Raw genomic sequence first — 72,089 nt, 5'->3', positions numbered from 1 at the left:
GAATCTAAATCAACGTTTACCAGGTGAGCTTACTGCAGAGATACGTAAAATACTTCATGTAACTGCTCCCATCGCTGGTAGATCCCTTTCGTGTCTGACAAACCATTTTAACATATCAGCATCATCTCCTATGTACTATAAGGTATAGAGATATAATTCATCTGCTGCGGCGATTATGTTATTCTTGCAGTCCTTGAAACGATCTCTCTTCCTGGGTAGCGATGGTACTGCACTTGAACAACAGAGAGAGGAATGATAGAGAAGTGCATGATGGTGCACCCGAAAAAAAAAAAAGGATTTTACGTTGATAAAGTATTACTCGAATTAAAATACTTCCGCTTCTCTATAAGATAATCTGCACTAACTATACAAAAACGACTACGTTAACGATTGCATGTATTATCTGCCTAACTATCTCACTTTTATCACACACTGCTAAGAATTTCTTGCTTTTCATTTATGTGAAAGATACTGACATCATGGAAAGACGGACAACGGAACGTAGCAGTTTTATGTTTGGAAGGAATTACAGCCTTCTCACGTTGATAAGTCAGGGCTCGGTTTTTGATCCCTTGTACCTCTTGCTAACAAATAGTTATCTGTCATTGTACATCACTTAGACTGGTGAATAACAAACCTACCTTTTCCAAGTATCATAGTGAGACAATACGTGAAACTGCAGTAATTTAACTCACCTCACGTTCATTTTCACTGTCGCTCCGGACTTTTAGTCCAACCAAAGAACAACTAACGATTTTAGGTTCTTTTTCGTCCTCTGATTCACCTGTGGCCTCTTTACATGATTTCAGGAGAATCACAATTCCTCCCGGAAGCTTATTATCATATCCATGTAATCTGTAAGCAGAATTCTTTCACGTCAATAAAGCGACAATTTCGTTATAGTGTGTGTAAGGACTCTAGCTGTTCCATAGTGTACTGAACTATTGTTCAAAGATGAGTTTAAAGCTAAGCAGAGATCGTTTTTCTTCACTTACCGTACAGTGCATTTCGGAGAATTTATTGTTGTTACACTGTTCGGAGCGTCATTTAATAGGTATCTGTGTTCACCGAATGTGTGGCTAAGCGCTTTGTTAATATAATAGCAGCACAGGGAAGTCTTTCGCTATTTTACAAAGCTTTTGTTATATTGGCACCTTGCTCGGAGACAGAAACAAAATTATGCAACAGATGCCTTACTCTTTTTCATTTCATTTTTAATATTTGCTTCCATCCTTTTAATGGCAGGAAATTATGTTGTAAACAAAACATAATTCAAGAGACTTATACTTGTTTATGTAATGTCCTGTAAGCACCAACTAATAATCTCATTATGTTAATCAGTCCACATAACATTTGTTGCAGCACATGTTTTATTGATAATTGCCGTAACAACATAAGGCTTTATGCTGTTTCATACTGCATAAACCTCTTCTTTGAAATGACTGCTAATATTAGAGGGATGGAGCAAGACATGTGAAACGTTGACTTCTCTACAATGTGCACTTAGTCAGTTTTTGCCTAGTTCTTTGAAACTTCTACCAGAAACAGCATCAAAAAGTTTCGTATCTTTTACACACATTGCAACACTTTTTGCTGTTTTGCTGTTTTTTTTTATTACTGCCACTAACCCTGAAGGAGCTACGTATTACGTTGCTGCATAAGTTCGTAGCGGTTTTCCGTAAGTCAAACACAACAGGTACACACAACAGAGACTTTAATCATCAAATGGTTCAAATGGCTCTGAGCACTATGGAACTTACCTTCTGAGGTCATCAGTCCCCTAGAACTTAGAACTACTTAAACCTGACTAACCTAGTGGACGCCGGCACGGTAGCTCAGCGTGTTCGGACAGAGGGTTACGTACCCTCTGTAATAAAAAAACTGAGTTAATCGATCATCAAAGAACTTAATCGGATGTCTTACGACGTCCGCCCCGAGCAGATACAACGAACAAACGCGGACAAAATGAGAATTAAAAAAAAAAAAAAGAAAAGTGGTCTAGGGGTAGCGTCTTTGATTCATAATCAAAAACATCTTCGGTCCCGGGTTCGATCCCCGCCACTGCCTAAATTTTGATAAATAATCAGCATCATTCTGCCAACGGCATTGTCAAAGAGGACGGAGGAGCGGCTAGAGGTTCAGGGCACTCTCTTGTCCTAGGGGTGGGAAATTGCCCCTAAAGGCGGAAGAATCAGCAATGATCAACGACATGAGGATGCAGAGGGCAATGGAAACCACTGCAATAAAGACACGTAACGTGTATCCACAGGAAATGTGGCCTGTAATTGAAGAAGTGTCATGATGATCTCTCCATTGGCAAAAGATTCCAGAATACTCCCCCATTCGGATCTCCGGGAGGCGACTGCCAAGGGGGAGGTTACCATGAGAAAAAGATTGAATAATCAACGGAAGGATAACGTTCTACGAGTCGGGGCGTGGAATGTCAGAAGCTTGAACGTGGTAGGGAAATCTGAAAAGGGAAATGCAAAGGCTCAATCTAGATATAGTTGGGGTCAGTGAAGTGAAGTGGAAAGAAGACAAAGATTTCTGGTCAGATGAGTATCGGGTAATATCAACAGCAGCAGAAAATGGTATAACAGGTGTAGGATTCGTTATGAATAGGAAGGTAGGGCAGAGGGTGTGTTACTGTGAACAGTTCAGTGACCGGATTGTTCTAATCAGAATCGACAGCAGATCAACACCGCCAACGATAGTGCAGGTATACATGCCGACGTCGCAAGCTGAGGATGAACAGATAGAGAAAGTGTATGAGGATATTGAAAGGGTAATGCAGTATGTAAAGGGGGACGAAAATCTAATAGTCATGGGCGACTGGAATGCAGTTGTAGGGGAAGGAGTAGAAGAAAAGGTTACAGGAGAATATGGGCTTGGGACAAGGAATGAAAGAGGAGAAAGACTAATTGAGTTCTGTAACAAGTTTCAGCTAGTAATAGCTAATACCCTGTTCAAGAATCACAAGAGGAGGAGGTATACTTGGAAAAGGCCGGGAGATACGGGAAGTTTCAATTAGATTACATCATGGTCAGACAGAGATTCCGAAATCAGATACTGGATTGTAAGGCATACCCAGGAGCAGGTATAGACTCAGATCACAATATAGTAGTGATGAAGAGTGGGCTGAAGTTCAAGACATTAGTCAGGAAGAATCAATACGCAAAGAAGTGGGATACGGAAGTACTAAGGAATGACGAGATACGTTTGAAGTTCTCTAACTCTATAGATACAGCAATAAGGAATAGCGCAGTAGGCAGTACAGTTGAAGAGGAATGGACATCTCTTAAAAGGGCCATCACAGAAGTTGGGAAGGAAAACATAGGTACAAAGAAGGTAGCTGCGAAGAAACCATGGGTAACAGAAGAAATACTTCAGTTGATTGATGAAAGGAGGAAGTACAAACATGTTCCGGGAAAATCAGCAATACAGAAATACAAGTCGCTGAGGAATGAATAAATAGAAAGTGCAGGGAATCTAAGACGAAATGGCTGCAGGAAAAATGTGAAGACATCGAAAAAGATATGATTGTCGGAAGGACAGACTCAGCATACAGGAAAGTCAAAACAACCTTTGGTGACATTAAAAGCAACGGTGGTAACATTAAGAGTGCCACGGGAATTCCACTGTTGAATGCAGAGGAGAGAGCAGATAGGTGGAAAGAATTCATTGAAAGCCTCAATGAGGGTGAAGATTTGTCTGATGTGATAGAAGAAGAAACAGGAGTCCATTTAGAAGAGATAGGGGATCCAGTATTAGAATCGGAATTTAAAAGAGCTTTGGAGGACTTACGGTCAAATAAGGCAGAAGGGATAGATTACATTCCATCAGAATTTCTAAAATCATTGGGGGAAGTGGCAACAAAACGACTATTCACGTTGGTGTGTAGAATATATGAGTCTGGCGACATACCATCTGACTTTCGGAAAAGCATCATCCACACAATTCCGAAGACGGAAAGAGCTGACAAGTGCGAGAATTATCGCACAATCAGCTTAACAGCTCATGCATCGAAGCTGCTTACAAGAATAATGTACAGAAGAATGGAAAAGAAAATTGAGAATGCGCTAGGTGACGATCAGTTTGGCTTTAGGAAAATTAAAGGGACGAGAGAGGCAATTCTGACGTTACGGCTAATAATGGAAGCAAGGCTAAAGAAAAGTCGAGACACTATCATAGGATTTGTCGACCTGGAAAAAGCGTTCGACAATATAAAATTGTGCTAGCTGTTCGAGATTCTGAAAAAAGTTGGGGTAAGCTATAGGGAGAGACGGGTCATATACAATATGTACAACAACCAAGAGGGAATAATAAGAGTGGACGATCAAGAACGAAGTGCTCGTATTAAGAAGGGTGTAAGACAAGGCTGTAGCCTTTCGCCCCTACTCTTCAATCTGTACATCGAGGAAGCAATGATGGAAATAAAAGGAAGGTTCAGGAGTGGAATTAAATACAAGGTGAAAGGATATCAATGATACGATGCGCTGATGACATTGCTATCCTGAGTGAAAGTGAAGAAGAACGGAATGAACAGTCTAATGAGTACACAGTATGGTTTGAGAGTGAATCGGAGAAAGACGAAGATAATGAGAAGTAGTAGAAATGAGAACAGCGAGATGGGACGAGCCTAGGCTAACTGGATAGGCTGTCCACATTCGCGGTTGAGCATAGAAACCATGATAGAATCCTAGGTAATGACGTTACAGGTTTCATTGCCTGCGCCCAGCTTCTGCCAGCAAAGGCTTCTTATTCGTGGTGTGCGTGTCTGTAATGATGCAGCGTGAGGAAGGCAGAACAGTGAGACTGAAACCATACTCAGACGTCAAATAAACGGGAAGGTCTAAAAAGCGAACTATGGAATAAATTTTTGTTCGTTCTGGACAAAAACAGCAAGTCCACTGGGTACATTTCCTGCCTAAATGCTCTACATTATTTTGTTTGCTGTGGGGAACGACTCGTTTAGAGAAACATAGGTGTGTTAGGTTGATGTGCATGTTCGTAGCATTTTTGTTTTTCCTGTTGGTATTCTGGTTGCTGTGGGTTTATTCATTAACTGCCATTTTTTATTTCTATTTCGCTGTTGCTGTTTCAATCCATGTATTGTCACTTTATCATTTTGAGATAGTGAGTGGAGCTGGGGGCGCTAGAAAATGGTGTGCCAAGTGGAGAAACCGGAACATATCCGCCACATTCTTCTGTCTGAGTTCAGAAGAGCGGTGATAGCACCGGCAGGAGCCAGAACCATTTGCACTGTATGTAGGGATAATGCCACTCGATAGAGCACGGGAAGAAAATGGTTCGCTCGTTTTAAGGAGGATGGTTTTGACATTAGTGACTCTCCGCGTTCAGCAAGACCTGGGAGGGGGGGGGGGGGTTAATAAACACGCATTAATCCAAAGAGAATCAAGTCAAAGAACTCTAGAACTGGCTATGCGATGAAACTGGGACCATTATTGCGAGATATTGGTACCGCACGTTCGAAGCCAAAATCATAAAAAATCTACGGATGGTCGATTGTCCATCTCGGCTTGCACGTCATCAACTGGCTCGTGAACGACCCCGGCCATCCCTATCCTGTATCGTTATTGATGACGAGAAGTGGTGTTGTTACGGGAAAGAAAGGAAAGTCTGTGCCCAAACAAAGCAGCAGCTCCCTGTACAAAGACCTGCACACATCCAAAAAGTATAATATTTTCCATTTGGTGGAACAGGGACGGTGTGGTGTAATAAGAATTGCTTCCCCGTGGTGTAACCATTACTGCTGACATTTATTGCCAATAACTGAGACGTCTTGCATGCGGAATGAAAGTACAACGAGCAGGAAGACTACATTGAGTGATGCTATTCCACGATAACGCCTGCCCGCATTCTGCTTGACTGACAAAAAAGCTCTAGGCATGAGTTGGGTTGGGAACCCATTCCGCACCCACCTCATTCACCTGATCTGGCGCCATCAGATTTCCACCTTTTCCGATCTCTATCGAACAACCTTCAAGGAATTTCATTTCCACATAAAAATGCGCTTGGAATATGGCCTATGAGTTCTTCGTCTCAAAACCGCATGATTTCTACAGTCGAGGAATCGAAAAGGCAGGCGTTGGCAGTCTGTTGTAGATAGTGACAGAGAATATATTATTGATGATTAAAGTCTGGAACCGCGCGTCCGCTACGGTCGCAGGTTCGAATCCTGCCTCGGGCATGGATGTGTGTGATGTCCTTAGGTTTTTTTTTTTGGTCATCAGTCTACTGACTGGTTCGATGCAGCCCGCCACGAATTCCTTTCCTGTGCTAACCTCTTCATCTCAGAGTAGCACTTGCAACCTACGTCCTCAATTATTTGCTTGACGTATTCCAATCTCTGTCTTCCTCTACAGTTTTTGCCCTCTACAGCTCCCTCTAGTACCATGGAAGTCATTCCCTCATGTCTTAGCAGATGTCCTATCATCCTGTCCCTTCTCCTTATCAGTGTTTTCCACATATTCCTTTCCTCTCCGATTCTGCGTAGAACCTCCTCATTCCTTACCTTATCAGTCCACCTAATTTTCAACATTCGTCTCTAGCACCACATCTCAAATGCTTCGATTCTCTTCTGTTCCGGTTTTCCCACAGTCCGTGTTTCACTATCATACAATGCTGTACTCCAGACGTACATCCTCAGAAATTTCTTCCTCAAATTAAGGCCGGTATTTGATATTAGTAGACTTCTCTTGGCCAGAAATGCCTTTTTTGCCATAGCGAGTCTGCTTTTGATGTCCTCCTTGCTCCGTCCGTCATTGGTTATTTTACTGCCTAGGTAGCAGAATTCTTTAACTTCATTGACTTCGTGACCATCAATCCTGATGCCTTCCTCACGCTGCATCATTACAGACACACACACCACGAATAAGAAGCCTTTGCTGGCAGAAGCTGGGCGCAGGCAATGAAACCTGTAACGTCATTACCTAGGATTCTATCATGGTTTCTATGCTCAACCGCGAATGTGGACAGCCTATCCAGTTAGCCTAGGCTCGTCCCATCTCGCTGTTCTCATTTCTACTACTTCTCATTATCTTCGTCTTTCTCCGATTCACTCTCAAACCATACTGTGTACTCATTAGACTGTTCATTCCGTTCTTCTTCACTTTCACTCAGGATAGCAATGTCATCAGCGCATCGTATCATTGATATCCTTTCACCTTGTATTTTATGCTCGCATACTCGGTCATGAAGGACATTTTTGTGGAGCATACGGATATGACAATGGCCAAATGTTGGACTGCAAGAGAACCTAAAGGCAGGCACCTCGTTATCGGGGATCGGGTCGACCACCACAAGGAAGATCGTCCTATTGTGCACCAAGGACATAGTCGCCACATCAGCGCCTGCCATCCGAGAACAAGTAATGAACTCCCTATAACATTCTGCGTCATCCCACACCATTAGTTGCTGAATGGCGTTCCATTGCGTGCAGTCATGAAGTGAGTTGTCGGCGACCGGGGTAGAGGTCCCATATTTCCAGTGTTTTGGAGAGATGCTACTTGTGGCGTTATGGATTGGGGAGCCATCTTGTATGACTCCAGCTCACGGCTGGCAGCGAAATGGGGGACTATGACAGCGCAACGGTACGGCATGAGCTTCCTGCGTTATCGTATTTCTCATGTGACAGTATCGTGGAGACATTTTTCAAGGGGAAAATGCTTGTCCTTACATGGTACATGTCTTTACTAACTTTCCAATGGCCAGCAAGATCCACAGATCTGTCGCCGATAGAGTATGTGTGTGATCAGCTCGGAGGCCAAATCCGCTCCGCTTCCTGCACCCACGATATCAAGAATCACAACAGTTGGAGGCCAGCTTACCTCTGGAGAGGATAGGACTGCATTATGCACGTAATTACAGAAATAACATCGGGTTTTCTTGGCGTAATTTATTACTTTTGTTCTTCCAGGTGTTCTGCAGAGTATTTGTTGCCATTTTCTGCACAATATTTTGTCAACTGACCCTGCCATCTTCTTCAGATGCTGCAAGTATTTGATGTTGTATGTACTCGCTGCCACCACTTCAGGCGACCAGGGTTGTTGGAATACCGGCAGCGCGTGCATACAACAGCAAGTACTTGCAGCAATTGAAGAACTTGGCTAGGTCTGTCGTCGAAATATTGTGCATAAAATGGAAACAAAAACTTAACAGAACAGTCGTAGGAACGCCATTACACGTAATCAAAGAAGCTGGACAGCAATACATGATATTAGCGTTAATTGCCAGATTCAACATCTTACATAGATCAGGTTCGACATGGGAAAGGGTGGTGCAGAACGTTGGGAACTTTTTTTTAATTTTTTTATTTATTTTTTATTTTTTGAGGAAGTAGTACGGAGAAATTACAGAGATACTAAATCTGGATGCCTATTTGAAACATGAGAACCCAGTATCCTTACCGGTGACATATTGTTGGCATGCTTAATTAAAGCTGAAATAAATATAAATGTCGAATGTAGTCGGAGGACGTTTGAGATATTTCATCAACAGCTTATCGAATTGTAGTACGTATTACGCTTGCCGAATTAGAGCACTTATTCACAGGTAGTGCTATATTCCTTTTCAGGATTTTGAACAGCAAAACTCATAAATATTCTTTGGATAGTACCGCGAATTCGTCCAGTTTCCGTACCGTGGGATTATGTGGCAGAGACCCGATTTACCTGGATTCTTGCTTGCGGTCTTCCCTTCCTCGATAAAGGAAAAGATGTTTCTCGTGGGAACGAACGTAGCTCGAAACATAAAATTTGATAATGTCTACTTACTGAAACGATGACAGGTTTCAGAATAGTTATTTATAATGCAAAAGCCATAACATATCGATTTCCATAGCTTGAAATCCGCCTAACGAGAGAAAAATTGCATTTCCACGGTCAGATTACCAAAATATATATTACTCACTTTTCTCGGTAATACTCTACACATTTTGTTACTCGATGCACAAATTTTAAAGCACATACGAGTGGAAATTCAAATAGGAAGTCGTAATGTGAGAAAACAACATTCCGTGACCTATAATTAATATTTATTACCGACAACAAATAGCTTGTTGGTAGTCGTACTCAGTTACGCTCCTATTTCTTCAGTGGTACATTCCAACACCTGGTATAGCAGTTTACATTGCTTGTAGCCATTATTTGCTGTTACAGTAAATATTTTCCGACACAGCCTCTATAAAATTTCTCGAACCGTACCTTCCGTGAAAATCAGTTGACTGATGTACGTAACTGTTCGTAAGGAAAATAGAATTAATTGCTTTTGTCGTAAAACGAGCTTCGGAGTTAAATATCTGCTCAGAAACCTTTTTTTCTTTTTTCTTTATTGAAAGAGCGGCTACCTACGTAAGACGGCGTGCTGAAAAGTAATGCCTCCGAATTTTATATGTGAAAACATTAAAGCTTATTAAATAAAACAAACTTTATTAACGTTCTGCATCATTATTCTTTATGTCCACATATTTATTTCCAATCATACTTACCTTGACAACATACACATTCCTTCCAACAAGAGACCAGTTTGTTGATACCGTCACTGTAGTATGTTTAACTCTGTTGACGGCGCCACAACCCTATCTCTGCTTCCACCGCTCCATCAGTATCAAAATGAAGTCTTCTACGATGTTCTTTTATTTCGGAAAAAGATGAAAATCGAATGTGGCCAAGTCGGGAGTGTGTGGAGGATAATCGAAGGCAGTGAACCGAAGGCGCCGGATTGTAGCAAATGTCACAGAGCTCGCGTGTGCTCTGGCATACTCAGCAGAGGAGGCTCCATGTGTGGACGAACTATTCTGCGGATAGAAAGTCGATTACAGCACGCTGTTTCTCACGCACCAATATACTTACGTTACACACCACCATGTTATACCCTCAATTCGGACCCCCAGCGGCAGAGGGTTGCAACTTCCGTCAGCAAAACGGGAAAGTCGAGCGACTAGTATAAGTGACATGTAATACCTCAACAGGAGGCAATACTTTCCAGCGCGCCCTCGTATATCCAAGTAGCACAACATTAATATGCCGATAAATGAGAAATCAAGAGTTACATAAGCCTTACATCACAAGACAACCCCTGGCTGCCGCTCTTGGAAGATATGAAAAAAGTCTTTATAGGAAACATAATACTCTACGAAAGGCAAGAATTGTGTTTAAAGTCGGACTTGAAAGAATAATATTAATTAGACATGAGCTCAGATATAAAGTTCAAGAGAAGTAAACATTTATACGGGGTACATGAAACGTATTCACAGCTGTATAATGGAATGACGACTTTGAAAATCTGTGCTGTACCGGGACACGAACCCGGTCTGGCAAAAATTTCCATAGTCATCATTCCATTATGCAGCTCATTGTTGTCCATATTCGCAACTGTGAATGCGTTCCATGTATTTCATAACGTCTTAGTAGCCGCAGTTCCTGTTCCTTCGGACATGCGTACATGTCCGAAGGAACATTGCATCGTACTTCTGAACAACACAGGCACCACAGTATCGTACATAGACACAGGGTACTCCACCTAACTCTAACACCTCATATATTCTAGAAACGAAACAAAATGTGAAAAATTGAATGGACCACACAATAGGACGGAACACGCAATGCATATAGGTAAACAAACGTCGCTTTCAACACATAGCTAAATTTTTTCAAATGGCACGTGTATGTTTTTCTACGGAAATGAAAACTAGAGATACAATTAGTGACTGCAGACTCGTTTTCACTGTTTTGAACATCGTATCTCCTGAAATACGTAGACTTTAAAGGGTGGCAGCTACCCCACAGTTTCTGCCGTGGCGCAGAGGAAGGATTGCCTACAGCAGGCTTCAGGTCAGTGTAGGCAAACCGCATCACGGCTTTAAAGCATTCCGGCAGAAACTGTGGCAACGTTTCCATTATTTAAAGTGTAGATGTTCCAGAAGGTATAAGGTAGAGGATAGTGAAATCAGGTCTGCCATCAATAATTGTACCTCTAGTTCTCATTTCGGTAGAGAAAGCGCATATGCCTCTTAAAAAAAAACTTTGTGTTGAAAGAGGGATTTTGTGCTCCTGTCCTTTTGTGAGCGCCTGAATAGGTGCTTTCCACATTTTCGTTTAATTTTGGAAGTATGGGGTGAATCACCTAAAACCTGCATCGCAAATATTGCGGAAATGGGAAGTACTATTGATGTGCAGTTTCCACAGGATGGATTGGCAGTGAGAGGCTAATTTTGTTAAACAATCATCAGTAGTTTTTGTTGCACGATTCTAGTCGAGGCGCTTACGAGATATAGTATTTTTAAAATTTCCTACACCGACACTTATACAATACCTGCGGTACTGAAGAACAATACAAATTCATTCACTAGTTACGTCGATTCTGACGATTGACCATCAGAGGTTGGGTTGAAAATGACCACCGGCAGCAGCAATATATACTTCCAGTCTAGTATGGAACGACTGCTGCATACGTGCTAACGTTTCAGCGAAGATGTCCAAGCAGGTGGCAGTAATACGTCGTTGAATATAGTCCGGTATCTATAGTATGTCCGTGTAGACAGCGTCTTTCAACTTTCCCCCCAGAAAAAAAGTCTACAGGTGTCAAACTCTGGCACGGCCCAGCCAAGGTGCAGGTCCTCTGTGCCCAATCCAACAATTTGGAAACAATTCGTGAAGACATGCTGTAGTACTTGGTGCTGTACGGGCTGGACAGGCATCACTTTGGTACCACAGGATCCTCCTACTCTGCAGAAGAACATCTTCTAGCATTCATGAATGATGGTCTGTTCTTGTGAGCGTGAGCGTTCTGTGTTCCGTGTATGAAAATGGGGCCTGTGAGCTGCTGGTTCACTATCCCGAATCACACGCTTACACTGCATGGATGCTGAGGTGCCATCCGACGAAGGCAACGGTTATTGTCAACAGACCAATAGTGCATGTTACGGCGGTTTACCAGGCAGTGAGTGGTGAATGTTGCTTCATCACTCAACATGATACATGGTTGTTGTTGTTGATGTGGTCTTCAGACCTGAGAATGGTTTGATGCAGCTACTCTATCCTGTGCAAGCTCCTTCATCTTCCAGTACCTACTGCAACCTACATCCTTCTGTATCTGTTTAGCGTATTCATCTCTTGGTCTCTCTCTACAATTTTTACCCTCCACGCTGCCCTCCAATCCTAAATTGGTGATCCCTTGATGCCTCAGAACATGTCCTACCAACCGATCCCTTCTTTTAGTCATGTTGTGCCAAAAACTTATCTTTCCCCCAATCCTATTCAATACCTCCTCATTAGTTATATGATCTACCTATCTAATCTCCAGCATTCTTCTGTAGCACCACAGCTTCTATTCGCTTCTTGTCCAAACTAGTTATCGTCCATGTTTCACTTCCATACATGGCTACACTCCATACAAATACTTTCAGAAACGACTTCCTGACACTTAAATCTATACTCGATGTTAACAAATTTCTCTTCTTCAGAAACGCTTTTCTTGCCATTGCCAGTCTACATTTTATATCTTCTCTACTTCGACCATCATCAGTTATTTTGCTCCCCAAATAGCAAAACTCCTTTACTACTTTAAGTGTCTCGTTTCCTAATCTAATTCCCTCAGTATCAACCAATTTAATTTGACAACATTCCATTAACTTCGTTTTACTTTTGTTGATGTTCATCTTATATCCTCCTTTCAAGACAATGTCCATTCCGTTCAATTGCTCTTCCAAGTCCTTTGCTGCCTCTGACAGAATCACAATGTCATCGGCGAACCTCAAAGTTTTTATTTCTTCTCCATGGATTTTAATACCCACTCCGTATTTTTGTTTTGTTTCCTTCACTGCTTGCTCAATATACAGATTGAATAACATCGGGGAGAGGCTACAACCCTCACTCCCTTCCCAACCACTGCTTCCCTTTCATGCCCCTCGACTCTAATAACTGCGATCTGGTTTCTGTAAAAATTGTAAATAGCCTTTCGCTCCCTGTATTTTACCCCTGCCACCTTCAGAATTTGAAAGAGAGTATTCCAGTCAACATTGTCAAATGCTTTCTCTAAGTCTACAAATGCTAGAAACGTAGGTTTGCCTTTCCTTAATCTAGCTTCTAAGATAAGTCGTAGGGTCAGTATTGCCTCATGTGTCCCATCATTTCTAAGGTATCCAAATTGATCTTCCCCAAGGCCGGCTTCTACCAATTTTTCATTTCGTCTGTAAAGAATCCGCGTTAGTATTTTGCAGCCATGACTTATTAAACTGATAGTTCGGTATTTTCATATCTGTCAACCCATGCTTTCTTCGGGACTGGAATTATTACATTCTTTTGAAGTCTGAGGGCATTTCGCCTGTCTCATTCACCAGCACATCTGGCTCTCCCAAGGCTATCAGTAGTTCTAATGGAATGCTGTCTACTCCCGGGGCCTTGTTTCGACTTAGGTCTTTCAGTGCTCTGTCAAACTCTTCACGCAGTATCATATCTCTCATTTCATCTTCATCTACATCCTCTTCCATTTCCATAATATTGTCCTCAAGTACATCGCCCTTGTATAGACCCTCTATATACTCCTTCCACCTTTCTGCTTTCCCTTCTTTGCTTAGAACTGGGTTTCCATCTAAGCTCTTGATATTCATACATGTGGTACTCTTTTCTCCAAAGGTCTCATTAATTTTCCTTAGGCAGTATCTATGTTACCACTCGTGAGATAAGCCTCTACATCCTTACATTTGCCCTCTTGTCATCCCTGCTTAGAGATTTTGCACTTCCTGTCGATGTCATTTTTGAGACGTTTGTATTCCTTTCTGCCTGCTTCATTTACTGCTTTTTCATATTTTCTCCTTTCATCAATTAAATTCAATATTTCTTCTGTTACCCAAGGAATTCTACTAGCCCTTGTCTTTTTACCTACTTGATCCTCTGCTGCCTTCACTACTTCATCCCTCAAAGCTACCCATTCTTCTTCTACCGTATTTCTTTCCCCCATTTCTGTCAATTGTTCCCTTATGCTCTCCCTGAAACTCTGTATAGCCTCTGGTTTATTCAGTTTATTCAGGTCCCGTCTCCTTAAATTCCCACCTTTTTGCAGTTTCTTCAGTTTTAATCCACAGTTCATAACCAATAGATTGTGGTCAGAGTCCACATCTGCCCCTGGAAATGTCTTACAATTTAAAACGTGCTTCCTAAATCTCTGTCTTACCATTATATAATCTATCTGAAACCTGTCAGTATATCCAGGGTTGTTCCATGTATACAACCTTCTTTTATGATTCTTGAACCAAGTGTTAGCTATGATTAAGTTATGCTCTGTGCAAAATTCTACCAGACGGCTTCCTCTTTTATTTCTCTCCCCCAATCCATATTCACCCACTATGTTTCCTTCTCACCCTTTTCCTACTCTCGAATTCCAGTCACCCATGACTATTAAATTTTCGTCTCCCTTCACTATCTGAATACATTCTTTTATTTCATCATTCATTTCTTTAATCTCTTCCTCATCTGCGGAGCTAGTTGGAATATAAACTTGTACTACTGTAGTAGGAGTGGGCTTCGTGTCTATCTTGGCCACAATAATGCGTTCACTATGCTGTTTGTAGTAGCACACCCGCACTCCTATTTTGTTATTCATTATTAAACCGATTACTGCATTACCCCTATTTGATTTTATATTTATAAACCTGTATTCACCAGACCAAAAGTCTTGTTCCTTCTGCCAGTGAACTTCACTAATTCCTACTATATCTAACTTTAACCTATCCATTTCCATTTTTAAATTTTCTAACCTACCTACTCGATTAATGGATCTGACATTCCACGCTCCGATCCGTAGAACACCAGTTTTCTTTCTCCTGATAACGACGTCGTCCTGAGTAGTCCCCTCCCGGAGATCCGAATGGGGGACTATTTTACCTTCGGAATATTTTACCCAAGAGGACGCCATCATCATTTAACCATACAGTAAAGCCGATGCCCTCGGGAAAAATTACGGCTGTAGTTTCCCCTTGCTATCAGCCTTTCGCAGTACCCGCACAGCAAGACCGTTTTGGTTAGTGTTACAAGGCCAGATCAGTCAATCATCCAGACTGTTGCCTCTGCAACTACTGAAAAGGATGCTGCCCCACGTCAGGAACCAAACGTTTGTTTGGCCTCTCAACAGATACCCCTCCGTTGTGGTTGGACCTACGGTACGGCTATCTGTATTGCTGAGGCAGACAAGCCACCCCACCAACGGCAAGGTCCATGGTTCTTGGGGGGTGGGGAGGGGGGGAGATACATGATTCATCCATCAAGAGTTGCATGATGACAGTTATGAAAATCGTGTTAACTTCCGGATTCTCCAGATACATGGTACATCTGGAGAATCCAGAAGTTAACACGATTTTCATAATTGTCATCATGCAGCTCTTGATGGAGAGAGACGTGATAGGGATGTGAACCTATGTGGATGGAAGATGCGTAGGTCACTTACGTGACTCATGCCACATCCTCCTGCAATGGCGCGGGAGCCAACGTACAGATCCACTGCAGTCATAACTTGTTTCCTTCTGTTACGCTGTCTAGCTGTTACGCTGCCACATTCACGTAACTGGTTGTAGATGTCAATAAATAATTGCCGAGATGGTTGACATCTATTAAGATCTCTTGCCGCACACACCATACCAGAACGAACTGCATTCTTCCTACACTCACCATTCACCATGATTATTTCGGCTGTTTCTGCGTTGGTAAACCCCATAGTCTACTCAAGCCGTTTTACTTGGTGTGTCACATACTAACTGACAAGCAATTCACTTTGTACTCAAGGAATATCCAAGCACACGCTAAGCATATATATCAACAACGTCGTACCTACCAACTACGCAGGTTGAATGACACAAACAAGTGTCAGTATGAAAACTTTTCAAAATAGGGAATCTCGTAAACGATTCGCATTAGAATTCTGCAACAAACACCTCTGACATTCTAATTTACCCTACTTTTAGATTGTTAATGTCAATAGGCATTGTTCCATTTAAAAAAGTGTATGTTTGCAGAAAAAGTGCAATTTCTAAGTATTATTACAATCTGTTGATCGGCTGACAATACGAGCTCATGATTACCAATCCTCTCTGTGAAAACCGCGCATCGATAGCACTTTCCATTTCCGCAATATCTGCGCTGCAAGTATTAAGTGATTTATACTGTATAAGAGGTGGCAAAATTAGATGGGATGCCCTGTATAAAACGCAGTAAATTAATAAAATTTTGCGAGCTATTGATGAGTTTATATTGCAGTGATCTGAACTTTACATATGCGATTCTAAAACTATGAGTGGAAACATTAAACAAGTAGGCGCTGTACAGGAAAGGAATGCAGTGGGAATGGTGGGGGATGGGGGGTTAAGAGGGGAAGGGCAGTCATGATAATTTCATAAATAGCGTTCAACAAGATGTGCCTTCATCCCTGTTGTAGATGGTCAGTACATGGCGGTACTCTTGCAGCACTTAGTAGGATCAGTTTAGCAGCACCTGTCTATTACATTGTCTCCAGATTATACGGGTGTATCGTAGTTAATAGTGGAAATCGATATGGGTGAAATATACCACAATAGAAGCTAAAACGTAGCAGCAAACGAACCGTTCACGAGATAACAACGAATTTGTGGTTACGGACTACCAGTGAAAGATATGAAGTAGAAGGTGCTTCATAAGTGCTTCCAGTGTTCCACACAAAAACTAGAAGTCATAAAGAAAAGACACATATCAGTGACTAAAGCATATCGCCAAGTTTGCATTCCTAATACGCGCCGTGGAGCAGTTGGACTAAGGGGCAGACGTGTCAGAGCAGCTATGCAAATCATCCTCACCTTATCACCATGTCGAATTATTTCTCGCCCACAGACAGGCTACTAAAGGAGTAGAGTCCGAAGGAGGTTGCTGTCTCACCTTTCGAGTAATTCGTATCAGTAACTTCACGTAATTGTTCGCACACATTGACGATTGCTGCTCACCAGTGGTGCCAATATTGATGATCTTCAATGCTATTTAGAAAGCTGTAGAGATGATTTATCCACCGATATGTCTGTTTCCAGTGCTGTTGTTGTGGTCTTCCGTCCAGAGACGGGTTTGATGCAGCTCTCCATGCTACTCTATCCCATGCAAGTTTCTTCATCTCACAGTACCTAATGCAACGAACATCCTTCTAAATCTGCTTAGTGTATTCATCTTTTGGTCACCCTCTACGATTTTTAACCTCCACGCTGCCCTCAAATACTAAATTGGTGATCCCTTGATGCCTCGGAACATGTCCTACCAACCGATCTATTCTTCTAGTCTAGTTGTGCCATAAATTTCTCTTCACTCCAATTCTGTTTAGTATCTTCTCATTAGTTATCTGATCTACCTATCTAATCTTCAGCTTCTTCTATAGCACTACATTTCGAAAGCTTCTATTCTCTTCTTGTCCAAACTATTTATCGTCCGTGTTTCACTTCCGTACATGGCCACAATCCATACAAATACTTTCAGGAATGACTTCCTGGCACTTAAATCAATATTCGATGTTAACAAATTTATCTTCTTCAGAAACGCTTTCCTTGCCTTGCCAGTCTACATTTTATATCCTCTCTACATCGACCACAACAGTTATTTTGCTCCCAAAATGGCAAAACTCATATACTTCTTTAAGTGTCTCATTTCCCTCAGCATCACCTGATTTAATTCGACTACATTCCATTATCCTCGTTTTGTTTTGTTGATGTTCATCTTATATCATCCATTCAAGACACTGTATATACCGTTCAGCTGCCCTTCCAGACCCTTTGCTGTCTCTGACAGAATTAGAATGTCATCGGTGAACCTCAAAGTTTTTACTTCTTCTCCATGGATTTTAATTCCTACTCCAAATTTTTCTTTGATTCCCTTTACTGCTTGTTCAATATACAGATTGAATAACATTGGCGGTAGGCTACAACTCTGTCTCACTCCCTTCCCAACCACTGCTTTCCATTCATGCCCCTCGACTCTTATAACGGCCTTCTGGTTTCTGTACAAATTGTAAGTAGCCTTTCGCTCCCTGTATTTGACCCCTTCCACCTTCAGAGTTGAAAAGAGAGTATTCCAGTCAACATTGTCAAAAGCTTTCTTTAAGTCTACAAATGCTACAAATGTAAGTTAACCTTTTCTTAATATATCTTCTAAGATAAGTCGTAGGATCAGTATTGCGTCAAGTGTTCCAACATATCTACGGAATCCAAACTGATCATCCCCGAGGTCGGTATCTACCAGTTTTACCATTCGACTGTAAAGAATTCTTGTTAGTATTTAGTAGCTGTGACTTATGAAACTGATAGTTCGGTAATATTCACATCTGTTAAAACCTGCTTTCTTTCGAATTGCGATTATTATATTCTTCTAGAAATCTGAGGGTATTTCGCCTGTATCATACATCTTGCTCACCAGACGGTAGAACTTTGTCACGGTTGGCTCTCCCAAGGTTATCAGTAGTTCTAATGGAATGTCGTCTATTCCTGGGGCCTTTTTTCAACTTAGGTCTTTCAGTGCTCTATCAAACTCTTCACTCAGTATCATATCTCCCATTTCATCTTCATCTACTCCCTCTTGCATTTCCATAATATTGTCCTCAAGTACATCGCCCTTGTATAGACCCTCTATATTCTCCTTCCACCTTTCTGCTTTCCCTTCTTTGCTTAGAAATGGGTTTATATCTGAGCTCTTGATACTCATAGAAGTGGTTATTTTTTCTCCGAAGGTCTCTTTAATTTTCCTGTTGACAGTATCTATCTTACCCCTAGTGATATATGCCACTACATCCTTACATTTGTCCTCTAGACATCCCTGCTTAGACATTTTGCACTTGCTGTCGATCTCATCAATTAAATTCAATATTTCTTCTGTTACCCAATGATTTCTGCTAGTCCTCGTCTTTTTACCTACTTGATTCTCTACTGCCTTCATTATTTTATCTCTCAAAGTTACCCATACTTCTTCTACTGTATTTCTTTCCCACGTTCTTGTCAATCGTTCCCTTACGCTCTCACTGAAACTTTCTACAATTTCTGGTTCTTTCACTTGGTCCAGGTCCCATCTCCTCAGATTCCCACCTTTTTGCAGTTTCTTCAGTTTAAACTACAGTTCATAACCAATAGATAGTGGCCAGAGTCCACATCTGCCCCTGAAAATGTCTTACAATTTAAAACATGTTTTCTAAATCTCTGTCTTATCTTTACATTTTCGTTATCAGCAGAAGGAAAACTGGCGTTCTACGGATCGGAGCGTGGAATGTCAGATCCATTAATCGAGTAGGTAGGTTAGAAAATTTAAAAATGGAAATGGATAGGTTAAAGTTAGATATAGTAGGAATTAGTGAAGTTCACTGACAGAAGGAACAAGACTTTTGGTCTGGTGAATACAGGGTTATAAACACAAAATCAAATAGGGGTAATGCAGTAATCGGTTTAATAATGAATAACAAAATAGGAGTGCGGGTGTGCTACTACAAACAGCATAGTGAACGCATTATTGTTGCCAAGATAGACACGAAGCCCACTCCTACTACAGTAGTACAAGTTTATATTCCAACTAGCTCCGCAGATGAGGAAGAGATTAAAGAAATGTATGATGAAATAAAAGAATTTATTCAGATAGTGAAGGGAAACGAAAATTTAATAGTCATGGGTGACTGGAATTCGCGAGTAGGAAAAGGGAGAGAAGGAAACGTTGTATGTGAATGTGGATTGGGGCTAAGAAATGAAAGAGAAAGCCGCTTGGTAGAATTTTGCACAGAGCACAACTTAGTCATTGCTAACACTTGGTTCAAGAATCATAAAAGAAGGTTGTATACATGGAACAATCCTGGAGATACTGACAGGTTTCAGATAGATTATATAATGGTAAGACAGAGATTTAGGAAGCACGTTTTAAATTGTAACACATTTCCAGGGGCTCATATGGACTCTGACCAATATCTATTGGTTATGAACTGTAGATTAAAACTGAAGAAACTGCAAAAAGGTGGGAATTTAAGGAGATGGGACCTGGATAAACCGACTAAATCAGAGGTTATACAGAGTTTCAGGGAGAGCATAAGGGAACAATTGACAGGAATGGGGGAAAGAAATACAGTAGAAGAAGAATGGGTAGCTTTGAGGGATGAAGTAGTGAAGGTAGCAGAGGATCAAGTACGTAAAAGACAAGGGCTAGTAGAACTCCTTGGGTAACAGAACAAATACTGAATTTAATTGATGAAAGGAGAAAATATAAAAAAGCAGTAAATGAAGCAGGCAAAAAGGAATACAAACGCCTCAAAAATGAGATTGACAGGAAGTGCAAAATGGCTAAGCAGGGATGGATAGAGGACAAATTTAAGGTTGTAGAAGCTTATCTCACTAGGGGTAAGATAGATACTGCCTACAGGAAAATTAAAGAGACCATTGGAGAAAAGAGAACCACTTGTATGAATATCAAGAGCTCAGATGGAAACCCAGTTCTAAACAAGGAAGGGAAGGCAGAAAGGTGGAAGGAGTATATAGAAGGTCTATACAAGGGCGATGTACATGAGGACAATATTATGGAAATGGAAATGTAGATGAAGATGAAATGGGAGATACGATACTGCGTGAAGAGTTTGACAGAGCACTGAATGACCTCAGTCGAAACAAGGCCCCGGGAGTAGACAGCATTCCATTAGAACTACTGTCAGCCTTGGGAGAGCCAGTCCTGACAAAACTCTACCATCTGGTGAACAAGATGTATGAGACAGGCGAAATACCCTCAGACTTCAAGAAGAATATAATAATTCCAATCCCAAAGTAAGCAGATGTTGACAGATGTGAAAATTACCGGACAATCAGTTTAATAAGCCCCAGCTGCAAAATACTAACGTGAAAACTAGTAGAAGCCGACCTCGGGGAAGATCAGTTTGGATTCCATAGAAATATTGGAACACGTGAGGCAATACTGACCCTACGACTTATCTTAGAAGCTAGATTAAGGAAAGGCAAACCTACGTTTCTAGCATTTGTAGACTTAGAGAAAGCATTTGACAATGTTGACTGGAATACTCTCTTTCAAATTCTGAAGGTGGCAGGGGTAAAATACAGGGAGCGAAAGGCTATTTGCAATTTGTGCAGAAACCAGATGGCAGTTATAAGAGTTGAGGGACATGAATGGGAAGCAGTGGTTGGGAAGGGATTGAGACAGGGTTGTAGCCTATTCCCGATGTTATTCGATCTTTATATTGAGTAAGCAGTGAAAGAAACAAAAGAAAAACTCGTAGTAGGGATTAAAATCCATGGAGAAGTAATAAAAACTTTGAGATTCGCCGATGACATTGTAATTCTGTCAGAGACAGCAGCAAAGGACTTGGAAGAGCAGTTGAACGGAATGGATAGTGTTTTGAAAGGAGGATGTAAGATGAACATTAACAGAAGCAAAACGAGGTTAATGGAATGTACTCGAATTAAGTCGGGTGATGCTGAGGGAATTACATTGAGAAACGAGACACTTAAAGTAGTAAAGGAGTTTTGCTATTTGAGGAGCAAAATAACTGATGATGGTCGAAGTAGAGAGGATATAAAATGTAGACTGGGAATGGCAAGGAAAGCGTTTCTGAAGAAGAGAAATTTGTTAACATCGAATATAGATTTAAGTGTCAGGAAGCCATTCCTGAAAGTATTTGTATGGAGTGTGGCCATGTATGGAAGTGAAACATGGACGATAACTAGTTTGGACAAGAAGCGAATAGAAGCTGTGGTGCTACAGAAGAATGCTGGAGATTAGATAGGTAGATCATATAACTAATGAGGAGGTATTGAATAGGATTGGGGGGAAGATAAGTTTTTGGCACAACTTGACTAGAAGAAGGGATCGGTTGGTAGGGCATCTTCTGAGGCATCGAGGGATCACCAATTTAGTATTGGAGGGCAGCGTGGAAGGTAAAAATCGTAGAGGGAGACCAAGAGATGAATACACTCAGCAGATTCAAAAGGATGTAGGTTGCAGTAGGTACTGGGAGATAAAGAAGTTTGCACAGGATAGAGTAGCATGGAGAGCTGCACCAAACCAGTCTCAGGACGGAAGACCACAACAACAACAGCAACCTTCACATGATCTATCTGAAACCTTCCAGTGTCTCCAGGCCTCTTCCATGTATACAATCTTCTTTCATGATTCTTGAACCAAGTGTTAGCTATGATTAAGTTATGCTCTGTGCAAAATTCTACCAGGTGGCTTCCTCTTTCATTCCTTATCCCCCTTCCATATTCACCTACCACTTTTCCTTATCTGACTTTTCCTACTATGGAATTTCATTCAACCATGACTTTTAAATTTTCGTCTCCCTTCACTATCGGAATAATTTCTTTTATGTTATCATACATTTCATTAATCTCTTCGTCACCTGCGTAGCTAGTTAGCATATAAACTTGTACTACTATGGTAGGCGTGGGCTTCGTGTCTATGTTGGCTACAATATGCTGTTCGTAGTAGCTTATCCGCACTCCTTTTTTTTTTTTTTTTTTTTTTGTTCATTATTAAACCTAGTCTTGCATTAGCCCTACTTGAAAAATAGGAAATTTGTGGTAAGGACTATGAGTTCAAAATGCTGAGGTCATCGGTCCCTAAACTTACACACTAATTAAACTAACTTAAAGTAACTTGCACTAAGGACAACACACACACATACACACGCCCATGCCCGAGGGAGCACGCGAACCTCCGACGGTGGGAGCCACGCGAACCGTGACAAGACGCCTCAGATCGCTCGGATACACCCCCCCCCCTCCCCCCTCCCTCTACTTGAGTTTTTATTTATAACTCTGTATTCACCTGACCAGAAGTCTTGTTCCCCCTGCAGCCGAACTTCATTAATTCCACTATATCTAACTTTAACTTATCCATTTCCCTTTTTAAAAGTTCTAACCTACCTGCCCGATTACGGGATCTGACATTCCACGCTCCGATACGTTTTCCTGAGTAGTCCCCGCCCCGAGGTCAGAATGGGGGATTATTTTACCTCCGGAATATTTTACCCAAGAGGACACCATCATTGCATTTAACCATACAGTAAAGCTGATGCCCTCGGCAAAAATTACGGCTGTAGTTTCCCCCTGCTTTCCGCCGTTCGCAGTACCCACACAACAAGGCCGTTTTAGTTGATGTTGCAAGGCCAGATCAGTTAGTCATCCAGACTGTTGCCCCTGCAACTACTGAAAAGGCTGCTGTCCCTCTTCATTGACCACACGTTTGTCTGGCCTCTCAACAGATACCCCTCCGCTGTATTGCTGAGGCACGCAAGCCTCCCCACCAACGGCAAGGTCCGTGGTTCAGGGTGGATGAGTTTGTTTACAGGATGTGTCACAAATTTTGCACAGTCATCTTCCGAAACCTAGAAGGTAGTTATAAGTAACTCTGTAGGGTCCTACTTACCACAGACTTATGTGGACGTTTCGATTGTCTCACCCATTGCCCATGTTTGGGGAATATGGCACATGCCTGGTGCACCACCAGCAGATATTTTTGCTGATATAACATGACATTCAAAGTGCTAACAAAAACCAAGTCCTGTACCTTGGGCTCCTAGGTTTGACTTCAATACACGCTCTATTTTTCTATCTTCGGTTACCTCTAAATTATTGCTGTTTAAGACTTTAAAAGCAAGTAGAGCAGCCTTTCAAGATTTACGAAATTATCCGCTGGTATTTCAAACCATTCATAACTTACCGCTGAAATTGCCAGCTGCAGGTACGTTACACACGTTAATAAAATCAGTTTCCTGCAGCAACGAAATATAACGTCATTTAAGTTGAAAACGTGAGAAATGGCGCAGGGGAGAAAATTGTTGCATTTGTAGTTACCAACGTTGATAGAAGGTTAATAGAATAAACTGCAACTGATTTTTTTCTGCCTCGGAGTTCGTCCATATACACCTAAGTCAGTGTGATGTTTCACGTCTCACTGATTCTCAATACAAGCAAGTAATAGGTATCTAGCTGATGCTATAATATTCTTCTGCACATTACGAAGGGTTCATAATGTTTTAATTGCCATCTCGAAAATAGAATTATGTATATTTTTGGTACAGATATGAAGTTCTGGTACACAATGAAATCCCCGCGCCACAGTACCACTTGACGTCTGTAGAGGAGCCAAAAGAATAAACTCCAAATGCAGCCCATTCATGAAGTGAAGTATCGTGTGGTAATCCATTTTCTGCATTTGAAGAAGAACAGCGCTGCAACATTCCATGCTGAGTTGGTGTAAAAGTACGTTAGTAAAGCACCAACAAGTGACACAGCGTATGGCACAGACGACACCAGTTTTAAATACGAATGGTGAACAACGAAGTGGTAGATGATCTGCCTGTGAATAACAGGGAATTGCAAAATACCAGGGTTGGAACTTAAATAGTGTCAACTATTTATTCATAACCAATACCAACGAGTTACATGTTTTCACATGATACTGTCCTTCAAAGTAGTCACCAGTATTGTGTAGAACCCGTTGCCAGCGACGTGGAAGGCGTAGTATACCGTTAGCAGAGCCTGTTCTGTTGACGGTGGGAATGGAGCGGTCTACTGCCTGTCGAATCTCTGGAATAGTTCTGAATCCAATGCCACGAAGAGGTTTCTTCATCTCCGAAATCAAATCGAAGTCGCAAGGACTTACGTCCGGGGAGTATTGTGGATGGTACAGTACTTCCCAGTCCCATCGACCGAACAAACCAGACACAGCTTGCGCTGTATGCGCCCGAGCATTGTCGTGCAAAATAATGGGTGGGTTGCGCAGAAAGCGTCGCCGCTTCTTTCGCAAAGCTGGTAGCAGGTGATTTTCCAAAAACGAACAGTAATACTGTGCATTGACGGTCTGCTGTGGAGGAACGTAATGCGTTAGGATAACACTATCACAGTCGTACACGAGAATCACCATAACTTGAGGCCGCTCCAGTCGCACCATCAACAGAACATGCTCTGCTAAACGTATACTACGTCTTCCACATCGCTGGCAACGAGTTCTACGCAACGCTGGTGACTACTTTGAAGGACAGTAACAGGTGCAATCGTGTAACTCTTTTGTATCGGTTGTGAATAAATAGTTGCCACTATTTAAGTTCCAACCCTCGTGTGTAGAGGCTCTAGTGCTCGAAGAACTTCGCATAATAATGGAGACGGTACTGTAACACGTGGGAATAAGTCATGGCTACGTTTTTAACATATGGCGCGATGTTTTAAACACATCAGTGGTTGTAGCTCTTTAGGCTTTCCCGGTGATCTGACGATATCTTGGGTTGTCCGGTGTTCTGCCGGATATCAGCGTCGTACTTGCACGTATTTCGGTAACGTAGCTCGTAACCTTCATCAGGTGCGACCTGAGACTGCTCCTCAAGGTTTTTTTTTAAAAAAAAAAAAAAAAAAAAAAGAGGTGGAGCCTCTTCACGCCCACACCTGCATGATGGTCAACACAAAAGGTCTACTGCCATCTCTGCGTTAGGGTTAGTTTTCACCAAAGTGAGGTCTCGCAGGATGTGGGTACTGCGATGCTAAGGTTAACCATTAATACACGCTCATCTGGAGATAGATTGGGTCGAAAGTTGAACGAAGGGTAGCGGTTTGTAGAGCAGAGGGGAAAAAGTGTCCAGGCAAAAGCCAAGGAAAAAAAGCCTCTGCGATAGTTGGGTCGGGTTGTAAGTGAAGTAGCGGTTTTCTTGCTGCCTGCGACAGGGTTTGTTAGTAGTGGGTATCACGCAAGTCGATACTTTCGTCGTTGTGCGGTGGTGTTACTTGTCGCCTGCTGCTGGGTGCCGGTGTTGATTTCTCGGTCGGCGTCAGCGTACCTGTGTCAATCAGGTCATCATCGCTTTGTATCCGATAGGTAATATATCGGATTCACAGTGTAGGGTAATGTTGGCGGTTTGTTTGTGCGTCAGTGTGCGATCTAGTCGGTTTCCCTGCGGTAGCCTGTTGGTCGGCTTTATTAACAGCTGGCACATACAGTCAACGTTGCTGATATGCAGGGGCTTGCCGATGTTGTCGCTTGTGGGTGTATGCTAGCTTGCCGTAGGTGGCTATGCCCTAGCTACTAGAGTCTTTGGCAGTTTATCCTTCCACCTAGGGTTGTGATCATAGTTTCCCAGAGTAAGGATGAAAGAATTGTTCGAGTGTCTCGAGCTCCTGTATAGCTGTGTGGCTTGTTTTTTGAATACTTCCTTGAGGGTTTCAAGGCGGCATTCATTGTGAAGATTCATGGTGCCCGTTTAGCGTGGAGCATTGCTAATGATACGAAGCACTTTGTTCTGTATGATCTGCAGGCGGCGCAGGCGTGTAGGAGCTGCGTATCCCCAGACGGGAGCTGCGTAAGTCATCAGAGGTCTAATCAGTGTCATGTATATGGACCTCGACGCCTTCCGATTCAGTGTAGTTTCCTTGTTGAGCATTGGATAGAGTTGTATGAGCCTCGCGTGAGTTGTGTTGGCAACGTATTGAATGTGTTCCCCTCATATAAGTTTCCAGTCCAGCCAGGCACCGAGATATCTGACTTCCTCTCGGAAACGTATGGGGCGTGCATGAAGTGTTACCTGCCGGCAGTGTAGGTGTCTGCGCAGTATCGTCAGTCTGCGTGTCAGCAGAACTGCAACGCACTTGTCGACATTTGCTTTACTACATCCAACCAAGGCTGTGTGCCGTTTGTATTCGCGAATTTATGTACGACGGTTTCCAATATTGCGGAAGGATGGCTGTGTCATCCGTGTAGATGCCTAACGTCATGTTTTGTGTTGCTGGAAAGTCATTAATGTACAATTTGAACAAGATTGGTCCCAGGATGGTTCCCTGAAGTACTCAAGCGTGGATACCGTGTTGTGACGATTGTTTGCCCTGCACGTCAGAGTTAAAACATCTGTTAGTGAGACATTAGTGTATGAGAAGTATGAGTCTGTCGGGGAAACGAGCATCGCTTAGTTTGTGTGTAAGATCGTTGTGCCAAAGATAGCCTGAAGCCTTTTCGATGTCCAGCAACACGGCCCCTGTGGCTTTGTTCGCGTTGTAGCGTGTGTTATGTGTTCGACTACGCGGAGGAGTTGTTGTGTTGTTGAGTGGTGATTCCTAAAGCCAAACTGCTCCGGTTTTAGGATGTCATTGGCAATGCAGTGCCTAATGATGCGTTTTAGTATTATCATATTGCTGAGCAAGCGCAGCGGACTGACGGGTAGGTAATTTTGTGGGACGAAGTGGTCCTTCCCTGGCTTCCTGAACATCAGAACCTTGGCCGCCTTCCAAAAGTCAGGGAAGTGTTGGTGTTTTACGAGTAAGATGGCATTCGTTACATGTGCAAGGTATTCTACGGCTCTATCCGTGAACTCCTGGACGATACGATTTTGAATGTCATTGGGCCCATGGGCTTTCCTAGCATTGGTATGCTTGATAACCCAAATAATTTCGTTTGTACTAGTGGGCCTGATTTCGTCGCGCGTGGGCTGGGCTACAACTCGTGTAACCTCCTTGTCCGTTTCAAGTGTGAATACTGGGTCTGAAGGAGCCATATTCGGCATGAAAGACGCTGCAAGTGTTGTGGCCGTAAGTTCTGCATTCCTCTTGGTGGAGTAAGCTGGGCCGTCTGGTCCTTGTAGAGTGGGAATGAATTGTTTCTCCCTGGTGAAGTATCTGGCTAGCTTCCACACGCCAGGACGTATGATATATAGCCTGCGAGTTTCTGCTCCCGTTGCTCATTTCGAAATGTTAGTATTTTGTCCCGTATTATACTCTTGAATCTGTTGATGTGCAGTTTATAGAACGAGCGCCTAATACACTGCCAGTATCACCTGAGGCAGTTTATCATTGATATAGCCCCCAGGGCTTCCTGGGGCGGGGCCGTCGAGTGTTGTTTTGGTGTTGTACGTGGAATGACATTAGACATCGCTTCGTGGACGGCAGCAGTAAGAGCCTCCACCCTTCATTAATTTGTTACGTGTTGATCTCGTGGCTGTCCGGAATACGACTATCAAGCGTTTCCTTGAACAGGATCCAATTCGTGCGCTTGTAGGTCAGTAGTCTGCGTGGTTCCGAGCCCTGCTGTGTTTCTTCCGTGTGCAGTATTACAGGCTCGTGGTCTGAGTCCAGGTTGAGTGTGCATGTGATGCCCTTGGTGAGGGCTATGTCTGACACTTCTGGGCTGAGTCGGGCGTGTGCAGGTACGTACGTGGGAACGTCCGGCCCAAGTATAATGTAATTTCGGCCTAGTGCATGTTCGTATAGTTTCTTGCTATTGGAGCGTATTAGTGAATTCCAGTCGGGATGTTTCGCGTTTAGATCTTCAGCGGTGATTACCCGCGGTGCTATGTTGAGAACTGTACTAACATCGCGCGTTACTACGTTTTTAGGAGGGTTGTACCATTGCGATGTTGGCTCCGTTGAACTTGACCCTGACGGCCGTAGCCTCTAGTCTCTGAAGTACAGGTTGGTTGGTTTGGGGGATTAAAGGGACCAGACTGCTATGGTCATCGGTCCCTTTTTCCAAAGACAAAGAACACCCACAGAGAATAAAAACGAGGAACAGAAGAGATCACAGACGATACAGAACAAGAGAAACTGAGACAAAGACAAGACAAAACGAACTAAAACCACACAGAGTGTGACGGTGGTTGGCCGACCATAGAAATAAAAAAGGAAAAGCCAACCACTTAGAAACACATTAAAAAATCAGTTTAAAACCGGAGGCCAAAGGCCAGAATCAACACAAAACAATAAGATAAAAACAGAAACACTCAGATTAAAGAATAAAAACCCCCTGCCCGAATAAAACGTAAAACTAAGTCAGCCATAGCCGGGTCATCTGTTAAAAGGGCAGGGAGCGAGTCAGGCACTGCGAACCACTGCCTGAGCGCAGCTAAAAACGGACACTCCAATAAAACATGAACCACGGATAAAACGGAGCCGCAGCGACATAGAGGCGCGTCCTCACGGCGCAATAAGTGGCCGTGCGTAAGCCGAGTGTGCCCAATGCGCAGGCGGCAGAGGACAACAGACTCCTTGCGAGAGACCCGCAAGGAGGAGCGCCACACACCGGTAGCCCCCTTGATGGGCCGAAGTTTGTTGCGTGAAGGCAGGGCGCGCCATTCAGTGTCCCAAAGGGCCAGAATTTTGCGGCGCAGGAACGCTCGCAAATCTGTCTCCGGGAGGCCAACGTCCAGAGATGGTGCACTAGTCGCCTCTTTCGCCAGCCGGTCAACATTCTCGTTGCCGGGGATCCCAACATGGCCTGGGGTCCACACGAAGACCGCAGAGCGGCCGCAACGCGTAAGAGTATGCAGGGACTCATGGATAGCCATCACCAGACGGGAACGAGGAAAACACTGGTCGAGTGCTCGTAAACCGCTCAGGGAATCGCTACAGATAACGAAGGACTCACCTGAGCAGGAGCGGATATACTCTAGGGCACGAAAGATGGCGACCAGCTCAGCAGTGTAAACGCTGCAGCCAGCCGGCAAGGAACGTTGTTCGGAATGGTCCCCTAGAGTGAGCGCATAACCGACTCGACCAGCAACCATCGAGCCGTCGGTGTAAACAATGCCAGAGCCCTGATACGTGGCCAGGATGGAATAAAAGCGGCGGCGGAAGGCCTCTGGAGGGACTGAGTCCTTCGAGCCATGTGCCAAGTCTAGCCGAAGGCAAGGGCGAGGAACGCACCACGGGGGTGTACGCAGAGGTGTCCGGAAAGGAGGTGGAACAGGGACAAGCCCAAGCCCGGAGAGAAGCTCCTTGACGCGTATGGCGATCGGACAACCCGACCGGGGCCGACGTTCCGGCAGATGGACGACCGACTGCGGGAACAGGAGACGATAGTTAGGATGCCCGGGTGAGCTTAGAACATGGGCAGCATAAGCGGCCAGCAAACGTTGGCGTCGGAACCGCAGTGGAGGGACACCTGCCTCCACGAGTAAGCTGTCCACAGGGCTGGTGCGGAAAGCACCAGTGGCAAGGCGTATCCCGCTGTGGAGAATTGGGTCCAGCACCCGCAACGCTGACGGGGATGCTGAGCCATATGCCAGGCACCCATAATCCAGACGGGACTGGATTAACGCCTGGTAGAGCCGTAACAGGGTAGAGCGGTCGGCTCCCCAGCGGGTGTGGCTCAAACATCGGAGTGCATTGAGATGCCGCCAACACGTCTGTTTGAGCTGCCGGATATGAGGCAGCCAAGTCAACCGGGCATCGAAAACCACCCCCAAAAACCTGTGAGTCTCCACCACAGCAAGGAGTTCGTCGGCAAAATAAAGCCGCGGCTCAGGATGGACTGTTCGGCGCCGGCAGAAATGCATAACGCGGGTCTTGGCTGCCGAAAACTGAAACCCATGGGCTACAGCCCAAGACTGCGCCTGACGGATAGCGCCCTGTAGCTGACGTTCAACAGCTGCAATGCCAGTAGAGCTGTAATAAAGGCAGAAGTCGTCAGCATACAGGGAAGCAGAGACAGAATTTCCCACGGCCGCAGCAAGCCCGTTAATGGCTATTAAAAACAGACAGACACTTAAAACAGAGCCCTGTGGCACACCGTTCTCCTGGACGTGGGAGGAACTATACGAGGCCGCGACTTGCACGCGGAATGTACGACACGACAGAAAATTGCGGATAAAAATCGGCAGAGGACCCCGAAGACCCCATCCATGAAGCGTAGAAAGAATGTGATGACGCCATGTCGTATCGTACGCCTTCCGCATGTCGAAAAAGACAGCGACCAGGTGCTGACGGCGGGCAAAGGCAGTACGGATGGCAGTCTCCAGGCTCACCAGATTGTCGGTGGCGGAGCGGCCTTTACGGAACCCACCCTGAGACGGAGCCAAAAGGCCCCGAGACTCCAGTACCCAATGCAAGCGCCGGCTCACCATCCGTTCAAGCAACTTACAAATAACGTTGGTGAGGCTAATGGGACGGTAGCTGTCCACCTCCAGAGGGGTCTTTCCAGGTTTCAAAACGGGGATGACAATGCCTTCCCGCCATTGCGACGGAAACTCCCCCTCGACCCAAAGACGGTTGTAAAGATCGAGAAGGCGCCGCTGGCAGTCCACTGAAAGGTGTTTCAGCATCTGACAGTGGATGCCATCTGGCCCAGGAGCGGTATCAGGGCAAGCAGCGAGGGCACTGCGAAATTCCCACTCACTGAATGGAGCATTGTAAGATTCCGGGTGGTTGGTGCGAAACGAAAGGCTCCGACGTTCCAGCCGCTCTTTAATGGAGCGGAAGGCCTGGGGGTAATTCGCAGAAGCGGAACTCATAGCAAAATGCTCTGCTAAGCGATTTGCAATTACGTCGGAGTCAGTACAAACTGCTCCATTCAGTGAGAGCGCAGGGACGCTGACAGGTGGCCGATAGCCGTAGACGCGTCGAATCTTGGCCCAGACCTGCGATGGAGTGACATGGAGGCCAATTGTGGACACATACCGCTCCCAGCACTCCTTCTTGCCTTGGCGGATAAGGAGGCGGGCCCGCGCACGCAGCCGTTTGAAGGCGATAAGGTGGTCGAGGGAGGGGTGTCGCTTGTGACGCTGGAGCGCCCGCCGGCGATCTTTAATCGCTTCAGCGATCTCAGGCGACCACCAAGGCACAGCCTTCCGCCGAGGGGACCCACAGGAATGGGGAATGGCAGATTCGGCGGCAGTAACGATGCCGGTGGTGACCGATTGAACCACCGCATCAATGTCATCGGTAGAGAGAGGCTCAAAAGCGGCAGTGGAGGAGAACAAGTCCCAGTCAGCCTTATTCATAGCCCATCTGCTAGGGCGCCCAGAAGAGTGGCGCTGTGGTAGTGACAAAATGATCGGAAAATGGTCACTACCACACAGGTCGTCATCCACACTCCATTGGACAGACGGTAAGAGGCTATGGCTACAGATGGAAAGGTCAATGGCGGAGTAGGCGCCATGCGCCACACTGAAGTGTGTGAAGGCACCATCATTTAACAGCGAGAGATCGAGCTGCGACAATAAATGCTCAACGATGGCGCCTCGACCTGTGCAGCTAGGACATGCTGTGAGACATCACCATCCGGTGGAATGTAAAGACTGCAGACGGTAACAGCCTGTGGCGTCCACACGCGTACAGCGACAGCCTCTAAAGGCGTCTGGAGAGGGACAGACTCGCTGTGCAGAGTGTGAAGGACATATATGCAGACGCCACCAGACACCCTTTCATAAGCTGCTCGGTTCTTATAATAACCCCGATAGCCACGGAGGGCGGGGGTTCGCATCGCTGGAAACCAAGTTTCCTGGAGAGCAATGCAGAAGAAAGGGCGAAGGCTGAGAAGTTGGCGGAGCTCAGCTAAATGGTGGAAAAAACCGCCGCAGTTCCACTGGAGGATGGTATTGTCCATGGCTGAGAAAGGCGGGAAAGGACTGGGAAGGCAATTTACGCCGCTTGTTCACTCACTGCCACCGATTCAGTACCCGTACGAGAGGCATTCATGGCGTCTGAGGGACCAGCGAGATCAAGGTCCTCAGCGGACGCTAGAATCTCGACTTCATCCTCAGACGCAGAGCGCGAAAGGTGCGGTGGGGTTGGTGCCACCGCAAGTTCTTTGGCCTTAGAGGTCTTTCTCTTGGACTTCGCTCGCTGAACCTTGGGTTTCACCGGCTGGGAAGGCTTCACCGATTCAGTCTCCGGGACAGAGGAGGATCGTGAAGCCCTACGCCCGGCCGCTGGTGAGGACGTATGCCACTGGTGGCCGTCATCCTTCCCGCTGGTGGAACCCTGGGAAGGGAGGGTCCCAAGGGAACTCTTACGGGCGAGAGTAGTCGAAGAAGTTAGACGCTTCTCCAGCTGAGAAGCGGGGACGGACGTCCCCGACGGGTGGGAGGAGGTTGCTCCTGAGGTAGGTGGTGCAGGAGCAACCTGTTGGGTAGAGCCCCCCACGGGCAAGGGGGCAGGAGGAGTCTTACTGCTTATCGAGCTGGCTGGAAGTCTCGAAACTGATGGAGCTAGCACAGTTGTTGTAGCAGCTGCATAAGAAGATGTCATTCTCACAGGATGGAGTCTGTCATATTTCCGTTTGGCCTCAGTATAGGTCAACCGGTCCAGGGTCTTATATTCCATGATTTTGCGCTCTTTCTGAAAGACTTTGCAGTCAGGCGAGCAAGGTGAATGGTGCTCCCCGCAGTTGACGCAGATGGGAGGCGGGGCACATGGAGTATCGGGATGAGATGGGCGTCCGCAATCGCGACATGTTGAAGTACAGGGAGCTCGTTGTTCTTGTGTCCTATATGTTTGTGTATGATGATGACTGTGCGCCCCCCTTCCTGCAGTCCGCTCGCTCGGTACGATAAACGCAATAACCTGCGACGTTTGTGAGGCGTAAGCAGTGTTTCGTTCACTAGGGTGATAGGGATACCCTTTCGCTCCATGAACGCAATCATTTCGGTTCTTTTATTTGCGATCCCGTTGGCATTCCAAAACAGTATCTGTGAGTTTGTGTTGCTGTTTGCGTTTCGGGGCTGGTGTGGCGTGTTAACAATGTATTGGTGTGAACAGTGGTGTGATAATAGTTTGTATGCTAGTCCAGTTGAGCGAGCTCGACGTGAACTGTGTAAAGAGTTGTGAGACACACCCCATGATCTCCATAACTACTTCGGTGGTCGTGAGTCCAGAGAATAATGTCTCCATTATTCTTTGGAGTGTTGAGTTAATGTTGGGAGTGTTGACCGCTGGTGCTTGAGTTGGCTTTTGGATCGGGCTGGTTTGTGTGTTAGCCGTTTGAGTCGTAGTTGTGGGCGCCCCTGTGGTCTCTGTGGTGAGTGGGGTGTGTTGTGTGGGTGTCGGTGTCCGAACTGTGTACGTGCGTATTGGTGTCCTGTTGTCTGTGTCTTTGTTGTGATGTCCTCGTGTCTTTTTTTTCTGTCTTACTGAAATACGGGCTTCAGCTGCACAGACACTCCAACAACTCTACTTAGCTTATAAGATTTAGCCATACGCATATTTAAAAATACATGCGATGGCGTGCTGAAAAGTAATGTCTCCGAATATTTTATTCAGTAGTCAGTGTCGGTTGACGTATTACATATCATGCACAGTACTCGGTCGACTTTCCCGCTTCGCTGCTCCAAGTCCCAAAGCTCTGCCGATAGAAAATTCCGCAGCGTAAAGTGTAATATGGAGGTGTATGATGTAACTATGTCATGTCAGTGCACGACAAACAGCAAGCCCTAATCGATTTTCTAACCATCCACAGATGGAGCACCCTCTCCACCATGATAATGCCGGATCACACACGAGCACTGCGACTCCTGCTCAACGATCCGACGCCCAGGGCTAGCTATCACCACTCATATAGCCTCCACTTGACCGATTTTCATTTGTTTCCAAAACTTAAAGAACACCTTCGAGAACTTCAAAAATGGCTCTGAACACTATGCGACTTAACTTCTGAGGTCATCAGTCGCTTAGAACTTAGAACTAATTAAACCTAACTAACCTAACGACATCACACACATCCATGCCCGAGGCAGGATTGGAACCTGCGACCGTAGCGGTCACTCGGTTCCAGACTGTAGCACCTAGAACCGCACTCGAAAACTTCACTTTGATAGCGACGAAGCGGTGCAAGCAGGAAAGAGGTTGTGGATCCGTCAACAAATTCAAGCCTACTACAGTGGCAATGTCAACAAACTGCTTGAGAAATAAGTACTTGGACAGGAAGAATAAGGACGTAGAATTTAATAACATTGTGATATCCCAAAAGGTTACTGTGTTTTCACACACAAATTTCAGAGGGATTACGTTTGAGCAGGCCTTCGTAGAACCGGCTCCGCAACTGAAAGTCGATATATTCTTTAGTTTAATCAGGATACACGCCGTTAACTTGTGTCTCGATGTCTGTAGGTTTCTGGGTCTCTTTACTGTCATCACTCCCCGCAGAATTCGATCTTCATGTAAGTAAAATACTGAAACATGAATTTGGTTACATGCCTTATGAAACTATTGCCGCACACTAGCGTTCTGAATCCCGAGAAGAGGTATCTTTTCATGTCTATAGAAAATGTGGCCATTAATTACGCGTCATCAGTGCTGAGGCAAAGCTCGACTGTCTCCATAGTGAGGGGGACCATTACCGGCCTTGACGATGCTGGATGGCGCACACGTCTTGAGTAACCAGCACGGTTGTGACGAAGCACGCAGACGTACAGCGACCGCTGTGTCGTCAGCACACCGGCTTCCTTTCACCCCTGCAAGTTGCAGGGCTTACAACCGGAGAGGTACTCACAGCAAGTAGCTAGCACGCAGTAAATGGCATACGGCTACTGACAGCGACTATACGCACTGCATTATCACTGTCATGTGTGGGAAACTCGAACAGAACGACCTGCTCCTTGTCAATCGGCATGGATCTACATCTGCATCTACATCTACATCTAAGTGATTACTCTGCTATTCACATTAAAGTGCCTGGAAAAGGATTCAATGAAACACCATCAAGCTGTCTCTCTACCATTCCACTCTCGAACGACGCACGGGGAAAACGAATATCAAAATTTTTCTGTCCGACCGTGAGGATCATTTCTACCTATGTAGGTGGCTGCAAACAGAATTTTATCGCAATTGGAGGAGATAACTGGTGATTGAAATTTCATGAGTTCCCGTCGCAACGAAAGACGTCTTTGTTTTAATGATTGCCACTCCAATTCACGTACCATCTCTGTGGCACTATCTCCCCTACTTCCCAAAAATACAAAACGAGCTGCCCTTCTTTGAACTTTTTCGATTTCATCCGTCAGTACCACCAAATGCTGATCCCACACTGCACAGCAACACTCCAAAATAGGGCGGACAAGTGTGGTGTAAGCAGTCTCTTTCGTAGACCTGTTGCACCTTCTAAGTTCTCTGCCAATGAATCGCAGTCTTTGGTTTGCTCTACCCACAATGTTATCTATGTGATCGTTCCAACTTAGGTTATTTGTAATTGTAATCCCTAGGTATTTAGTTGAACTTACAGCCTTCAGATTTGTGTGACTTACCGCATAATCGAAATTTAGCTGATTTCTTTTAGTATTAATGTGAATAACTTCACACTTTTCCTTATTCAGGATCAACTGCCACTTTTCGCACCATACACTATCTTATCTAAATCGTTTTGCAATTCGTTTTGGTCATCTGATGACTTTACAAGACGGTAAATGATAACATCTGCAAACAATCTTAGACGGCTAATCAGATTGTCTCCTAAGTCGTTAATATAGATCAGGAACAATAGAGGGCCTCTAACACTTCCTTGGGGAACGCCGGATATTACTTCTGTTTTACACGATGACTTTCCGTCTATTGCTACGAAATGTGACCTTTCTGACAGGAAATCACGAATCCAGTGGCACAACTGAAGCGATACTCCGTAGGCACACAGTTTGGTTAGAAGACGGTTGTGAGCAGTGGAAATCTAAAAATATGGAATCTCTAAAAATATGGATTCCGAAAACCAAGTCACACTTTTCTCACATGACATTCTGAAAGCTATGGATGAAGGCAGTCTGTTACATGGAGCGTTTCTCGAGTTCCGATTAATATTTGTATAGTTTGTAAAATGGCAGTTGACTATATAGCAAAATGTTCACTGTCATCCTCATGAGTGCTAAAAGGAATCCGCTACATTTCGGTTACACGATAAATCACTCAAAGATAAAGGCTCTACTTTCAACCAAATACTTAGAGATTACAATTACAAGCAACTTAACTTGAAACGATAACATAGATAATATTGTGGAGAAAACAAACCAAAGTCAGAGATTTATTGACAAAACATTTCGTAAGTGCATCAGGTCTACTAAAGAGACTGCTTACGCTACGCTTGTCTGTCTTTTCCTGCAGTATTGCTGTGCGGTGTGGGACCCGCATCAGATTGTATCGACGAAGGACATTGAAAATTTTCAAAGAAGTGCAGCTCGTTTTGTATTATTGCGAAATAAGGGACTGCCACGTATATTGTACACGAATTGGGGTGGAAATCATTAAAACAAAAGCTTTTTCGCTGCAGTAGGATCTTTTATGAAATTTTAATTAGCCAATTTCCCCTCAGAGTGTGAAAATATTTTGTTTGCGTCCACCTGCATAGGGAGAAACGATCATCATAATAAAATAAGACAAATCAGAGATGGTATGGAACGATTTATGCGTTCGTTTTTCCCGCGTGTGATTTGTGGGTGAGTGGGTAGAGAGATAGATAGGTGGCTTATTAAACTCTCTGCCAGACACTTAACTATGATTTGCAGAGACATCATGTAGACGTCGATGTAGACGTAGACTTAGATTAATAGTAACCTCAGACTTTGCGCAGATGATGAATTTATCTACAATGAAGTACAGCCTGAACGAAGCGGCAGAAATATTCCATCATTCCTTGATAAGATTTCAAATTGGAGTAAATGTTGGCAACTTCCTTAAATGTTCATAATTTTAAAACTGTATACTTCACAAAACGGTAAAAAACGTAGTATCCTATGAATACAGTATCAGTGAGTCAAGGCTGAATTCGGTAAACTCATACGAATATCTGGACGTAGCAGTTAACAGAGACATGAAATGGAACGATCGCATTGGCTCGTCGTGTGTAAAGTAGGTAGTAGATTTCGGTGTATTGGTAGAAAAAAAGGAAAGTGCAATTGTCCTGCAAAGGAGATAGCTTACAAAACACTGGAAGACGTTTGAAGACAGACGGAAACTATCCCGAGGAAGTCTATTACTGAGTTTCAAGAACCGGCTTTAAATGATGCCTCTAGCAATATACGAGTACAATGCCCTATACATCGCTATAATAGGCATCGTCAGAAAAAGATTACATTAATCATAACATGCACAGACGTATTAAAACAATCATTCTTCCCACGACCCATACGTGAATGGAACGGGAAGAAGTCCTAACAACTTCTACAGTGGGACGTAGTCTCTGCTGTTCACTTCACAGTGGTTCACAGAGTGTAGATGTGGATGTAGATGTAAAAACAGCCGATACTGGCCTGCCTCAGTTCTTGGCTTCGTAAGGTGCGCGCTGTACAATACATGTCACGAGAATGTCACGGTAAGCTGAATACCTTTTACAGTTATTGAACAAGAAGCAACACTACAGTTGTCTGTCATGCCGAGTTAGGCACCCCATAGGAGTTTCTGTGAACTGCTATACTTTCATTGTGGTATATAGTGGATAAGTGCATCTTTCTTAATTCTGGAGAAGTCGCGAATTGTGAAATGGTTCCCATCAGTACTTTTCAGCGAACTAGTCATTCTAACGACATATTTACATTTACTAACGACGTTGGAGTAGATTTCTGATTTCTTCAAACGTCTATAGTTATATTTAACCAGTAATATTGCAGAAGAAAATTTTCTGTACACCGAAACTGTTTCAATCTATTGTAATAACGCTGAGATTTTCGCTCCCCCCTTTCGACGTTACGTTGTCGTGTTTCGTTCTAGTTTACCATCTGGTCCCGCCGCAGTTCAGTAGCAATAAGCGAGGGACTGTAATAGGAGTGGCTGTAAACTCTCGTTGTAGTGTTCAACACGTTATTTCGAAGTACAAACTGCTTAGACACATTTTCTCCTTAACTTTTCTCCTTAGAGTTATTCGTGAATTGCTATCTTTGGCTGCAATTGTTTCTATCACTGCCAAATTACTTTGTAAAATCGGTTCTCTAGAGATGTTTATTAATATTACTCCAAGCTCCTTTCTTATAACTTTTTAATTTTTTTAACACGTCTTTCACTCGTCATATACTGTAAAAATATAAGTTTGGATGCGCAGCAATTTCGAAAATTCTGTCGATTAATGAGCTATGGAGTGCAATTTCTATTCTGTTGATCCAGGTGTCGTAAAAAACGACACAAAAATGAGTCAAGCATGAGTACTCGCGAGACAGTTGGCATACATATTACCTTAAGATTCTCGCTAGCAAAAAAGACCATCTACCATTAAATTAGTTTTCTCACTTCAAAAAAGCCAAACATTTAGCATGAAATGACTCTTGCTCAAAATCAACTACCATTTCTTGTTTTTGAGGTGACTCATACGGTAGTCAAGGACATCAGCAGAAATTTTTCCACCATGGGACACAATTCTGAATTAGGCATTTTTTATGCGAGTTATTCGTAAGTTAGTAAACATGTTGAGCCCCAGGAACAAAATTTGTCAAGAAGTACTGCGACCGTTCAGGTTGTATGGTAACATGCATGCGGTGTGGATGACAAAATACAATCTCTCTCATCAACTCGCCGAAAATCAAAATTCTAAACTGTTCACAAGTTCTATACCAGCACGGAGGCCCCAGGTGCTACTGCACGAAAACATTTACCCAAGCATTAGACAGCACCGACACCTCCATAGGCTCCCATAAATGTGACTGGGCTTAAAAGTTTGGTTCAAATGACTCTAAGCACTACGGGACTTAACATCTGAGGTCATCAGTCCCCTAGAACTTAGAACTACTGAAACCTAACTAACCTAAGGACATCATACACATCCATGTCAGAGGCAGGATTCGAACCTGCGAACGTAGCAGCAGCGCGGTTTCGGAGTGAAGCGCCTAGAACGGCTCAGCCACAGCGCCCGGCTTTAAAAGTTTGGCTACGTTTCGTCAATGGGGCGCCAACTCACATTCGTCGCAATGCACCCAATGTTCTGCAAAAGTATTTAATATAAATGAAGGTAGAATTTGCTATGCAAAAATTATGTATGCACGCACATATTTTTTAAAGTTTCACAAATTCGACTTTATTTCCAATAAGACCATAGAAAAATCGAAAGTCACAGCTCACAATAAACTAGTTTCAGAGCCTGACCGAGTTTCTTAATAAAGTTTCTGAATAAACCACGATTAACTGCGTGAGCTATCCTTAGGAAATCGTTGAAGTTCCACAGTATCTCAAACTACAGATTCTTCAAAGGCTACACACTGACACTTAAGTGTGGCATGTATCAGCGGTAACCCGAAAAATAACGAGTCCATCAGATGACGAAAAATTTCTTTGTCCGAAAGTAGGAACTCTGAATAATTCACACATGAGAACTAGCAACTATTTCAATGCTCATCAGACAAAACTTTCTAGAAACACAGACTAGCACAGCCCGACCACCTCCAATGGCGTCCGAAAGCAGAGTTCCTTGCAAAATGCCACTAGTCACCCAGGAAACATCGGTCAAGCACCACTGAAGGCAGTTAAACTAATGAACATGAAAATTGCTGCAATTCTTTATTTTAACCTCTTATACATTTGTGATAGATAAGATCACACGGAAATTTTCCGAGAAATATTATGCTGTCAGCAGTTTTTTATCTGCCATAATTTATTTATAAACAATATTTCTATGGTTTTCCTCCATTTTCAGATATGTAAGTGTAAATAACAAACAATTTAAATTATAGTTACGTAATTTCCTATACATATATAAATTTTACAGTACTGTAGCTACTTATAATGTTTATCTCTTTCTTCAGTAAGAAAAGCTGTTTTTAATTGTGCAAAATCCACTTTTCAGCCTTTCATTTAAATATGTGAATAATGATAGTAAATCTACTATTGCAGTCAGATAAAATTCTACGAGATGTATCCGTAGACATCTCGTTTGTATCATTCGCGTAATACATTTCCGAGATATTCACTTTTAATTCTGGATTTATTTTTAACATTTCACTTACAATAACGGACGTCGAAGGCGCGTCTTCACACGCGTAATGGTCCACCTTTTCTGTTCCAGATGAGTCTACTGACTTAAGTGACACATATGATCGAATATTTATTAATTTTGGGTAAGCTTTAATTTTGCACTGGACGCGAAAAACGGCCATGAGAAATGAGCAGCCATTATTATGCCCAGCGGACGGGTTTTCTCGGTCACGCGGCCCCTTTAGCGGCAGGTGTCCAGAGACAACGTCGATCTGCGGATCATAATGTGGAACTGGCTCTCCAGATGCCACTGTCAAACTTATTTCACCTGTCAACACGAATGTGACCCGCTCTTAGCCACCACCTTTGCGTCCGCGTACCTGTGTTTGTGACTGAATGAAGTGTCTCTTCGCTATACAATGGGCTGTCATGTTACAGTACACAAAAGTTATTGTACCTCAAACGAGTGATAGTAATCAAATTTATGTTTTTAAGGTATAATACTCTGCTATGTTAACAGTATGCATACTCAATTACATATGCGGAATCAATCTCTTATGTCATGAATATGGATGTCACCTTTTTGATTCAGCGTACTAAAATTTAGCGCTGGATTAGCCGAGCGGTCTAGGGCGCTGCAGTCATGGACTGTGCAGCTGGTCCCGGCGGAGGTTCGAGACCTCCCTCGGGCATGGGTGTGTGTGTTTGTCCTTAGGATAATTTAGGTTAAGTAGTGTGTAAGTTTACGGATTGATGGCCTTAGCAGTTAAGTCCCATAAGATTTCACACACATTTGAGCATTTTTTTTTCTAAAATTTAATCTATGCATGATCAAATACTGCGTTTTTCGTTATGAAATAAAGATTGAGCTTTTTACAAAAATCTTTTTACAGCCATATAATGTGGTATGAAACGAAATTAAAAAATCGGAGACAAAAAAGAACCACTGAGAAAATCTTGCTGAAAGTCAACCAAAACTACCCTAAATTAATGCCCCTCGAAGGGGAGGTTGTAAACACTGAAAAACGTTGGACGAGGTGTCATTAAATTCTATAATTGTATCGCCATATTGCCCGTAGTTGCTTTACAATTGTTGAGGGTTTTTTCGTTATGACGTTGCAACTACAAAAAATTACAGTTTTTTTTTTTACCAGACACGTTTCGTTTTATTAAGATAAAGCATCATCTGTACTTTTTAATTAAGTTATTTACATTTTGATTTGCTTTATGATCATGAAACAGTTCATTATCAGTATGATAGTATTTACTTACAGTGATTGCCGCTTGATTTTTCGCCTACGTAGGGAAATGCCCCATGCTAGCACATCGTTGATGGTTTCCTTCTTTAGACACTGATAGTAGGCTAAATTTTACTTTCTCTGTAGAACTATGCATTTTTTATGTTTCACACAGCACACTTCTTCTCACACACCTGTTTTCTGCTTGTTTTATACTTACGCAATACATACTTAGAAGTATAAAAACAAACAAATAACAGTTGTGTGTGAAAACGCATGCTGTGTAAAACATAAAAAACATGTAGTTCAGCAAAGCAACTAAAATGTAGACTACAGCTACTAGTGTCTAAAGAAAATGTGCGATATACGCGAGAAATCAAGCAGAATTCACGGTAAGTAAAATCTAACTTATTGTTAACGAATTGTTTTTCAAAAATGGTTCAAATGGCTCTGAGCACTATGGGACTTAACTTATGAGGTCATCAGTCTCTTAGAACTTACAACTACTTAAACCTAACTAACCTAAGGACATTACACACAGCCATGCCTGAGGCAGGATTCGAACCTGCGACCGTAGCGGTCACGCGGTTCCAGACTGAAGCGCCTAGAACCGCACGGCCACACCGGCCGGCACAAACATTGTCAGACAGAATTGTACATTGTGTTCCTGTCACAATTATATAGCATTGTCACTTCAAGCCTGTATATGTTCGCAGTTACATCGATGAGTTCAAACAATTTGCTAGACTGCAGCCTGACGTCGCACCACTGTCCGTTTTTTTTGTTTTTTGTTCTTTATTGTGATTTCATTCTCCTACCCCATATGGGCAGGGGAGGGCTGGCAGCAGCACAGTCCACCACCCTTCAGACGAGTGACAGTAAAAATAAAAACATGAAACATTATACATAAAAGGCGATAGAAGGGGGAACATGAGAACATAAATAAGGGGAGACAATGGGGATTAAAATATACACTTACTCGGAGGCGTTTACTGCAGGACAGAAAAAAAAGTCCACATAAAGATAAAAAACACAGTTGGCAGTATGTGTAGTACGTAAAAATACCCTGACGTCACATGTATAAGATAAAAGTTGGCCACAGTATTAAAACACACCAGAACGATGACACTTTAAAAACAACTGCAAGAGATGGAGCACACACGACAAAGAGCAAAAACTGCCATAAGGGAGCTGACGAGGTGGGAGAGTCTGAGACGAGGAAATAAAGTGACGAGGAGGGCACAGGGGGCTAGGGGGCCATTAGGGGACCAGAGAGGGTGGGAACAAAATAAAAGGGCGCCAGAGATTGTAGCAATGGCAGGAGATGGGCAGGTGGGGGAGAGACAGAGAGAGAGAGAGAGAGAGAGAGAGAGAGAGAGAGAGGGAGGGAGGGAAGGCACATCAAGTGGGAGTGCAGAGTGCAGAGATGCGGAAGGGGTGCACTGGAAAGGGAGGGAGCATAGGGGTGAGGGAAAACCCACTCAGCAGACGGGAAAAGGAGGGGAGAGGGAGCCCTGAGGAGGTGGGGCGATGGTGCAGTTAGAGTTGGTAGGAGTAATAGATATTTGGGCAAAGCTCATCACCTGGGAAGGGAAGGTGCAGGAAGATATGTTGGTAAAGGAGGTGGAGGGCGTGGAGATGGAGAAAGAGCGGGGCACAACAGTAAAGGCACGCAAACAGGCAGGGGGTAGAGAGGATAGGAGACACCAGTGGGTGGGGGAATCGAGTCTGTGGAATATGTACTGGGCTTGAATGTGTACAAGGAAAAGGGGAAGATGTGCGAATGGGATGAAGTCATATAGGATCCATGTGGGGAGAAGGTGTTGGATATGGAAAGCGAGGTGGAGTGCATGGTGTTTGAGGATTTTGAGGGATTCATAGCATCTGCATGGAGCGCAAATCCAGGTGACACAGGTATAGCAAAGGATGGGATGGATCATGCATTTGTAGGTGTGAAGGATGGAGGAAGGATGCAGTCCCCATGTCCAGCCTGACAGGAGTTTCAGTGGGTGAAGTCTATTGTGAGCTTTCTTGTAGTGTGGTAAGGAGATGGGGAGTTCAGGTGAGGAGATGTCTGAGGGTGAGGTGAATGTATTTAAGGGCAAGAGAGAGGTGGACAGGACAACCACAAATGGTAAAGTAAAAATCGTGGAGCCAGAAGGGTTGGGTGGTATGACCTGTCATGATTGCCTGGGTCTTAGAAGGGTTGATGTGAAGGAGCCACTGATTGTACCAAGCAGCCGGATGGAGTGGCCGAGCGGTTCTAAGCGCTACAGTCTGGAACTACTCTTCCACTACGGTCGCAGGTTCGAATCCTGCCTCGGACATGGGTGTGTGTGAAGTCCTTTGGTTAGTTAGGTTTAAGTAGTTCTGCGTTCTAGGGGAATGATGACCTCAGCAGTTGAGTCCCATAGTTCTCAGAGCCATTTGAACCATTTGTACCAAGCAGTGAACTGGTTTGGGTGCATCTACAGTATACAGGAGATAGAGAAGAGAGGAAAGGATGGAGTCTTGGGGCACACCTGTGTTGGGATAGAATGTACGGGAGTTCGTATTGTGGATAGTGACAGAAGAGATGACGAGACGGACGATGTGTCATTGAAATTGCCAGAGGTGGAGGAGTGTATACGGATCATGGGTGCAGAGGAAGGAGCAGTTGAGCCTGTGGGATTCAAAGAGAAGAAGGATGGCCTGTGGAGGAAGAGTAGGAAACTGAGTGTGGGTAAGTTTGGTAGGAACATGGGCCACCACAGTCAGTCATGGTCTTCTGGAGGATGGACGAGGATGGGTCACATCTGTTGGGTGTTGAAAGGTAAATGGGTGGCTTTCGACCAATGAGGCAATGGATTGCCGGCAGTCATCTCAGTCAGCTTGGTGGAAGTCATGGACAAACTTTGGAGGAGCAGCAGGGAATGGGGCAGGAGGGGGGCAATGGGCTCAGGAGATGGTAGAAGGACAAGAAGGCGATCGCTACCGAAGGGTCAAGGACATCCATGGCGAATTGAAACGGTCCGGCCAGGGTTGGTGGGATGCAGTTTTACGTTGTATTTGGAGGAGTACGTGGGGTGGGGTGATTGCAGTTGTTGCAGGAAGGAGGAGAGGCGAGATTAGGAGTTTGAGGAAGTGGAAGGCCTTACAGTGGAGGCAGGTGGGGGGAGTTTTGCAGTATTGGGTGAAGTGGTCATTGTTGAGAAGACAGCATTCGCAGCAGTAGGATTGAAAAGGGAAATAGTAGGGGGACATGGGGTGGCAACTGTTGTAAGGGTGGTGACGAGCAGAGAATAGCGATGGTAAGCACCAGGGGGTGGCCTCGGCAGCGAGCATCAGGCAGAGGAGAGCACCGGTTGGCAGCGAGCAGTGGGCAGTGGCGAGCACTGGATTGGAGGCGCTGGGTAGGCAGACGGGCTGACGGACAGACGGACAGCAGCAGATGGCGATGGACAGCAGCAGATGGTGACAGGGGGTAACCAGACCTTCACTTTCCTCCTTGATGGTAGCCCAGTCAACAGAAATGTTTCAGTTTGGAAGTTGTGGGACTCCAACCGACCGGATGGCCATCCATCACTACCACAATACTGACTGGACTTGCATCCATAGTCATCGAAGAATTGTATTATGCCTGCCTTCTAAATGTATTGCAAGTTCGAACAGGCTTTCTTAAATCCCTAAAGCTTCAGGAAAAATTAAAGTTTGACACTTCAGACGGCGGTCAGAGGACTACAAGGAGTAACATCTTCAGTTGTAATAATAATGGTGCCCTAGAATCTGCACTGGATGTGGATGTGGGACGTCGCTGCTACTTTGTACAGGACCGATACACGGCGATGTGGAGAATCCATAAAAATGCCAAGTGCATGTAGTGTGGAGCTGGATTTGTTGGGGATGTGGCGGAAGGCGAAGAGAACGGCAGATGGCGGCGTTGGAGACACAGTGGGGAGTATTAAGGATAAGTCTCAGAGTCTTACTTTGGACTACTTGAGCCTGGAGGATATCAGTGTCGGTATTTAGGACCCATAATTCACAAGTGTAGAGAAAAACGGGTACGATACATGCCATCCACACTTGAATCTTCAGATGAGTGGAAAGAGCAGGATCTTTAAGTATGGGGAAGAGTTGATGTACCATGTCATAGGCCTTGTCTCATACACTGTGAATGTGGTGTTACCATGTCAATCCAAGATATGACATGGTCTGTTTCCAGGGGAGTTGGTGTAACACATCAATGAAGAATCTGGCTGACACAGGAATGCACTCGGGTCTCATAAGCATCAGCGTCGCCGCCATCGACATCATTAAGGTGGAACGGTTGTTCAAGGGAGTCTGGAAGAACCTCATCCTTCCCCTGTGGGGTGTATACCAATCTGTGGGCTCTATGAAAAGGATGAGAGGGAGGACGAGTAGAAGTGGTATCCTTCACGATCCACCACAGACGGTCGGGGCAGTCGGCCACATGGCAGAGAAGCTGGTTCCAAGCCTGCTCATTGAACTGTCAGAGATGGATTCGAAGTTCCTGTGCAAGAGAATGCCAGAAGCGTTTGTCGACTGGATCCCAGATGTGTTGTCACCTCTGTCGAAAGCAACGTTTAGACCACAGCAGGTCCACGATGTCTGGTGGAAAGTCCTGCCAGCGAGGAGGCGGGAGAGTGTGGTGAGAGGAAGTATGGTAGCAATCCCTGAGGATGTCAGTGAAACACTCCACTGCCTGGTCGATGTGGCACAGCTGTGGGAGAGAGCTCTTGAACAGACAAGTCAACTAGCTGGCGGTATTGCTACAAATCAGTCTCCATATCGAAAGGCAGACAGAACTGATCATGAGGTCATACATCCCAGAATTTGAGGACGGCCGGATCGTGATCGGATTCCAAATCGGTAATGACAGTAACCTTGTGGACCCATGGGATGTTCCCTGCCAAAAAAATATCCAGTATGCCAGGACAGCAGTGGGCAGTATTGTGGAAGTGTGCTGGAGACTCCAGTGGAATGACATAGATGGCAGCATGAGCCTCGAGTTATGTAAAAAGCCAGCAGCCATTTGCATTGGATGTGTGGCAACCCCACATTCCATGCTTGTAGTCCCCGCCCGCGATGGCTCTAGGGCCCACGTTGGAAAGGATAACATACAAGCCTGCTGGTAGAAGAGCACAAGCCAGAGAGTTGTAGGTGGTGATGAGGGTGACAGAGTGCCCATAGGGTTGCAGGTCGACACCTTCAAGGTGTGGAATGGGCCAAAGCCGATTGAGAGCTGATTTCTCAGGATGGGGCTCGTTAAGGTTACGATTGTGGATGGGGCCGTAATCAGTTACTTTCGGTTGCACAACAAATACGTAAACTTTATTTAAGGAAATTAAAATTTTAAAACAATCTCGTAAAAAACACAACTGACTGTATGACGGCTGAAGGCCTTGTCACAGAAAAAAATTCTATAAGTTTAGGGCCGAAGGCCACCAACAATAACCTCAAACCTGACCTGGCCTGAATTAGAAGTCAGAAGAACAATTCCAAATACCGCATATTAAGATAAATACTTCCAGTATTAATTGAGAGTTTGTTGCTTTTTTTAAAAAAAAAAAAAAAAAACAGGATGTCAAATCGACCACTGGAGCATAGAGCATTTTAATTTCTACTGTCCTGGATATAGTTTGAAAGCATCAATTATAAAAACTACCCGTTTCAATTCCACAAAGTGAAATACAGTGACGTGCAATAGAAGAATGCTGTGTGAATGGCATACTTAAGACCAAATAACATGTCTTACATTTCCTCGAACATATATGTTTTGTGATCAGACTCCTCAGAAATATGTGTGTTGCAAAATGAACATATTTTTGAAAATTCTATTTTTTTTTTAAATTTTTGACTTCCTATCTCAGACGCTCGAGGGAAAGGGGGGGGGGTGGCACTATCTATCACCTCGGTTCGGACATATCATAGATCCGGGGCTATGTGCAGAGCAGTCTGATTTATGGTGGGGAAGTGAGTAGTCTCCACGTGACCCGTGATTACATTTAGTGGTTTTGCTGTTTCCTCTTCGTTTACAGCTATCACGTGAAATGAAAACAAAACGAATTTCTGTGGCCGAGAACTATCAAGTGAATTAAAATACATTCACATAATTATGGAAGACTAAAGTATGTTATTAAACTCAGATTTTATTTTATTTCCACCTTTCAGACTGCCAAGCATTAATCACCTTACAGAACAATGAAGTTATTTTTTGTCGGTTTGCCAAAGAAATTTGGCTTTAATTAATCTTTTCCGCTGAGGCAGTCAATGTATTTCAAACGAAGTGTTTAATTCCACACTGTGAGCTAGTCTCAACTTTCGCTGCATTTCAAGGGTCCGTTTTCATCTTCTAGCACGTATGGCATTATGCCATAATAGAGAACCAAACATGAGAGAGCACAGTACTGGTATTCCAAGAAAATTTACATCCCGAAACTACACTGCAAACCTTAATATGAGGTAGAGGCGTAATTCATTGAGATCTGGACATACGAATGTGCTCTTTAAATATGGACATTTAAGTATTGTTCATGAAATTCCTATGCTCTTGAAGTATCCTCTGATGTCCTGTTTCTTTCATGACATAATGTAAAATCTTTTAATGTTTTACATTAACATACGGGCTACCTATGTCATCGTAGCTGCGGTGCGGTGGCGCCTGTTATCTGGCGCTCTATGGCAACTGCTGAAAAGAACCAATTTCTAACAGGTTGCGGGAAAATATTGCGAATAGTGGTTTGAAAAGCTCTACTTTCAAAGGAAATTTCCCTTTACGCAAGAAAATCAACATTATATATGAAAGCTTAGCTTCTCTTGCAGCTTATTAATCTTAGAGACAAATATTATATGTTAAAGCTTTGCTTTTCTTGTAGCAACACTATGTATATTAATTTAAACTATTAACTTTTCCTGTATTTGTGTTCGCGCAAGTTAACAGTGATGTTGCTATTGGCTGGCTACATCACGTGTCCTATGCTCTGAATATCCGCTGTCATCGGCTGGCGAAGTCACGTGACATGAGCTATGACTGGCCTACAAAAGCACATTGCAATCTCGATTTCAATGCTTCGGGAGGTAACATGCGGCGTTTGGTGGAGTTCGTATTTTGTACTTCCGTAAAACGAAAATACGCAGCGTGCATGTTACTGCACATCAAAGATCTTTCCAAAGCGTGTTTCTTTTCCCCTGAGTTTCGTTTTCTAAAAGTGCCAGGAAATTTTACGCCCATGTATAAAATCATAACCATTCAAAGGGTTCATAAATTTTACAACTCCGAGGGAAAATATTCTGACAATTAAAACGGAAAAAGTGTGTTTTCACCCGAGAGAAAGTGTACTATTAACCGGGAAATCCGGAAAAAAATCCGGGAATTTTTTTTCTTGTCAACGTATACACCCTGATATAAGAAATACCCGTTGGCAAATACAACTGCCACATGCCGGTTCTCTCTGCATAGAACAATTTCAATCCCGTCTCCAGCCATCCTGATTTAGGTTTTCCGTGATTTCCCTAAATCGTTTCAGGCGAATGCCGAGATGGTTCCTTTGAAAGGGCACGGCCGATTTCCTTCCCAATCCTTCTCTAACCCGAGCTTGCGCTCCGTCTCTAATGACCTCGGTGTCGACGGGACGTTAAACACTAACCACCACCACCAGGATATAACATCGTTTGAACCATGTGCGCCCTTGTCATACGTCGTGTAACCGAGTCAGCAATTGTGCGACACTCACGAACGCCCTGCGCGGAAGCCGCAGTCGTCGTCACCTCGACACCGGAACAGAATAATCCGGTTGCAAATTGGACTTCCACCTCCGCCAACTCAAATATTTTAGAATTCATTAGCAGAATGAACACTGTGGTCCCACACTGGTATTGGGAGTGCCGCAACAGAGAATGTGGACCGATTGAATTTTAGTAGATGTAATTTTCAGATCGCAATTTGGTAGATGCCCTATACCGTATGATTGATTTGAAAACGTCGGACTTCTTTTCTGAATGACTGCAGGTTCCACACATACAATGAATAACAATGGATACTGTAAGACCAATGGCGGGTCGGTGCTGGATCAGTGTTGCGTCTTACCTTCTAGAAATCTTGAAATTTAAAACTCATGACACAATGAATAATGAAATTAAATGTTGAACTAGTTAACTAATAAAAAAACAGCACTTAAGTAACTCAAGATACACTACTGGCCAATAAAATTGCTACACCACGAAGATGACGAGCTACAGACGCGAAATTTAACCGACAGGAAGAAAATGCTGTGATATGAAAATGATTAGCTTATCAGAACATTCACACAAGGTTGGCGCCGGTGGCGACACCTACAACGTGCTGACATGAGGAACGCTTCCAACCGATTTCTCATACACAAAAAGCAGGTGACCGGCATTGCCTGGTAAAACGTTGTTGTGATGCCTGGTGTAAGGACGAGAAATGCGTACCATCACGTTTCCGACTTTATAAAGGTCGGATTGTAGCCTATCGCAACTGCGGTTTATCGTATCGCGTCATTGCTGCTCTCGTTGGTCGAGATCCAATGACTGTTAGCAGAATATGGAATCGGTGGCTTCAGGAGTGTAATACGGAACGCCGTGCTGGATCCCAACTGCCTCGTATCACTAGCAGTCGAGATGACAGGCATCTTATCCTCATGGCTCTAACGGATCGTGCAGCCACGTCTCGATCCTGAGTCAACTGATGGGGACATTTGCAAGACAACAATCATCTGCACGAACAGTTCGACGACGTTTACAGCAGCATGGACTATCAGCTCGAAGACCATGGCTGCGGTTACCCTTCACGCTGCATCATAGACAGGAGCGCCTGCGATGGTGTATTCAACGACGAACCTGGCAAAACGTCATTTTTTCGGATGAATCCAGGTTCTGTTTACAGCATCATGATGGTCGTATCCGCGTTTGGCGACATCGCGGTGAACGCACATTGGAAGCGCGTATTCGTCATCGCCATACTGGCGTATCACCCTGCGTGATGGATGGGGTACCATTGGTTACAGTTCTCGGTCACCTCTTGTTCACATTGACGGCACTTTGAACAGTGGTCGTTACTTTTCAGATGTGTTGCGACCCGTGGCTCTACATTCGATCCCTGCGAAACCCTACATTTCAGCAGTATAATGCACGACCGCATGTTGCAGGTCCCGTACGGGCCTTTCTGGATACAGAAAATGTTCGACTGCTGCCCTGGTCAGCACATTCACCAGATCTCTCACCAACTGAAAACGTCTGGTCAATGGTGCCCGAGCAACTGGCTCGTCGCAATACGTTAGTAACTACTCTTGATGAACTGTGGTATCGTGTTGAAGCTGCATGGGCAGCTGTACCTGTACACGCCATCCAAGCTTTGTTTGGCTCAATGCCCAGGCGTATCAAGGCCGTTATTACGGCCAGAGGTGGTTGTTCTCGGTACTGATTTCTCAGTATCTATGCACCCAAACTGCGTGAAAATGTAATCACATCTCAGTTCTAGTATAATATATTTGTCCAATGCATCCCGTTTATCATATGCATTTCTTCTTGGTGTAGCAATTTTAATGGCCAGTAGTGTAAGTTTGTACACTGTTAAATCAGTACAACTGCAGCCCACGAGGCTTACATGTCAAAAGCTAAAGGCAGACAGGTGTGAACAACCAGGCTTCTCCTACCTGCTTTCAAAATATTTGAAGGCTGCTTCTTCTTTATTACACAGACAATACAAATAAGATCATCGACTGTGGTTGCATTCTTTATACAAATGTTTCCATAAAACAAAGTTTTTTTAGAAAATAGGTCGTGAGTACAGTTTTAAGCCCTTTTCCACACTCTTCTAGGCATGTGCCTAAATGGTTCCTCATCTCCGCTACAGAAAAGTCACACTCGAACAGATTAAGAATATACACCAATCGCTGGGCGGTGACGTACAACTCTTTCCATCTTGAAACTACCTGACAGATTAAAACTGTGGGCCGGACCGAGACTCGAACTCGGGACCTTTGCCTTTCGCGGGCAAGTGCTCTACTATCTGAGCTACCCAAGCACGACTCACACCGCGTTCTCTACAGCTTTACTTCTGCCAGTACCTCGTCTCCTACCTTACAAACTTTACAGAAGCTCTCCTGCGAACCTTGGAGAACTAGCACTCCTGAAAGAAAGGATATTGTGGAGACATGGCTTAGCTACAGCCTGAGAATGAGATTTTCATTCTGCAGCGGAGTGTACGCTGAGGACGGGGCGTGAGTCGCGCTTGGGTAGCTCAGATGGTAAAGCACTTGAGCGGGAAAGGCAAAGGTCCCGAGTTCAAGTCTCGGTCAGGCACAAAGTTTTAATCTGCCGGGAAGTTTCATATCAGTGTACATTCCGCTGCAGAGTGAAAATCTCATTCTTTCCATCCCCTTTACGTTACCTGAAGACACGCGGCTCCTGGAAGATAAACAGTTAAAATAGTCATTGGTGGGCCTGTCTTGGCAGAACAGACGCTGACCAGGAACAACAGCGCGCTTCTCGTGCGCTCGCCCAGTGATTTGCTGCAAGTAAAATAAGGTAAATTTTCAAGCTCCGAGCGAAATCGTTTTTGCCATCCAGAATTGTTTCACTCCCCAATGGAAGAAGCCTTACAGAATTATCACTGGTCTACTTGCATAGAATGGGAAAACCGTAACATTTGCGATAGTTCAGCAGCTCATCACTGACGACGCATTTCATAAAATATGGTTTTCGTCACTGAAATACTTTTCTTGGTGGAATTTGTCTTGCAACTCCATCGTAATTCTTTCCAACAAGATACTTCATAACGCTATTAAACTGACTAGGTACAGCCACAGTTTACTACTAGAAGAAGAAAAATAACCCAATGTACATTGTTATTAATCACCTTATGTGATGACTCATAAATACTTTTTTGTGAGTGAAGTGACCCATAAAACTAAACGGCATTAAAGTTAGGTTACAGGTATCACTACGTATTTTTAATGGAATCTTGCCTCTCCGTTGCATGCCCAAGTTGTTACTGTCTCTAATGTTATCTGCATCGAGTGGATATGAAAGGGTTGATTTGTGAGAAAATCTGTTGCTGAAGAGACCTCAATTACAATGTGAGAAGACCTACAGCCGAACTGGATGTATCTTTTCTCTGTTTTGTTTTAAACGCTTTTATCTTAAACTGGAGCTATAAACCAAAACCGATACTTTGCATTTGAAGATTTATCGATTAAACGAAGATTGAACGTTACCACATATATTTTTTTCTTTAATAAAAATTCTTCACAAAAGATTGCGTCATACTAAAAGGAAACGCATCGAAAAATCATTTACTCGTTGAATAGAACGCATATGACTCTTTCGAATTGGATTTCGATTTCTTCCGTACCTGGAAAAATGAACTCTATTCACAGACTTTGATGGAATACGGCCGCTTCGCATGGTCGGAAATACGTACTGAGGCCTCTGGCAGCGGAGGGAATACTGTGCGGTGTTCTGTTTTTCCGAGAATTTCTGTACTGCATGGAGACATCTCAGCGTTACTGCTCTGTTGTGCATCACATGTAAACTTCGGGAGAAATAAAGCAAAAGAAAATTACTAACAATTAACACAATTTACTAGAAAAGTAACAGTGACCTTTCGTCGACACTTCACAAAGAAATCGTATCTTCCATTAATTGAAGTTGTGAACATATACTTTACACACTTTCAGTTTTCTCGTTTTCAGTTAAACTGACAATTATCGTTTGGCATGGGTATCCTCAGAAATTTACCCAGAGGGAATAAGAGTGGGGACGCGGGATGGGGGAGGGGGGGTTGGAGCAAGATTCTAGGTCCAATTTTTGACACAATTTACGACTGATTAGTTGAGTTCGAGAGCGTGTCGTGCATCAAGAAATAAATTTGGCAGAAAATCCACAAACATTATCCTGCCGCATCTTAAGCATTTGATATTTGTTTGGTTAATATTTTTTTAGATTATTGCTGTACCTCAAAAACAGATATCTTTTCGTTGGTGTATCCAAAGCACATTTCTTTTACATTAACCATATTAATTTGGATGTAGGAAACTTTCCAAAATAGCCATCAAATTTGTCGGCAGAAATAACTCTCAACAGCTAAGACTTAACCAAACTCCTATTTCTGATTTGCCCCATTATTGTGTAGACATGGCAGCTGGACTACAAAACTCATCAATCTGTAGCTGTATTTCGCCCAGAGTTGCACCCCATATGGCTTAAGAAACAAAGCTTCAGAAGGTCGTAACACGTTTCAATCTTGATTTTTCATCATTTTTTCCTTTCATCGGGCACAGAAATTCGTATTTTGTCTGTATTTGCGACCACAGATGAGGTGTAGGTGAATACGCCCACCTTTAACATGAATGTCCACTCACGTTAATATGACCACTTGTCAAAAGTCTTAATCAGGTAACCTTCCATTAGGAATGTGTTTGCACGCACAGACTGTGATATGATATACAAATGACAGAGCACAGCAACCAATTGTCCTTTCTTGCAGGTTTTATTTGGCAAATCTAGATTTCGGCTAGTTCCTAGCCATTATCAATGCATTTCAGTTCCCTGTTGTTCGGACGCCTGCCACAGGTCTTGAAAGACTTAGGCACTAGCCGAAATCTGCAAAAAAGGACGACTGATTGCTGTGCTCTAATATTTGTAAAAGTCTTAATGACCCACCTTTTGCAACGAGAACCGTTGCGAGACTTGTAGGAAAAGAGTCAGCGAGGTTCTGGATGATGGCTCTAGATCTTCCACCATAGCAGAGTCCATCAACATGAGGTAGCAAATATGAGGTAGCCAAGGAGGTGGAAACGTGGGTTCTACTATCCCAAGAGTGCTTGGTAGCTACACAATTAATTAGCAGGAGTACAAAATGAGAAAGTACTTATTACTTTGTGATAGTCCATGATCTGTTGGTTAACAATTATAGAATACGCGACTAGACTAAGCGTATGTAGAATGACATAATTTACAAGTCACAAATCTTGCAGTGACCAATTAATCTCTCGTAATCTTGAATGTCTAATGCGGTGAATTTGAAGACTAACTTGGAACTGGGCTACAAAGACTTGATGGCAGCAATGACTGAGCTGCAGACGATGACTAACATCGGCGCTGGCTGACCACTGAGCGTGGCTACAAACTGTAGACTGGCACAACTGCACTACGCTCCTGCTACGCATGAAGTGCCCTGGCGGCGCCTCTCGGCGAGCACGAGTACTGCTACTGGCTGTGTACTCTTTGGCTAGCACTGCCGTTCTTCTGTTCCGTTTATCGAGAGAATCGCATCCGGCGGATCGAACTCTCAGACTGCGGTGTGGTCGTATGACTGACGACATCACGCTGGAAAATATTGACAGGAATGTGGAGCCATGCTGACTCTAGTGCTGTGGCCAGCTGCTCTAGGTTTCTCGGCGGGGAATCCCACAGATTCTCGATTGCATTTAAATCCGGGGCTTTTGGCTCCCAGGGGAGTACCGTAAACTTAGTCTGGTACCTTTAGAACCACACACGCGCACTGTGAGCTGTGTAACGCGTTGCATTGACCCGCTGGTAGACGCCATCGTGCCGAGGAAAAACAGACTGCACGTAGGGATGGACATGGTCCCCTAGGATAGACACATAACTATGTTGATCCATTATGTCTTCCAGAATGACGAGATCACCTGGGGAATGCCTTCTGTCATGGACCCTTCAGACGATTGTTGCAGCTTGTTTGCTTTCAGGCGTTTCGCAAAGTACACACCAACGGCCCTCTATCCGATGGAGCATAAACTTTGGTTCATCAGAAAAGGCTACTTGTCGTCACGTCCAGCTGCTGTACTGGCGTGCAGATTCCATCCTTCGTGGCCGATGAATATCGGTCAGCATGAGTGCATGAACCAGGTGCCTGTTGCGGAGGCCCACAGGAAGTAAAGTTCGCTGAATAGTAGTTGAGGAGACACTGTTGGTAGCTCCTTGGTTCATCTGCGTCGTCAGTTTCTCAACAGCTGCAAGTCTATTTTGCCATACACATTCCCGCCGTGCCATCCGCGGCCCATGGTGCACAACAGTTGCAATGGTGCCAGTTTTGGATAACCCCACTTTGCCATGTACGGTATACTTTAACCACGGCGGCACACAGACCGTTTAAAAACTTGGACATTTCGTAATTGTGTTCCACCCTTGGCATGAAAGTCTATGATCATACCTTTCTGGACGTCAAATAAATCGCTACTTTCCCGAATTATGACGACGATTGCACTGTTTTCCGCGTTCCCCTGACACGTCTTATATACCCTCCACTGCTAGTCCTGCCACCTGTCATCTGCGAGTGCTTTTGCACGTTGACGTCAAAAATAGGTGGTGGTCATATTAATGTGACTGGAGTGTGTACAATTGCCCTACCAGGTAAAACTGAATGAAGTTTCAGGAGATATTGACGGCTAAAATCCAAACTTGAGGTTAAAATGTGTGCAAGTGAAGGGGCTATTCTTGTGTCAACTTGGGACGGTTGCTGGACAGATACACGGCAGCCGCGTTTAAACTGCGCTTGGTATTGGAAGCGTTCCTTTATGAGGCCCATTAAGGAATGTACAAGGAAGCTACATAGCCAAGAACAAGTACTCTATTTCTGCAATGTTCTGTAAACCTTCATCCTCTCCCTACACCCAAGATTGAGAAACAACGCCTCCCGAACTACCTCCCAGCCAAATAATATAGTATTTACTAAAACCACTTCCTTTCCTCAAGAATCTGGCTAAGTAAAATCAGGGACAAACCTTTCTAGAAATACATGAGAATTTTGGAATTAATAAAAAGTCTGTTCACAGATTCCAGGAGGTGCCAAGTGCGCCCTCCCGCCTCACCTTGAGGAAGCCTATGTCTTTGGTCATTCGTGTTGAATCGTTTTAAGATCCACGTCAATTTCTAGAGAGGACGGGATATAGACGACGCATGAAGTTGTACATTATGATGAGGAAACCCACTTGAATAATTATTGTTGGAACAAGTATACGACGTGAGCCTTAACAAAAGTTCTCTCCTTATATTCATTTGTTTTGTTGATGTTAATTTTTATTTCTGGTGTGCAAATAAGGACCGCAGATGGAGAACATTAATTTTTTTGGAAGTTCATTTTCACATCGTCACTGAGTGAAAGCTCCGTGTTATACTGTTCTTACCGTTGACAGAAAACTGTATGAGACTGATCTATGAACATCGTATGCTGCTCAGATATCTCTTGTCGAGCTACACCTATCCCATTTGTGATGACTGACCTGTTAACGAATGTAGCACTTAAAGGTGTTACCTAGCCTCGTTCTCGAACGTGGTTTACTGTATTTCGTGGACAGTGCATTACTAAATACGACGTGCGAGCACGGCTCCCGGACAGACTCAAAGCTTCAACTTGTCACAGGCTTCTGCCCTCACCTCCAAACTCCCCAGATGCTCTCTCACATTGCTGTGAGATTAGAGCCTATAAGAAAACACATGTGCAGAATGTTCAGTAAATATTTAAGGTCGTGGTGCTGTAGACTACATTCCATATAACATGTGTCCAACAGTCATTTTTAAATTAGATACAGCTGTTAGAATGCCACCCAGGCAAATGGAGGAGGTATTACGCAACGACAAATGATTAAGTACAAAGTTGATTTTCATAAATTCCACTTCCGAAACAGTTCATTTTCGAATACGGTTCACAACATCACATGTACATCTTCTGACATATTCTTGGCGTTCTTTTAGTGGACAACACTATTCATAATCGATCGACTGGTTTCTTGTGTTTCTTTTTCTTTGTAGATTTCACCTTTCAAGCATCACCACCGGCAAAAACTTGAAGCTATAAGGCTAGACCAAGATCGCAACCGATTCTCCCATCTTTGGGTTTAGATGATGTTTCCCCTGACGACTAGAATGTGCAGAGCTTTCGTCGTACTGAAAGAACGTACTCACTTTTGTAGCCAAAGACTCTATGAGTAATGCTGGATGCTCATTTTCAAGAAAGTGTAGATTACGCGACCTTGTAATTCGATGCGAAAACACATCAGGTCCAATCAGCTGACTGTCGTACCATACCACACATTTTCAGGCATGCATACCCGATAATGGATCTTCGCAAATGCATGATATGCATCGTATGAGTTACGGTTGGTGTTGATACCGTCACGAGTAAAAGTGGCTTGGGTTACTCGGCGATTTGAGAATAGCCAACGACAAGATACCACTCAAAACCGTGCGTACTTAATGTCCGCCACATTCTTCTACTTGGAAGACATCTGCGTAGGAAAATTCTGCATTGGTGATGGCTACTTAGTCCACACATTGTTCATTTGTGAGCGTATTTTCATCTTAACTTACTCATTATTTGAACATCTAAGTGTTCACGCTGGAGCTCGTAACTTTATCTGAAACATTGTGGCCGGAACTGGTCAACATGTGCCGCGTCCCGCGTAAGCAGTTCGACAGTGCCACATCGTCATGTAAACTCCTCTACTTGACCTGATAATGTTTCTGCTAAACATTTCTTGCAGTGTGGTTTGAACATTGTAGAGAAACGGACCAAGTATTGTTACGGAAATTTACTGTATTAGCTAACAAATGGTTCAAATGGCTCGAAGCGCTACGGGACTTAACATCTGAGGTCATCAGTCCCCTAGACTTAGAACTACTTAAACCCAACTAACCTAAGAACCTCACACACGTCCATGCCCGAGGCAGGATTCGAACCTCCGACCGAAGCAGCAGCGCGGTTCCGGACTTTATTCGGTAACAATCGGACACATGTAGCGCGGACATGAATTTTCAATCTATTTTTGGCTTTATCTCTGAGAAACTTCAGTACCGTTACAAACTGACTGTGTTTCTTGTGTATAAGCGAGTTTTTCGACAACACAACGGCAGTACTTGTCAACTCTATTGCAGTACTAGGTCACAAAAAGTAAACTATGCGGGCCGCGGTGGTCTAGCGGTTCTAGGCGCTCAGTCCGGAACCGCGCGACTGCTACGGTCGCAGGTTCGAATCCTGCCTCGGACATGGATGTGTGTGATGTCCTTAGGTTAGTTAGGTTTGCGTAGTTCTAACTTCTGGGGGACTGATGACCACAGATGTTAAGTCCCATAGTGCTCAGAGCCATTTGAACCATGTGAACCAATAAACTATGAGGAATTAGTTCCTGGCACACACGTACTATTAACGGTTATCAAATGTGAAGTGCAATTGTTTATTTTCATTGAAAGATTTTCAGAATATACGCTAATGTATTTTCGAGTATGTGATTCATTATTCGGAACTCACGTTGCCATCTACATCGTTAACCCTGGTAAAGTACAGCTCTGCAATTGTCGAACGAACTTCGCACTAGCGTCATAGTGGACCACAATTATTTTTCGAAGAAACTGCCTGAATATAGTATATATTATAATGAAATATGACTCTCACATACGAGACGCATTTTATTTCTCCTCTGTCATGTACTTTTCCAATCAATGGTAGCATTAATACACCCAAAATTCTAGAGCAAGTAAAAACTGCCATGAAAGGTTTTCAATGATGAAACTTGAAAGTGATCCATATCTGAAGACTTTATTTGCAATATAAACATTTTCATTTAAGCACATGCACATACTACACAAATGTTTTGAGTTGTTCTCTGCTATTATTAAATCGATTCATTATTTCCTTACTTTTGGAATATGAACTACAATATTATAAGTAGCAGGCAGACCTCTTACATTAGGGGCAGTTGTGTTCTAACAGTGACCATTCTTCCAGGGGACGACTAAATTTTCTTCATCGCTGTCTCAAATTCAGCAGACTTGTAAATAGGCTGTTTAGGTTTTTTTATTGGTAACGCCACCTCTGTATAAAAATCACTTGCTGTGCTGTGTGAAGTCTGTGGCTAGTTTACATTGTTGTCTGCCATTGTAGTGTTGGGCAGCGGCAGCTGGATGTGAACAGCGCGTAGCGTTGCGCAGTTGGAGGTGAGCCGCCAGCAGTGGTGGATGTGGGGAGAGAGATGGAGTTTTGTAATTTGTCATGAACTGCTATATATATTATGACTATTAAGGTAAATACATTGTTTGTTCTCTATTAATATCTTTCATTTGCTAACTATCCCTATCAGTAGTTAGTGCCTTCCGTAGTTTGAATCTTTTATTTAGCTGGCAGTAGTGGCGCTCGCTGTATTGCAGTAGTTCGAGTAATGAAGATTTTTGTGAGGTAAGTGATTTGTGAAAGGTATAGTTTAATGTTACTCAGGGCCATTCTTTTGCAGGGATCTTTGATAGTCAGATTGCGTTGCGCTAAAAATATTGTGTGGCAGTTTAAGGACAGTCGTGTATAATTGTTCAAAGGGGACGTTTCATATGGCGACCCTACATTCATGCTTGTTAGTTGCACGATTACGTAACGACTATAAGGCTCACATACTTAGAACATATACTGGTACTGCTAATGAGATTCTAATGCAACATTTTGGTTTACTTGAAAATACATTCTGGATTTAAGGTACTTTCTGTGAGATACCAGATGAGACAGTGGTTAGTTTATGTGACAGCTACACGATTTTATCACGACGCTACTAATGAGTGACAATTTACAATGTTGCTTTTGCGGTGTTTCTGTTTCATATCTGCACAGTTTTTCTGTATTATTCAGGAAAGTAAAACATGTTTTAGTAGTAACTTCTGTGGTATAGCTACAATGAGACAGCCTTTTCCGTAGCACAACAATACGTTACAGCACAGTAATTTCTTCATCACAACAATAAGCGTAATGACTAAGATATTCTCGTGGTCGTGCGGTAGCGTTCTCGCTTCCCACGCCCGGGTTCCCGGGTTCGATTCCCGGCGGGGTCAGGGATTTTCTCTGCCTCGTGATGGCTGGGTGTCGTGTGCTGTCCTTAGGTTAGTTAGGTTTAAGTAGTTCTAAGTTCTAGGGGACTGATGACCATAGATGTTAAGTCCCGTAGTGCTCAGAGCCAACTAAGATATCTACACGCAAAGCATTTCACTTTTGTTTATCATGAGGTAAGTACATTGACTTCTGCAGAACTTAGCTTTCAGAGGACAATAACTACGACACTTCCACAGAGATTATCTTACAGCAAGACGCACATTTAGCGCTACAGGACACGTAAATGAGTGATTAATTCTGTACTTAAAACATTTATTTTTAAAGATATTTGAAGTACAATGGTACAAAGGGTTTTCGTGATACATTTCATTCCACTGCTGTACTCTGTAACACCTGAGGGTATAATTACATTAATCCTCAGGGGGTACACGCCTACTTTGTGTACCATGTGTTTGGCAAGCACAAGGAGCCCTAGCTAATATGGTATTTGCTTATACAACTTTACACATCGGTACCATATTTCTCTAACACAGAATTACACAGCTATCTGATTATTTGACAGAGAAACAAACATTCTTTTTACTACGTCAGTGACAGATGTTTACGCAATTACACAGCTGGATAACTTCAGACTTATGAAACTGTATTTTGTCTGTACTTTGTAAACTGTTCATATTTTTTCGGAACCATTGTGATACTATGAGAGCTTTAAATGATGTATTTGGTATGGGATCATGATTTTTAAAGTACGTTTGAGGTAGATGACACTACTGAAGTGGCAGAGATTTTTTTTAGGTTTTGAAATTATTGGAGCAAGCTACGACGATTTTGAGAGTTGACTGAGGTGTTATGATGTTATTTTTACGACGACGATGTGTATTATGCTGCTGAGGTATGTTTATGGTCAATAAGCTGATGCTATATGAGGAATTTGATTATGCTACGTATCTGTTATGATGAAATATTGAAGAAGTGTCGACGAATATTTATATGTGTAATAAGGTAAGGAGTAATGAACAGTGGCTAGGGACTCTGACTTGTGAAAAAGGATGTTGGAAACCAAGAATCGTACTTTAAGAATTATGAAATGTGTGTACATGCGTGAATGTATTACAATGCCACTGAAAAATTTTTGGACTCTGTTATATCTACAGGATTTTGTTTCTACAGATTTGTAACACAAATTCTTGACCTGTGAAATATTTTTATATGAGACTGTCACTGTAGCGGAAACTGTGTCGTAAATATTTCGGTAAGAAAGTTAAGTGACCACCTGCACGTAATGCGTCGTGGGCACCCAGCTGGGCGACAGTCGCCTGAAAAAAAAAAGCCATTAGCGTGTGCCTTTCAGAGGTACAGGTGGAGAAAAAAAAGGGAGGCCATTATCCTCGCTATTGACATTCCTTTGTAGAAAGCATCGCAAATACGACACGCTCATAACTTGGAAACATTCTTACATCTGCACACCTGATTAGGACAAGTGTCTATCTACGAGAATTGAGAGAATTTCTACTAACTTATGAAATGCCTCATGACTACTGAATGATTATTTTATGCTTTACTTTGTACATAGTTGCTTATTTCATTTGATATCTGGTTTCCAGCTGTCTTGCAGCATTGGCTTCATAAAATAAAATTAAATGCATTTGCTAATGTGAACACTTTCTGTCAACAGATCTATTAAATAATTATTTTATGACCCACATTCTTCGAAAAAGGAGCTCTTGGAATGGAAAGAACAATAAGAAGGGACTAATAACAGTAACTGCATATATCATTTTCTTTTCGAGCACTTGGTAATTTTTTTGGTAGAATAACTTCTTGTGGTGCACCACTTTAATTACATAGACATTAAGATGCGATTATGCATTTCCGTTATCTGCATTGTTGTCTTTAGTGTACTATTTTTTCTCCTTGAGCTTCGTCATGCTTAGGTATACGTTATAGCATTTACTGCTGCTGTTTGCCTGGCATAGTTCTACTGAATTTTAATTTGTGTTACTCTGCTAAGCCAGTTTACTACTGATTTATTTTTCTTGTTTGCTGCTCATTGCCTTATATTATTTGTAATTTATGCTGCTTGCTTCGCCATTTGTATTTTTGATCATTGCTGTTTGTGTTAATTGTTTTGTGCTGCTGCATTGCCTCGTACCTTAGTTTAGCATCTGAGCTCAGTAGATTTAAGTTAGCTTAAGAGGGGGTAGACTATATAAGAAACTAACTATGATGAATTGGAAGAAATGCATTGAGAAGATATAAGAAAATGGTTTGGCAAAAAAAAAAAAAGTAGTGTACAGTGGAGAAAAACTGTTTTGAAAGAGGATGTGAACAGAATACAGAAAGCAGGCTTAGATAGTACTTTTGGGAATAATGAGGAACAAAGGGAGATCTCCATGCAAAATACTGCAGTAAAACAAACCCTGTCCTTTCCTTTTGTGTCATCCCTCTATATGTTTGTGTACCCTTGTGTATTTGTGTTTTTCCTGTCTTTATGTGTCTAGCTAATAAGATTTATGTTGTAGAATTTTTGAAATACTTTGTTATTTCCTTTGTAAAGATGTTTAGACATTATTTATTCTGTTTTGTTTTAATGCTCATGTGTGAAGTTGATGTTTCGAAAGTTATTTTGATCTTTTATGTATGTACTCATGTCATAATTCCTGTAACACTGATGTATATGTTTATTTCTATTCTTTTGTAAAGCCCCTATTACTACAAATGTTATCTGTATTATTATGTTTTTAATTATGTGTTTTGTACCTTTGTTATTGTGTTCTTATGTTATAAAATTGTACTTGACACCAGTTCATCAAATTAAGTAACTTGTAAGTTCCATTTCACTGCACACGTTTCTGTTGGTCATAGTATATGGACAATATGTGAGAAGTAGGGACTGTTAGTGTTTGCACGTGTGTTAATAATTCAGCAAGGGACTGGATAACAGCATTGCTGGTTCTAAGGACAATTCTAAAAACTTTGTGAGTGCACAAGTGGTGGTTATGGACTTGCTATATTGTCCGCAAGACTCTTCAATGGTGATTGTGCACCGGCACAGTCGCAACAGATGGCTGCTGGCCGTCTCTACAAGGACTACAGTGGGTCTGCATCTTTGATGGCCCACCAATACCAATATCTCTACAAGGACTATAGTAGGTCTGCATCTTTGATGGCCCATCAATACCGTAATCTATACCAGGACTACAGTGGGTCTGCTCTGTGATGACCTACCTACCAATATTCTTCAAAACTTCGAATGACTCTGCTGTGGGTTTGCTCTGTTGTCACTCATTACTTGTCTGCATGTCGAGAGTCAGCACTGTCTTTCCGTTGGAAGGACAACACTACTTCTTCAAGACTGCATGGAAATCCATTACTTCCGTGTGCATTGTCTTTTACTGCTCAGACTTTGAGAAAAGAAACGGCAATTTTACTGTGATGAACGATTAGGACTGTCTTTATGGACTGTGAGAAAGTTTAACTTTTGACCAACATTGTATCAATAAGTGTGTGTATTTGATATCTTTGTTATTGTAATTATGAAAAATTATATCAAATCATTATTGGCCACTGCCCATAACAATTTGTAAAATTTTTTGTGGGGAGCATGGGGGCTATGTAAGTAGGCTGTTTAGGTTTTTTTATTGGTAACGCCACCTCTGTATAAAAATCACTTGCTGTGCTGTGTGAAGTCTGTGGCTAGTTTACATTGTTGTCTGCCATTGTAGTGTTGGGCAGCGGCAGCTGGATGTGAACAGCGCGTAGCGTTGCGCAGTTGGAGGTGAGCCGCCAGCAGTGGTGGATGTGGGGAGAGAGATGGAGTTTTGTAATTTGTCATGAACTGCTATATATATTATGACTATTAAGGTAAATACATTGTTTGTTCTCTATTAATATCTTTCATTTGCTAACTATCCCTATCAGTAGTTAGTGCCTTCCGTAGTTTGAATCTTTTATTTAGCTGGCAGTAGTGGCGCTCGCTGTATTGCAGTAGTTCGAGTAATGAAGATTTTTGTGAGGTAAGTGATTTGTGAAAGGTATAGTTTAATGTTACTCAGGGCCATTCTTTTGCAGGGATCTTTGATAGTCAGATTGCGTTGCGCTAAAAATATTGTGTGGCAGTTTGAGGACAGTCGTGTATAATTGTTCAAAGGGGACGTTTCAGACTGATCAACTTCGCCACTGTCCAGAACTGCCGCAGGAGCATCAGGTTTGGAAACACTTTCATTACGGAAATCACTTGCTTCACTTTCACGATTGAGTTCTTCTAGCAGTTTCTCCTTCATAACATCTTCCATTAGTAAAATGTCATTATCACGTGCCATTTTCGCATAATTTTACTTCACACTCGGTGACACAATAGTTATACGATGTGTACTGCAGGGTCACAGTGGCGCTGCAAAAAAATATTTCTGTCAAATTAATTGAACACCAATGTCCCCCAACTTCTAGCATCACACATCAAATGAATTCACAATCGCAAATAAGGATTACCATCAGGTGCAGAATGGAACGACGACAATGAAAATCTCTGCCGGTCCGGGACTCGAACCCGGAATTCCCCCTTATAGAGAGCGGTCACCTTACCATTTGGCCATCCATGCACGATTCATGGTCAGACCCAAACTTCCATATGACGTCAACCATACGTCTACTACCTGTACTCGAACATCCATTATGTATATTCCCATACAGGTCACACATCGTACTTGAAACCTGCTCGCCCGGTATCGGCAGATAAATACGATATTTCAGTGCCTGTGTTATTCTGATTACGATGCAAAGTTCCTTTGGACATACAGGCGTGTGCAAAGGAACAATGCATCGTAATCAGAATAGCCCTTATTCGCAACTGCGAATTTATGTAATGTATTTCATAACGCCTGTTGTTGCCGCAGTAGCTGCTCCTTCAGACATGCGTGCATGTCCAGCGGAATTTCGCATCGCAATCCGTATAACACAGGCACTGCAATGCCGTACTTCTAACGTCCGTCCTCAATTACGTCTCACCAAGTGCTGAATTTACATTAGTGGCAAGGGGCTGTTACGTGCAGTAACAAACAAGAAACTTCGCGGTCAGAGTGACCCTGGTGTACACTTCTAGGGTTAACACTTTCAGGTGCGATCTTTTGCCCTGTGAACAGTGAACGGTTGCACTTTGTGTATAATAGAAATATAGTGTTGATTGGCGACTCCATAGAGTGTCCTGTGCACCACGACCATATAATGGGTATACTTGAAAGGAGATACAGCATTGGTCGTATTTTTTGTTTTATTAAACGCAAAATCGATTTTCTGTCACTTAGTGACCATCTTCAGTGCTAGAAGTTAAAAATTATTTCACATTACGATCAGAGAGTATAAACCAGAAACTCACAACTACATCAGCATATGAACATAACAGTTGGTAGGAACATACCTGTAATATATAATTTAAATTGGTAGGCACTGGTGACACAAGCTTACAGCGATCACATAAACTGAGGCCGCTGTTTACATGCACTTGTTCAGCAGACCTCGGTGTAACAGAGCTTGGCACGCCCTCTATGTGACATGTGTCACGTGAAGACTTAATATAACTGGTTTTGCGAGATATTAACACTAAATAACTCTTGTGCATTTGTGAATCATGAAGTAATTCAAATTTAAAATGTACGTAAAACACATAGCAGGCAAAGGGGGAAGAAAATATCTAAAATACATTGGCGTATTGTTTTTATTGCTACGAGAACACTTACAATGGCAGCTATTCCAACTATCTCAACACACAGACACACATGTTTCGGTTTGTTCTAATAACATTACTAATTTCGGTTTTTTTAAAAAAGATACTCGCTTTTGTTCCGTAATTTTCAGAACTTATGGACGCCTACTGAACATAATTTTACTACAGTCGACATCTCTTACGCGTTGACACAAAGTAATACGAACCGGTTATCACTTTACGTAATTATTTTTAAAGTATGTTAACAATTCCTTTTCTGTTTGAATAAGTGCTGGATATCGTGCATAGCCTATGTTTAATTTCTCTAAAGTACGATGTACATTTCTGGTATAAGTGGCACTATTACCTGTCCTTCCTCATGATGGTTTCTCGATGTTTGATGTATACTACCTGTTCGCACCTTATATTTTTAAATTTATTTCAATAACACAATTAGAATTATAGGTACTTTTTAAGTCTGCTTGTATTTCATATGGGTCCCAATACTACCATAAGTTATGTGAAATCAAATTATTTTATTAATATTCAAAACCGGTTGCTTGGCAATTTTATTACTGTTTTATCAACCTGTGAATGTACGTATGGGTTCTGACCCAGTGCTTATGCGGAAGCGTACAACCAGTGATAGGAAGAATGATATGTACATTATCACGCAGTTAAATATGATAACAAAAGTTACTCTACACCCTCAAACCTTTTTTGTTGTTGTAGTGAATATTGTTTAATGGCATTTGAATTGTTACTTAGTGGCATTTTAGTACTATTACTACTTTTATATACCTGACTTCTCAGTTTTAACGTAATATTTACGTAAATCAAGAACGATATGCTTCTAACTTCCCACGCCAAATGATGAGGCTATGTTTTACAATAAGCAACCGTGTATATTTGATGTCATGTATGTATGGGTTCTGACCCAGTGCTTATGCGGAAGCTTATAACAACTGTTATAACACTGCTAGCTTGTCCAAAGGGACAAACGAGACATACATCAGCATGTCGGTTAAATATGATAACAAAATTGTTTATCCACACCTACAAACTTTTTTGTAATGAATATTGTTTCATGGCATTTTAGTTATTAAGTAATGGCAGTTTCGTACTATTACTATTTTTGTATATTTGACTCCTCAGTCTTAACGTAACATATTACGTAAATTAAGAACGTTGTACTTCTAACTTCCCACGCCAGATGGTGGGTATTATGTTTTAAAAAAAAAAACAGTATTATACCTCATTTCATGTTATTCATATATTATTCTTTTTCATTGTCTTTTGCTCTTTTACCTGTCCTGCACTCTTACAACTTATCATCGATCTGTTTTATGTTTTATAAGTTTGTTTTTTAAAAACAATACGTCAATGTATTTTAGATATTTTCTTCCCCCTTTGCCTGCTATGTGTTTTACGTACATTTTAAATTTGAATTACTTCATGATTCACAAATGCACAAGAGTTATTTAGTGTTAATATCTCGCAAAACCAGTAATATTAAGTCTTCACATGACACATGTCACATAGAGGGCGTGCCAAGCCCTGTCACACCGAGGTCTGCTGAACAAGTGCATGTAAACAGCGGCCTCAGTTTATGTGATCGCTGTAAGCTTGTGTCACCAGTGCCTACCAATTTAAATTATATATTACAGGTATGTTCCTATCGACTGTTATGTTCATATGCAGACGTAGTTGTGAGTTTCTGTTTTATACTCTCTGATCGTAATGTGAAATCATTTTTAGCTTCTAGCACTGAAGATGGTCACTAAGTGACAGAAAATCGATTTTGCGTTTAATAAAACAAAATATACGACCAATGCTGTCTCTCCTTCCAAGAAAGATAGTGACTAATGTAAACTGTGTGGTGGTCTGGCTGAACATTAGCGAATACACATATGCACTACAGACGTTTTCATTTCGTAATGCGCCTTGTACAGGTATAGGCAATGTATTCAGATATCACAATATAAATAATACCAACTTACCAATAAAGTACGAAAGGAGGTTAAATGACAAATTTTTTTGATCCAGCAGCTTTCGGAAACAAAGTACCAATGAAGAGTTATTTTCTTTAGAACGTGCAGATGAAATTTAACTGCGGGGGCGGTTGTATTGTCACTTGAGTGGCCCACAGCTTCTCATGGATATTTTCACTCTCTGTGCGCGTCCTCGGCCACCGAGGCGGGTTCATTATATCTAATAATTCATAAATAATCATGGCGAAATTGAATCGTTCGGTGTCACATAGGCTATGTATAATGTGGTGATTTTGAAAAATAAAATCATTTACAAAACGATAATTACAAAGTTATGGAATTCTGATGAGTTGATTTGTTTCTCGTAGTCAGTCTCAACAGAAAATCTACGAACAGCAACTGAACGAATTTAGAGACTTTTTCCGATATCTACTGATCAAAACCCTGATGGCAAGGCATTTAAAATATTATTCATATTGTTTCCTTATACTTATCATGAATTTACGCGTTTCAGACCCCCTGCCTGCTGACACTGACCTGAGGCAAGGGATTTATTGTTACTACATGATTCTAGCGATACTCGAAGGAAGTCTTTTCACCTCATTATTTGCAATCGATAAGCATAATGTAAATAATATAGAGAAATAAGTCGCGATACCGGTCACAGAACCAGAGCATGATGTGGATAAGGCACTCCTCAGACAAGAATATGGATATACTGGCCTCTTGCATCATACAAATAGAATACGTAGGCTGCAGAATATAATCATTAGCACAATCTGGGGACTACAGATAGTCTCACAGTGCTAAAAATATATGAAACAAATGTGACGCGCAGCAAGTTGAAGCTGTTTGACCAGAACTGTCTTTGGATTCGTTATTTTAAAAGTGTTGATGGTAGGATCCTCTTCGTATATCCGTGAACACGTTTGATCGTGCATACATATTATAGACTCGGTGCGTATTGAATCATCTGTAGAGGAAAGCTACTTGAAACACTTTTGGATTTTGACCATCCTACATCACAAAAATGAATGGAAACGCAACATATGTACTCGAAACTCTGATGGAAGATCCCAGTCGACTTTTACAACAGGTAATAAAATTATAGGTCAATACTAAGTACCACAAAGACACGAAAATATGTTCCACCTTGGAAGGGAGTACCTTGAAACACTTCTGTTTCTAACGACAGATAAAATAACGTCAGGTGTAACTAGTAACGCTGTAGAAATACCTTTATAAAAACTTACAAATATATTTGTAACGCAATATATCATTTATTCCGCGTATCATCGATTCTGCAGTTTGTTGGTAGAATTGTAGAGCTGTGTGACGCCAGTTGTTTACACACAAGTCCTGTAATTCCCGTAAATAACTGGCCTCTGATTTGTGTACGTGGTGATGGCTGGAACCCATGGGATTCAGATCAGATGAGTGTGGTGTCCAAGACATGAACATGATTTCGATATCATGCTCCTCGAATCGTTGTAGCACGATTCTGGTTCAGAATGGTCCAAATGGCTCTGAGCACTATGGGACTTAACTTCTGAGGTCATCAGTCCCCTAGAACTTAGAACTACTTAAACCTAACTAACCTAAGGACATCACACACATCCATGCCCGAGGCAGGATTCGAACCTGCGACCGTAGCAGAAGCTCGGTTCCAGACTGTAGCGCCTAGAACCGCTCGGCCACACATACCAGCACGATTCTGACCTCGAGACTTAGACAATTATGCTGCTGAAAGATGACATCGTCGTCAGGGAGGACTCAAGCATGAAGGGATGCATGTGGTCTGCAGCTGACAAGGTGTCTTGCGTTACTACCATAGGTCCCATGAAAGTGCAGAAAAAAGTCTGTCATAACATAATACTGCTCCCAACAGCCTGTGTCTGTGGCGCGGTGCATGATTCGAGCGGCAGTTTTCCTGAATAACGCCAATTGAGGAGACGACCATCGACATCTAACAAAAACGTGATTCATCCGACGAGCCGACAAACCGTCCAATCCCAATGCTCCAGAGCCCACTATAATCTTAACAAACGACGTCGTTGGGCCAACATGTGAACACGCAGGAGTCCCCTGTTCGACAATGTTAGCTGAATGATGAGCTCCGAAACACATGTGCAACCTTCGGCTTTGTACTCTTTCACCAGAGGTGCCACAGATCGCCATCAGAATAGAGAGCAGACAAGCCTCCCAACCCCACGTTCTGTGAAGAGTTGTGGACTGGACCTCCAACCATTTAGCGCCTCGTGGTTGTGTCGCTGCCCTACCACCACTTTCCGTGGGTGTCATGGCAGTAGCACGTGAATATTTTACCAGCTTCGCCGTTTTCGAGATACATGGTCACAGGCTCTGCGTAATAATAAACTGCGCTTTGTCAAAGTCGCTTATCTCAGTGGGTTTCTTCATTTGTTCACTAGGGTAATCGCGCATCCGTCTGTGCTCGGCCTACATATTTTTTACGGCGCCCCGTGCCCGCGACGCCATCAGGAGTCATCCAACCTTGCAATGGGCACTGGTCATAATGTTTTGGCTGGTCAGTGTATAACTTGGCTCTGAAATTGTTAATAACTGCACTAGAAAGCTTGCAGAATCTGGGAATGTAGTGCCTGCACACTATAGTAATTCTCTCACAAGCAGTGGCAGCTATGGCGTTCCAAACTGCTTCATACCATTGAAGACTGTAGACTAAAGAGAGCCACTAGCCACCAACGTTTCTTTTTCTTTCTTAGTATTTGAGCAACAAGCCATTTTGAATCTTCCTCCTTTGAGCCTTCATCACATTTTAGGGACACTACAATAAATCATTCACGTTTAAACTATGACACTGTGATAAATTATGTTTTTTGACTTTTTCCTCGATGATTTTTAAACTTAATTCTAGATTGTTACTGTACTGTAGTCATGAACGTAACAGTAATCATTTTCTTCATTGCTGGCCTCAATCGTTTATCAGCGAATATAAAATATTTATAGTTGTTTCATATTACTCCACGTTAGACATGATATTACATAGAAAATAAATTTAAACAAGCCTGGTGAGATAACAAAGAGTTATTCATGTGACATCAACAAAAGATAGGCTAGCATTATTTTATAAAAACGACTAGGGATTTCATACGTTGACTTGCAAAAAGAGAAGTTTTCAAAGGTCAATTTTCAAGTCTAAATTCGTCAACAACGTGATATCTAGAAGATAGTAAATTGACTCATTTACTTTATTTTCTTTCTAAAACTACTGCTCATCCATCGATTACCACTACAGTCTTCCTGTATCGGTTACTCTCTCGCTTTAGGTCAGTGACAAATTCGTGATCAGTATAAGGAAACAATATATATATATATATATAATGTATTAAATGCGCTGCCATTATGTTACTGACAGGTAGATGTCTTGCCGCTTACATGTTCTCTGTTAAAATGGACTGCGAGAAACAAAGCAACTAATCCAATTTTCATAATTTTATAACAATTATTTTTAAACGATTCTTTTTTTCAGAATTACATCATATATAGCCTACCGAGTGTTTCTGAATACATGGAACAGTTTAGTTTCTCAATGATTGTTTCTGAATTATTAAATATAATGAACTCACCTGCGTGGCCAAGGACGTGCGCAGAGTGCAAATATTCAAACGACTGCCGGTCACTGCAGCAGTCTCACACAGTACAATGAAAACAC

This window comes from Schistocerca serialis, chromosome 2 (genome assembly GCF_023864345.2).
Source record: "Schistocerca serialis cubense isolate TAMUIC-IGC-003099 chromosome 2, iqSchSeri2.2, whole genome shotgun sequence".
Lineage (NCBI taxonomy): Eukaryota > Metazoa > Arthropoda > Insecta > Orthoptera > Acrididae > Schistocerca > Schistocerca serialis.
The sequence above is the reverse complement of the archived record's forward strand: the minus strand, read 5'-3'. Positions refer to the sequence as shown.